Genomic DNA, 62243 nt, shown 5'->3' with positions numbered 1-62243 from the left:
TAGTGATTTGGCTGTCATTCCACTAAGTTTATTCACTAATTGTTGAAAATAAGACAAAATAAGGACTCAAATCAAAAAGAAGGACATTTCCTAGCAATAAGGACACTAATATTTTCTAAGATAGAGTTCTTCAAAATAAGGAAAAATCTTAGAAATAAGGACGGTATGGCAACCTTGGCAACATCCCTGGAATGGGGGGATTTACCGATTAGGTCCGTGTTGTGCACCGTCTTCCTGGCGTTCAATTAAAAAATGGTTTTCGATTTCGCCATTTACTTGACAAACCTCCTAAGAAACTCGAGTCGCTAAGCGATCTGTTTCTGACGACCCTCCCTAATGCATATTGGCTTCATTGCCTTTCACTTAATCACAATCTTCAACTACCTGGCATTGAGCGGGGAAACGATTTTTTTTTATTCATGCAAAGTATCGTCGTTCTTGCAAGATTCGTCATCACATTCATTACCTAACCGTGTGAAATGCGTACCAGAGCGATTCACAATTACATTATGAACCAAATGATTGTAGCAAACGACAAAGTTAACTACAGTAAAAAAGGAGCTCAATACATACTGAATAAAACGGTTAACCGGGCATATAGATAGCCTATATCAAACAACGAGTCTAAAAAATTGGCATTGGCCGTCATTTCTTTTGTGTAAGTAATTGGGACTGAGAATATATCCTTTGGCCGCTCCATATTGGTGACGCTTTCCAGACTACATCTATAAACCAACAGAGGGCAGCCAATCTTTAATTTCACCATTCAACACACGCAAACCTTCTGGTCCATTTGGCAAAAGCAAATTTTAGGAGAGACCGGGTATGAAAGTTACACTAGAATGGTTGTACCACCAAATTTTTCTTCTTCCATTTTCATCATGCGAATCATGTGGTTGTAGTATTACTGTACGTTTGCCTTGTTTCTGTACACGTCTGTGCTGTTCCTTAACCCTATCTTAATACGAGCTGTTTTCGTACGCGGAAAGCACGTCACGGGCTATCTTAGCGCCATGCAAATTAATTGCTAATAACCGGAGCTATACAAATCACAGAGCCAAAATATTTTACAAGATAATAGCCATGTGTATTGTGCGTATAGAAATTAAATTTTTACCCAACAAATATTTTGAAATAAAGTGTTTGAGATTGAAAAACGTCAAAAAGTCGGATTTTATTTTAATTTCCCAAAAACAGTTTCAAATTGAAACTTTTGAATTACAATATAGCTAAACTAAACAAAAAATTACTTTTGCTCATAAATATAAGGCATTTTGGACATTTGACATTTCAAAGTAATTGCACTAGCATTTATATTGCAATAACATTACATTATATATATCTAGCATTGCACGAAAATGTCTAGCCACCTGAGATGAAATGCTTATTGTGAAGGGCAGGAAGGTAGAAAAATGACCAGTGTAGGTTTAGAAAATTTGCAAAGAATAAAAACTAAAAGTCAAGAAATTTCTCATTTCTAGCATATTTCCTTCTGGGAAATATTTCACTACTAGAGTGGGGCGTCCTCATAAAACCCCTTGTCGCAACAGATAGGGTTAAGTTATTGGGTCATGATCAAAATTTTGTTGAAGAAAATCGATTTTCAGGTACTAAAGTTAGAAGTACACATTTGGGAATTTTAAAAAATTTTCAACATAGTCAAACCAAGATTTTGTAAACTTAATAAGAACAATGAACGACCGATTGTTGTGGAAACTCAAGATAGCCGACGCCTTGTTCAGGCAGGGCGTGCTGATGATGATGATGAGGCTATGTATACGTAAAACAAGAAAATTTCTGTCTCAAACCTTCTGATGAATGATTAGATATCCACTCAGTGAAAGCGGTGACTTTGGTATAATAACCAGAATAATAGGCCTACTTTTTTGTCCATTTTTTGTATGATAGGGGGCACTCAAGCCCACAGCTGACTATTCCGATTTGAACCCAACAATCATTTCCTGTCTGGTCGTCTACTATTCAAACATATGATAACACTGGTTACCAAGAAATACTGTATTGCCAACTCTTGTCAAACTTCGAGCAAAATAGGGCCCGAACCGCGGCAATCCGTTCATATGTACAACCGGACAATGTAGCAATAATTCCGGAAGTACATATTGCCGATCTCGGGGACGGAACATCTGGCACCCGTTATACCACCAAAGTTGTGGATAGAAAGATTTAAATTTGGTTAAATGCGAGTCTTATGTCAGTACAAGCAACGTAATAATATTTTAACACAAAGACAAAGTTTGCGCTTAGAGATTTTATTGAGACAACAAACACTATTTGGTTGGATGACACTTGACATCATATTGATTGATTGAATCTTGATCCTCGGACTGGGAAAGTTTCTTGCAGAGCTTAATCCTAGTAGTTCAACGGCATATTCACCACGATTATAAAATTCACATCTAAGTCGACTTTTTATTGACTTATTACGCAATTTGAAGATAGTGAAAATGGGGCACAAAACTCTTGTGAGTCTGTTGTGAAATAAGATTATAAGATAATATAGAGTTGCCTAGTAGATCTCTGTCTGTCTGACTGAATATATCAAGTTGTCAACCTCCTAGTGGTGAGTCCTGGTAATTGATTCTTGTAATCAAACGAATGACAACAAATCGAGACGGCAATCTCATCAGCAAGAGAACAAGAAGGTTGGTTTACGTGATCATATCTGAATCCTTATAATGGCCTACTTGTACTAATTATATAAACAAGTTTGCATTACGAATTAAATCAGAAGATGTTCATATATTTAGCAAGACCTACTCAATACCAATAAAATTAGTTTGATCGACAAGTGTCGATTTACCACAATTTACAGCTTGGTTGAATCTCAATGCAGTCAAGATGCTTAGCCTACTCTGTAGAACTTAGTATGTACTCTCCAGGTGGTAAAAACGCCATATTTATACAAGAGCAGTTTTATGGATGAAATGCACGAAATATCCACGTCAGCTAGGTCTTCCTTTACTGTAAACCAGTACAAAGTTCAATTGCTTCATGCAGGATCGACGAGGGATAGCCATCATAGCGTGGAGGATCGCTAGGGTGTGGACTTATTCGATCCTCACTTTTATTTTCTAATAACGTTTGATACAAACAACGGAAGAGGTTCTTTTGTAAAGTTACAGAAAAATTATTCACAAATCGATTAAACTTTTGATTGCACAAATATAGCCTAAAGGTGCGTCTACACGACGACTGTTTTCTTGCTTAAGCTAGCCAAACTTCTTGTTTCTTTAAGTTAATCGCAGTTTGTGCCGCTTACTTTTAAGAAAATGGGCGAGTAAGCGAGCCGTCGAGAAAAAATACGCTCCAGAGCGAAAAACTGGGCGCTTAAGTGAGTTCTCTTGCTTAGAAATGTTTTTCCCGCCAAAATCTCAGGTCTCCTCTCAGCTCAGTATCCAGACAGGGCAGGGCGGTATCGTTAAAGGATTTCGTTAAGTTTTGATCCCAACCCGTTCTTATTAATGTTGCGGGATGAACTGGCGGTGACCGTAGGCCTACTCGAAATAGCCCATAGAAAGCACAATATTTTCCAATTTCAAATCCAAAACAGGATCTCAGCAGAAAACTATTGCCATTGTACACTGGGTAATAAAAATAGCGGAGGAATGATCTTGCTGGTTGTTACCAGTCACCCACGCTGACACGAAATTCTGTTTCCAACATTTCAACCTCACTGAGGTGTCTGAATGCTTCAATAAGCAGTAAATTGCGGGTTTGCATCCTTCGCTTTTTGCAGCATTTTTTACACAACTTCTGGGAAGCCATGACTGAAAGACTGCAACAACTTCAAATGGTTAAAGAACAGTCAGTTGCTTGGTCTACTCTGCTGTACTTTAGCGCAAACTGCTATGCTTTGGCGCGAAATTTTTAAAACGTGACGTCATTGGGGATTAGATACTCACGTGACCGCGATTCAAGCGAGCAAAATCTTCGTCGAGGTTGCCAGTGTAGACGAAACGAGCTTAATCACTAGCTTAAGCAAGAATTTCTAAGCAAGAACACTTTCTCGTGTAGACGCACCTTAATACGCTGGTTTGTGATCATTGTATTTTTAATAAAAGAAGTCGCGCAGATTCCTAAAAAACATGACCTGATGTCTTTGGAATAATCTAAGTAAAATCGCTTGTTTTTTTTCTCCGGTGGAAAGCGCACATAGTTGGAAAACGTAGCCTATTTGATAATACGCAGCACCAAATTATCATTGGTCAAATCGGTCACGCATTAAACTATAAAAAACACAAATTAATGGGTATGGAAAAGTAAACTGATCTTAATTTTATAATCGCGTTGATTATCATGTCATGATCTATATCAGCAATCCAAGTGATGCTTGTTGTCTTTAGAAAGCTATTAAAATGCAAACAGTGTCTTTGTAGTAATATTATTTTTCTTTTACTTACATGAAGCTTGCGTTTGCCTAAATTTAAACTTCTTTTTCCACAAAGTTGGTAGTCCATCGGGTCGTACAAAGTCAATTGCATTTTTAGAAGTCTTACATTCTTTCCATAACAACAACTTTAATGAACGATGTCTATCAGTAACAGACTCGAAATTGGGCCTACAAAGAATTGACTCATGAAAGAGGGTCACAATTTTGTTTTCCTTGTTTCAGAAATGCTTAACTTATTTAACATCCAGCTCCTTCAAAAACTAACTTGCTTATCATGCAGGCTGAGAATTAATTGTTTTCTGGCATTCTCTATTAAGGTTACTTTAAAGTGGCCTTTGCAATACTAATAGGATTTATCTTTCAAAGAAGCTTTCTCAGTCCGAGGAAACGATTTCCACAAACAATCAACATTCTTTGTAGAGATGCAGGAATAGCATTCCTAGCAATGTCCTTCTAATTTTAGTAATCAGTGGCCACACTATTACAATTTTCAACTGGTAGTTATTTTTATTATTTTCTGTTTGTGTGAAGCATTTCTGAACTTGCGCCTCCACATTTCTCTACAGATCTAAGTGTCGTAAATTCTTCTCCAAATATAAAGTATTGAATGCTTCAATTGGGAAAAAATATCATATTCATGCAGTATTTTAACAAGGAATAACCAAAGCTTAACATAATTGATGAGTGATTTAACTTGTAAGCTGCGGTTACTTTTATTGTTTAATTAACATAACAAGCCTGTATCATTCCAAATCGTTTACAAATACTCAAGGTAAAGTATAAACCTTTTTGAAACAAATATTAAAATATCTTTGTCACAGAGCCATGATTTTGAAATTGCGTCCTTTTTGTTATTTGCGACGATGTAGGCCTATTTAAAACTTTGGACCTTATTCAAACTAAAGTTTGTGTAATTTTAATGACTATCATTGCGTTTTGCTTTTAGGAACGCAAAAGAAAGTACAAATATGTTCATCCAGAATGGAAAATGCAGTAGACGTACAAGATATTATATTTGTGATATTTCTAGAACGAACAATCGAAGATAGCAACGACGGCAATAGCACAGAGATGTGATAGAACAAGTTCTGGAAAAGTTTTTTCCACTTTGTATGCCACCACATAAAACTACCAGGATTAAGCTTAAAAAAGTTAGAGCAAATAAATTAGAGCTTAATGATTTTTGATCTCAACCTTCCCAAGTTTTGAAGTGCAGAGAACATTATCTGAAAGTTGGATATATTGATTACAAATTTTTTTGTCCGTAGGCTATATTTTTGTATTCAGGTCTTTTCTCAATCAACTTCTATATTTTCTTTTATCCACGAGGAAACTTTCATGACGTTGGTGTAGAAGCCAGGGACTTGTCTATCAATTCCTTGATACCTAACAGATTGTCCGCAGCCCCAACCCCAACTAACAATTCCTATCTGGATCCAGCATGTCTTCAGCTCTTCCTCCGTGGGATAGCTGAGCTGAAAATCAAACAATATAGAATGAGTGTGCTTATTACAAAATAATGTAAAAAGCCACTCATGAATGAAGCGTTTGTGCAGTGTGGTTCTGTTTATTGATGAGTCTATTAGATGTTTTTCATTAACATTTAGTTGTTTATGGAGATCTGAGTCACTAATTCAGGGGTTCGTAAACTGGGATCCGTGGACCCCTAAGTGGTGCTCGTGTGAAAATAAATTTCTTTGCATAAATAGCATTAGATATTCCGATTCCTCTCATTATCAGTTTCTTTACTCCCAGTTACAATTATTACTTTGTTCTCCAAAAGGACCTCGTTTTCATAGAAATTCGTATCTTTTTTGCCGCAAAACCTCATAATATATCACCTACTGCATAATGCATATTATAGAAAGCTGCGGAATTCTGGCTCAGTTGTTTTGCCCAGGGTATAACTGATTAAAAAACTACTCTCTGATAGTCTTCAAGATGAAAATTTGAAGCAGCTTTTTAAACAACTTTGACCACAACAGCGTCTTATCAACGTTCTATTGCATTAGATGAAGAGAAACTTACAGAAACACTTTGATACTCAGGTGGCGCGTAGTTAGTTTGCTCGAAACGTGTCTGATGAAGACGTTCTTCCTACTCATACACTGGTAATTGAAGTTATATGCCATTTCGGAGGCTGTAATATAAACTGCATATTGATCCTGTCGCAAAACTGAATTCCGATAAACTTCAAGAAATGATCCTGGAAGCTTTGGTGGCAGTTGGTAACGCTGGAGGTTCTACGATTACCTGTGTATGTGACAATTGTAAAACAAATGTTTCTGTTTATGGAAAATTAGGTGGCAAACGCTTTAATAAAGCAACTAAGTCTTCTGTTGTTCTTGTTTTTGACTAAGTCCATTTACTGTATTTAAAAACATTAGAAATAACTGCAAAGCTGAGTACAATAAAGAACTCTCATGAAAGAGGAGCAAATGCATGTTGCACGCTGGCGTGATGTTGAAACATTCTACAATGAAGATCCTGGAAACAGCATCCTTTTAACAAAGGTCACATACACCGCTGTGTACCCAAAGCCTTTGCAGAGACAAAATGTTTCTTTTGTTTGCAACATTTTCCAAGAAATATGTGTGGCTGCTCGTGCCACTTTGAAGAAGCTACTCAATCTTAGTGATGGCACCATCATTTCCGTGAAGCTCATCACTAGGCCTAACTGGTTTCAAATGACGAATGTTGTCAGCCGTGAAGACAGGACTGCACTAGTTTCAAGCTTTGTAAAATTTGTGACGTGGTGTCCTTTTGCGACTAGATAAGTAAGTGGTCATGGTCGAATGAGAAAACTCACAAAAACCACTGCAGATGCGTTTGTTGCGTCAACAAACACCAACATTCAGGCTGCACAGCTATTTCTGACGGAGTGTAATTTCAGTTGTTTTCTACCAAGTATGTTTGCTGATGAAGGGCTCGAAAAGTTCTTTGGCCAAGCCAGACAACGAATTGGTGGTAATTTCTATAGGAATGACTACTGTAGACATCAAGGCAGCTGCTGAAACCAAGAACCTTCATGTATGGAAGGGGTGAATGACGTGTTATTGCTTTAAGTTGCATTGTAATTTACGTTGTTGCTGATTGCTTTGTTACGTTGCCTTAAGTTCCTTTGTCGTTTTTACTGGTGTTTATTTTCAGTCTCAATTCAGTTTGCAGTTTATGTCGTCAGAACAACCTAGTTGCATTTTAGCGTAATAAACTTCTTAATAGAGGAATTGTAGATGGTTTCACTACATTTTATTACGCTAATAAAGTATGGATCTAAAAGACTTGCGCCCTAGACTCTTAGCTGCGGACCCGCAAAGTAAAGACGCTAAACGACAATGGGTGCATTGGTACAAGTCTTTTACAATTTATCTAGAAAAGCTCGGAGAAGTTTCAGCGCAAAGTAAAGACGCTAAACGACAATGGGTGCATTGGTACAAGTCTTTTACAATTTATCTAGAAAAGCTCGGAGAAGTTTCAGCTGAAGACAAGTTGAATTTGCTTATAAATCATATAGACGCTTCAATATATGAACTGGTGTGTGAGACAACAAATTATGATGAAGCTATCGAACAACTGAAGCGCCTTTTTGAAAAGGTTTCTAACCCCATGTTTTCTCGATTTGTTTTAAAAACTAGGAAGCAGAAGCCAGATGAATCACTAGACGAGTACATGCAGACCTTAAAGCGATTGAGCCTCTCCTGTGACTTTCGGGCCGTATCGGCAGTTGCGCATAAAGAGGAAGCTATACGTGACTCGTTTATCGCTGGGATTTCGTCAAATCACATTAAACAACGCTTGCTAGAGGACAAAAATGCTTCGTTACAACAAACTTTTGATAAAGCTCGATCCTTAGATGATGCCCAAACGTTTTGCAATCGTGTCGAAATGACTGCGAGCCAGACTCCGTCTTCACTTGATTGTGGCGCAACAGCTTTTGAAACACGTCCTACCTTTAAAGTTGAAGATTCTTCAGATAAGGAAGAAAGCTCAGATGTTAGCGCCGCGTTGGTTGAAAAGTGTAACTATTGCGGAAATAGGCGACATAGTAGAAGATATTGCTCTGCTCGTGAAGTTATTTGTTTCAAATATTCTAAAAAAGGTCATTTCTCAAAAGTTTGTCGTCTTTCCAGGGTAAATCGAAAACCTATTTATTCATCTGCTTCTACTCCACGAGATGGCATTATGAATATGACAACCGAATCTGTCGACACCCACGCAAAGGTCAACGTCCCTGTTACAGTTAACGGAGTTCAGGCCAATGCTCTCATCGACACTGGCTCTACCCTTTGTCACATGAGCGACCGTTTAAGAAAGCGTCTAAAACTAAATCTTGAAGAAAGTTAATGCCGCATTGGTTTAGCCGTGAAAGGATGTTCATCGCAAAGTTTAGGAATCTGTAACGTAAAAGTCGCGCTTTTTGGACAAGAGTATGATAATGTAGGAGTCACTGTTTTGAAAAATTTGCTCACCGACCTAATTATCGGACAAACTTTTATGAAACAGCACAAAAGCGTGAACATTCAATTTGGAGGGCCTATGCCAACGTTACAGATCGGAGCATTAGAAGCTATTAAAACGTCTACTTCAATACAGCTTTTCAAACACTTAAGGAAGGAGTGCCATCCGATTGCTACAAAGCCTAGAAAGTATTCTCAAGCCGATAGAAGTTTTATCTCTTCAGAGGTGCAGCGACTTTATAAGGAAGGTTTAATTGAGCCGAGTCGTTCGCCATGGCGAGCACAACCTCTTGTGGTCACTCAAGAAAATCACAAAAAGCGTATGGTCATCGATTTTAGCCAAACCATAAACAAATTCACTTGTTTGGACGCGTATCCTTTACCTCTTATGTCAGACGTAGTGAACAATGTTGCTAGGAACAGCATCTATACAACGCTAGATTTAAAAAGTGCGTACCACCAGGTAGAAGTTCCTCTGCAAGATCGAAATTACACTGCTTTCGAAGCCGATGGAAGCTTGTGGCAATGGAAGAGAACGCCGTTTGGTCTAACGAATGCAGTACCTGGTTTTCAACGGATAATGGACAACATTATCAAAGACTACGAGTGCAAAGGTACGTACGCTTATCTTGACAATATTACTATTTGCGGGAAAACCCAAGAAGAGCACGATCAAAATTTATCAAAATTTCTTGCAGTAGCTCGAGAATGCAATCTAACTTTCAATGAAGCAAAAAGTACTTATTCGGCAGATACAATCGACTTGCTTGGATATTGAATCTCTAAAGGTACTTTAAGTCCTAACCCCGAAAGAGTGGAATCTTTACTAAAAATCCCGCCTCCAAAAAGTAGTAAACAACAGCAGAGGATTGTCGGTTTATTTGCGTATTATGCGCAATGGATTTCGCGTTATTCTGACAAGATTCAGCCTCTAATTCGAAACACTACCTTTCCTCTGAATGATGCAGCCCTAAACTCTTTCGCGACGTTGAAAGCTGAATTGGCTCAAGTTACGCTTGGGGTGATAGATGAAGAAATTTCATTTACAGTAGAAACTGACGCATCTGACATTGCCATTTCAGCCACTTTAAATCAGAACGGGCGACCCGTTGCTTTTTTTTCCAGGACACTCAACAAAAGTGAAAAAGTTCACTCAAGCATAGAGAAAGAAGCGACGGCTATTATCGAAGCCATTCGAAAATGGAGTCATTTTCTAGCGGGACGCCGATTCAAACTTGTCACAGATCAAAAATCGGTGGCATTCATGTACAACAGCAACAACCATGGCAAGGTAAAAAACGCAAAAATTTTGAGATGGCGACTGGAACTATCACAGTACGATTATGAAATTGTTTATCGAGCAGGGAAGTATAATACTGCTCCCGACACTTTATCTAGAGTGTATTGTGCAACTATGATGGACAATTCGTTGTATGAAATTCATGCGGCCTTATGCCACCCTGGAGTAACTCGCATGCATCATTATGTTAAAACAAAGAATATGTCTTATTCTATTGATGACATCCGTAAAATGACATCCGCTTGTGAAATTTGTGCTGAGTTGAAACCTAAGTTCTACAAGCCAATTGAAATTCCATTGATAAAAGCTACGCAACCTATGGAGCGCTTAAGCATCGATTTCAAAGGACCTTTACCTTCTGCTACGAATAACAAATACATTCTGACTGTAGTAGATGAGTACTCTCGATTTCCTTTCGCCTTTCCTTGTAGTAAAGTAGACACTGAAACTGTAATCTCGTGCATGTCTAGTCTTTTTGCAATGTTTGGTAAATGTGGTTATGTGCATTCGGATAGAGGTGCATCGTTTATGTCTAAGGATTTTGTGTCTTACATGTACAGTTTGCGTATTCCTACCAGCAGAACCTCTATATACAATCCACGGGCTAATGGCCAATGCGAAAGATACAACGACGTAATTTGGACTTCTGTAAAACTTGCTTTGAAAACTCGAGATCTTCCTATTTCTAAATGGGAGTGTGTTCTACCTGATGTTTTACATTCTATGCGCTCTTTATTATGTACTGCAACAAACGTGACGCCACACGAGCGATTTTTTAATTTTCAGCGTCGTTCAAGTCTAGGTCTTTCCATACCTACTTGGGTTAAATGTCCTCAAAAGATTTTATTGAGACGACACGTTCGTGCTAGCAAGTATGAACCGCTTGTCGAAGAAGTGGAAATGACTCATGCAACTCCGAACTACGCGCACGTTCGTTTCGCGAACGGACGCGAAACCACGGTGTCAATTCGTGACATCGCTCCAACTGCTCGTGGTGGCCTTGACGAGTCGACTCTTAGTTTGCCGGATCCCGGGAGTCCAAACGAAGGGATAAACAATCCATCTGTGGAATTTCCCGAACAAATAACAACTAATAATGAGTCTGTCAATGAAGATGCACCTGCCCCGTCATCGGAAACTCATATACCGACTGATTCCAGCGAGCGCCCCATGCCCCGGCGCTCATCTCGTTCAAGGCGACCGCCAAACAGATTTGTAAATTAATTAAATGTATTTAATGTATTAGCGCCTTTAATTTTTGTTGATCCCTATTGATAATCTATGGAAGGGGTGAATGACGTGTTATTGCTTTAAGTTGCATTGTAATTTACGTTGTTGCTGATTGCTTTGTTACGTTGCCTTAAGTTCCTTTGTCGTTTTTACTGGTGTTTATTTTCAGTCTCAATTCAGTTTGCAGTTTATGTCGTCAGAACAACCTAGTTGCATTTTAGCGTAATAAACTTCTTAATGATGATGATGATGGCGTATGAGCGATATTTCCAGGCTAGATTGGAGGGCAGGAAATCTTCAGCCACTCAGCAGTCTCGTCGTCCAGGATTCTCAGACCATGCGCACCGTGTGGAGGCCGGTGGATTAGGCAGTGGTGGATGACATGGTCTGCGGTCTGTTCCGTGGCACCACACTCGCATTCTGATGAAGGAGCCAGGCCCCACTTGTGCATGTCCGAACGAAAGCGGCCGACGCCAGTTCGCAGGCGGTTAAGCCTGACCCACCCAAGCCTTGCGAGGGACATCCCTGGTGGACGGGGATCGGCGTCGGGTATGAAGTCACGGAGCGGTGAGGTGTGATTTTGCCACTCCGTGTTCCACATGTGGTTCGTCCAGTGTGCCGCACTTAAATCAAGTTCTTCTGCGTTCTTAAGTAGTTGTTGTGCGGCAGGCACAAAGGGGCGTCTTGATTTCAACCGCTGCTTTATAGGTGGTGGTCTCTTGAGTGTTGCATGGAGGAGATGGTCGGGGTCAAAAGCGCGGCGAGCGAGAGAAATCGTGGCTCCTTTACGGCGTAGCTCAGCGGGTTGGATGCCTGCTAGGATGGGTAGACAGTCCGTTGGAGTGGGACGCAGGCATCCAGTCACAGTACGCAGTGCGTCGTTGATGGCGGTATCAATCTGGTGGGTGTGAGAACTACGACACCAGACCGGCGCGCAGTACTCAGCGGTGGAATGAACAAGGGCTAGGGTAGCTGTAAGAAGAGTTTTAGCACCAGCTCCCCAGCCGGAACCCGCCAATCGCCTCAAAAGTGCGACGCGTGTAGATAGTTTTTTGCGCAGTGACTTCAAGTGCCGGCGGTACGTGAGTGACCTGTCCAGGGTTTTGCCGAGGTATGTAGGTTCGGCACAGTAGGGCAGGCGTTCCCCATCAATCTTGATGTTTATCTCACGCTGTGCCTCCCGGTTGTTAAGGTGGAAGGCCGCCGACACTGTCTTTGACTTGCTGAGCTGTAGCTTCCATTTCTGGAGGTACGCTGATAGTGTTTGCATGTCTTGGCTGAGGTTCCTCTCCACTGACTGCCAGTTTCCTGCTGAGTGCAGGAGTGCCAGGTCGTCTGCGTAAGCATATTTCCTGGAGATGGTGGGGGGCAAGTCGTAGGTGTATATGTTGAACAGGAGAGGAGCCAAGACTGAGCCCTGTGGGACGCCGTTTTTAAGTCGGCGTAGTCTGCTTCGACGACCGCTACCGGTTGTGAGGGTAAAACTGCGGTTTTGCACAAGTTCCATCATCATATGGACCATGTGTCTGTCAGGGAGCAGACGGAGTAACTTGCAGGTAAGGCTGCTATGCCATACGGTGTCATAGGCAGCCGTGAGATCAACAAACACGGCGCCAGCCTTCTTCTTAGCCGAGAAGCTGTCCTCAATGTCTTGGGTCATAAGTGTGACCTGATCTACGGTTGATCGTCCGTGTCGGAAACCAGCTTGTTCACGGGGGAGCTGCGGATCTATTATTGGTTCGACACGGGCGTAGATGAGTCTCTCGAGGATCTTGAAGGGGATGCAGAGCAGTGAGATTGGACGGTAACTCTTCGGGTCCCCTGGGGGCTTCTTCGGCTTAGGGACTGCAACCACAAGGGCTCTTCTCCAGATTCTGGGAATTCTTAGGTGGCGCAAACAGCAGGAAAGGTCTAACTTCTTAATAGAGGAATTGTAGATGGTTTCACTACACTCTTTTGAAATATGATTCCACCCCGCAACAGTCTGGTAATGTTGCATGCGATTCTAACATTCATAATGAAAATGATTTTCTGTATATTGAGGACACAAGCTCATTACTTTCCATGGCTCTATCAAACACATGATTTTTTTCTAGCTGGATATTTAGAACACAAATTTTGATCTTGTTTGTCGGGAGTAAAAAATAAAAACTTCTACAATGATGCACTTGATTCAGCATTCCTCCAGTATCTGAATCGGGGTGGCGTGACGATACTCAAACGTTCAACCGATGATCATTTTGTTTATTCAGCACATCACATGTTTGAGAAGTGGAACTTTCACTGCTGTCGAACACACGGAAGCCAAATATTTGGCATTATCAATAACCCAATGGCTGGAATTAAAGCAGCTTGCATGACGATGTCCAATAATCTTTTGAAAGCCTTTGTTCTGGACAAAAGCGACAAAGAAAAGCGACTTGGTTGTGTGAGAAAAAAAGAAAAACTTTCCACTTAAGTAGGCCAAATAGGCTACGCTGTTAAACTCTTTTTTTAAAGAAAATATGGCATTAAATTTTCCCACAGCTGACGAATAACTTTATTGACTATAGGCTACTCATCTGTTCTGATATAGTCTAGGCTGTCATTGATATCATCATCATCATCATTGTATTGTTCAAACCAGTGGACTCTTGAACAGACAGCAATTAATTCTTGTGATAATTTTTGTGATATGAGACATTTTTGTGTGTTTGGCACTTTCAAATATTTTTTTATGATGAGAAAATTTCTGCAACTGTTTGCGTAACAAAGCTTGAAACTCGAACTCATGCAAATGATACATTGCTGCAGAACAACGCTATAACTCATGCAAATGATGCATTGCAGTAGAATAATTCTAACTTTATAATTTCCGAACCTTTGTGACAAGCGGTCCTCCACTGTCTCCTTTGCATGTATCAACATGTTCTGTTGTGGTTCGGCTGGTAGCACATAACATGTTGTCGGTGTAAGGGATTGGACGGGTACGACCCCATCTGTTTTCAAGCCACTTGCTTGTAACTTCCGTGCAGCTAAAGTAAACGAAGATAATTGTTGAACTAAACAAGTTATTAAATATTAGTGCAGTAGAATTAGCATATTACAGTATATCGGCACCTCAATGAAGATAAAAAAAATTGTCGATATAGATTTATCAATATAGTTTGTCCCTATATTCCGGTTTTAGTTTGATGTAAGGGCCTGATACGTGTTATATGTGCATTCTAACCTATAGGTATGGCCACTAAATTTTACGCATTTGCGTACATTTTGGAAAAGCACAATGTAAGAAACATGCTGAAAATAAATGCTAGTTGCATCAATATGGCCTTTCTACACTGTAAGGTCAAAAGTTTAAACCAGTGTTTCTCAACCTTTTTTAGCCCAACGCCCCCTTTATAAACTGGTGAAATATTACCGCCCCCAACAAAAACGATTAATTACGAAAAGCAAATATATATTTGCGAGCATGAAAACAGTGTAGCCTACTGGTAGTAGTGGTTACGTCATAATGGAACTAGCCAGATTTTGTGATATACTGAAAAATCACTAAATTTAAATAGATGGCGTTTGCAAACAAAACGGTTGGTCAATCATATATGACGATGGTGTAAGAGACATTGTTTGGCTATCGTGCGGGCATGTAGAGCAGGGGTGCACGATTTTTTTGCTATTGCCGGCCGCATTCAGAATAGTTCTACAAAGCACGGCCGCTAGTGAGTTTTAAATGATTTTTTTAAATTTGCGATATTTAAGAGAAAAATTTATTCGTTATATCTACTAAACTTATCATACTTATACCTAATAGTGCCATGAAATATCAAACACTTTTTGAAATGAATTTATTCCGTCGGCGACATTGCAACTAGTCACTCCCTTGATTTTGCATATGAGCAGATAAAATTGCTAAGTTGAGAACCTCGCGAGATACAGTCGCACACGCAGCCTAAGTGCTTCCGAAAAGAACAAGAGTTTCTCTTGCCAATTCTTGCAACATTGGATAATCAAGTGCACTTTTTCACATTTTCGACACAGATTTTCGTCCACTTGCCTAATTGTGTGACATATGACGACGAAAATGCTGCTTTGCATTATCTCCTTTAACGGTTTTAACTACTTGACTGCATATTAGACACATCATAGTATGCGCTGTCGTCTCGATCATTAAATAATCCAACTCCCATTTGGAATTGAATACCCTTTTCTCCTCTGCTAGTGTTCTTTTTCTTAAGGACATAATGCAATGTAGCCTAATGTTACAATGAAATTGAGTTGAGGAAGAATTTTTATCTCAAAACGATTTTAACAATATAGCCAAGCCTACAAAAACTTATGATGAGAATGTTTTTCCAGCTCTTAAATTTGAAATGTTCTATAGCCTAGGCCTATAATTAAAAGGGTATTCAGTGGTTCTAGATATCCCTGTAGCCTATATTATTTAAAATACATTTCATTTTTTTAATTAAATAACTTTTTTCGTTTCAACAACAGGGCAGGCACGGCCGCCAGGCGCCAACACACGTTTATGAAATTACGTGTTAACGGCCGCATAATTATTCATCGACGGCCGCAGGTTGAACACCGTTGATGTAGAGTAAATTATCCAGACAATGATGTGACAAAATCGTTACGCTGGTCGGTAGATGAGTTAAACCAGAATGCCCCTTAATAATTAAAACGCCCCCCCTTATGCCGAGGTAATCATACCACCCCCCTGAAAAATTAAAACGCCCTCCGGGGGGCGGTACCGCCCCCGTTGAGCACCACTGGTTTAAACCTTGACAAATCACTAGCTGCTTCAAAGTTTCCAAAACGTAGCGTAGATCTACCACTGACTACAGTCGCAACAACGTCCAGGATTAAAGCGTAAATTATTGTTGAGGTAGTTTTGACTTTTTATAGGGACAGTTTTATTCTTTCCGGCGCTGACGCATTTTAATAAGCACCCGATGATCCCGACAAGGGTGAAACAGCTTGTTAAAGGTGCACGGCAATGAAAATACATGGCTTTTGTATTTGTAGATCTTTCTGAAATAAAACGTTTTTCAACAATTTTTATATTTTTTGTATTGCCATTAATTAAAAAACCTAAAAAAACTTTTTTGAACTGAATGATTCTGATTGGTCAAAATTTTTGATGACGTCATTGACTGGCAAAGCGAAATCCAAGGTCTACTATTTTGCGTGCAAACACAAGGAACAAATCGCGTAGGCTACCGAAACAGCAAACAACTTTGTGCTAAGGGAGTTTTTACGCCCTTAAAATGGTGGCTTCTTGTATGGCTCCCGGTTGTACTAACCGGGGATTCGTCAAAGGAGTATCCTTTCATCGTTTACCTCTGAATAATGACGACAAGCTGAAGAAATGGATCTCAGCTATGAAACTCAAAAACCCACCTGTAAATAAGCACTGCCGTGTGTGCAGCAATCATTTTCTGGCCAGCGATTACCAACGTGATCTACAGGCAGAGCTACGATGCACTAAGTCTAGACACCTGCTAATCCCTGAAGCTGTTTCTTCTGTCTTTGATTTTTCAAGATATGTGAAAGCCACTGTCAATACAGTACCCACAAAACCCGATCGACCTAGATACAAGTCTGTGAGTACGATCGGGCGTTTGGATCGAATAGCAAAGCGAGAAAACAACAAGACTTTGAAACAGGTCAGTAGGACAGTAAAACATTGGCAGTGTAGGCATATTAGACAACTCTGAATACATAGGCTACTTTTAGTTGATATAAACCACTTGGTTCAAGCAAATTATTTTCCTGCATTTTTTTCAATGCAAATTTTCCATCCGACTGCTGTCCGAACTGGTGTTGTCAGAAAACGAATCAGAATGATGTTATTCGCTGTCAAGTCGCCGTCTTTTTGGTTCAAAGAGAAATCCTTGTCTTGTTTCAGACATCTTGTTTATGCTCAATATACAATGACCTATGCGACGTTTCTAAGGCAAATGCATGAAGTTGTTTACTTGGTTGCCCGCCGATGACGTCACAAGACACATAGCGCCATCAGATGGCCGATTTTCATTTGGTTATATCTCCCAAACAAAAAAAATATCAAAAAATTTTTTCGAAAAATATAATACTTAACCCTTTCTGGTATTCGTGTCAAAGACACGCGAAAAGCACGAGACGGGACCATTTGGCCACGCCCTGATTAATGGGTTATAACTCAGCCGCTAAATATCGCACATTTGAGAAAATTGGCATGCACATAGTCAAATGCTTTTATTTTATATTGTAATTATTTGTTTTCGAAATAAATGCTTAGTTTGTGTATTCTGAAGACATATGTTGCAAAAAAGCTCTAAAACGCGAATTTTGCTGGCATTTAGTCATTTTATGTCCGATTTTCTTCGTTCGAATTTTAATTTTGATGATTTTGTGACCATTCAAAAAAATACTTTGAAACAAATTATTTTTTCCTACAATAAATACAGTATTTTTCATATTCATACTACATCAAGCGATTTTGAGTTTATTGTGATGAATTGCACTGATAGGTTCTCCACATGTGGTTATGGCTGCTTAGCATCGCAGTATCTCTCATGACAAATCAAGATGAATGAAAGCATAAAATAGTTGTCGCGTATCAGCCAGCAAATCATTTTTTTACATTGATTGAACCTTCGCAGATTGATTTTCTGGTTGAAAGAACTCTAGGTTATCACATTCTTTCCCAGCCAGCAAAATTGGTCCTTTTTACATTTATTTAACGTCTGCAGACGTCGAATCATTGTTGAAAGTGGTTGATTTACAGGCTGGGTTAGAAGTATAGTTAACACGATTTCCAGTCAGCTGTTTTTTCAGGCGTTTCATTTCATAACATAGAGTGTAGCTTTCATTTCAACCTGCCAAAATGTTTTAGAATCAGAAAAAAAGCTTCTTTTTGATACTTTTCAATGTAGCTAAACGTTGAAACGATATAAAAGCCAACTTTTCTGCCTGGGCTGCTGCTTTTAGCTAAATTTCCCAGACAGCAAAACCCGTCATTTTTCAGACGTTGAATCAATGTAAAAATGACTGGTTTTTCTGTCTGGGTTGTTTAACTTGAGTCTGGCAATGTCGAGACAATGTAAGAATAGTTAATTTTACTTTTACATAATTAAAAATGAAATGTACCACAATTCTGGTTCAACACACAAATAATCGTGGAGTTATGAAAAATTCAGTTTACAACCATTTAGAGAAACACAATGCTCGCTGTTCTGTTGTGAGTAGTCAGGTAGTGCTTACGCCGGGAAGATCGCTCCTTCTCAACTGTAGCCTACATGTCATGAATGGCATGACATACATAGTTTCAATATGTGCTTTGTGCAAAAAGGCATATTGCATTTGGAGCGACGATCAGAAACTTTGCCGAGATTATTTCTTTTTTTGGAATAACCCATTCCTCTGATGTCGTCTACACATAATGGTACAACGCTTTGTGGATAACTGTGGTTGATGATTCGGTTGTGATTAGCCCTGTTTTTCTTTTCAGAAGTAGCAAAGTGTAAATACTATACTAAAGTAACGGATTATTCCTAGTAGCCAAAGTTTGCCTTTCATGTTTTGAACACGTCGAATCTTTGTAAAAACTGGTCAACTTCACTTGCCGAGATTGTGCAATGACGCAACAAAAACTGCCTGGGATTTAGATAAAACGATAAATTACACTATGAGTTCCATTGCGTTTAGTTCTAAGTTTAAATGTGTGATTGATGACTTGACTCGCGGTTGACTGCGGCCACTGTGTACACAATAGCAGAAGCGATGAGTCATTTCGAGGCCGATTGCCAAAATATAGGAATTTAGACAAAATTTCTGAACAACCTGTGACAAAATGCTTATTGTGAACCACATAATGTTCCAAAAATAACTAAATTAGGTTCAAACGATGCTCAAATGATAAAAAGTAAAAGTCAAGAAATATCAGCGCTTTAGGAGAATTCCTTCTATACAAAATTTCAAAACTAGTGAAGGGCGGGACCATCAGGTCCCGGCTGATAACAGGTCGAGTTAAACACTAAAGAATCACCAAAAAAATTTTAAATTTTCATTTTAGGTCCCCTTTAAGGTTTTTAGGTGAGTACTGTAATAATTGTATATTATACAGATGGTTATTTTATTTACCTATTTTATATTTAGATTTAATACGTAGTCATTACGTTGGGTACCTGCTTGAAAAACGTTTGTCGAGTTTGATTGACGAAACGTGATAGTAAATGCACATTTTCTCTTGCGATATTTCACTTCTTGTATTGGCTTAACTTATTCATGCTTTTACTTCACAAGCCATTTTTGAAAATACAGGCTATATATACGTATAGCCTAATTTCTTGTCTTCTTGCGTTTGGGCGGTGTCCACTGTCCAGTAGCTCGTTTTTGAACTTTTTTTTTGAATTCTCTCGGGGTAGTGGGGAAATGGTGCCAATGAGTGAGAAAACAATCATGACAAAATTTGAGATTCGTAAAAAATTGTCTTCAGCTTCCTCATGGGGCTCAAAAATCGAAAAATGGGGTCAAAAACGCAATTTTTTTTTAAAATATTTTTAGTTTGGGTAGATACAATATTGTTTAGATATATCTAAATAACATAAAAAAAAATTTGAAGTCATTTGAACTATTCCTTCAGCTTCCTCACAGTTTCTGAAAATTTTCATTTTGCTGAAAATTTCACATTTTTGTTTGTGGTTACATAACTACAAACTTCGTCAGTGACGTAAATTCAAATAAAAGACGTCACTTTTTCCTACCAAATTAACCCAATTTCATTAAAAAATGACGTAACAGCTCAGGGCAGGTCTATAAAGAGAAAGACAATGACGTTTTATAGCTGGCAAAATGTCTAACGCAATTATGTATCATGTAGCCAATCACAAAAATGCGAGATTTTCAACAAAATGGAAATTTTCAGAAGCTGTGAGGAAGCTAAAGGAATAGTTCAAATGACTCCAATTTTTTTTCTTAGGCTAATTAGATATATCTAAACAATATTGTATCTACCCAAACTAAAAATATTTTTGAAAAAAATTGCGTTTTTGACCCCATTTTTCGATTGTTAGGCCCCATGAGGAAGCTGAAGACAATTTTTTACGAATCTCAAATTTTGTCATGACTGTTTTCTCACTCATTGGCACCATTTCCCCACTACCCCGAGAGAATTTAAAAAAAAAGTTCAAAAACGAGCCACCCTACTGTCCAGGCAATACTTCCAATTGTTGCAGTAAGTTAACAGTTGGTTAGAATCAGTGTTGTAAGTTGACGGCGTCAATTTGACGGCGTCAATTTGACGGCGTCAACTTTTTGTTGACGCTGAGGCTAGCGCCGTCAGTTTATTTTTAGTTGACAATAAGTCGAAGAAACGGAAGTCTCCATCTTCCTGCAATCTAAGTAGTCAGACTTGGAATTTCTAAATGTAGAGAGAAAAAAGTTTTCTCTGCCTATAAACCGTTGAATGGTAGTTTTATTAAATATAGAAGTGATAGCTCCTCCAACTATTTTGCCGATTTTGAGCGTCACGCGCCATGCGTCATTTTTCATTTCGAGTAAACGTTTTCTTTCAAGACTTGTTTTTGAAATACAACACACCAATACCACCCAGCGCTGCTGTGGAACGCATGTTTTCACTTGGAAAGGACATTATACGTCCCAAATGCAGCAGTTTGTCAGACAAACATTTTGAAATGCTTGTATTTCTACAGCAAAACACTTCCGTTTTGTAAGACCCTGGCTAAAATAGCGCTAGAAATTAGCGCTGACGCTGACTCCATCAAATTCTTTAAAAGGTGACGCAGTACTTTATGCCGTGAAGTTTTTAGGTACCGGTAATTTGCGCTCACGCTGACGCCGTCAATTTATTTCATTGACGCGTACAATACTGGTTAGAAACCAATGGATCGTCTCAAAATATGTTATAACAAGTGCACAGTTTCATTTAATGATATTAGCTTACATTACCGTAATATTACGTTATTTTACTGAATAGTATTTGTTCTTACTGTTGATCGCTTTTGATTTTGAGTTCGGCTTGATTCAAGTATACACTTGGCTTGGGACTGTTTTCATCTCCTTGTGTTAGGTTTCCCGTATGGCCAAAACCTGTAGCAACTGCCAGCACGTTCTCTACGTTTGGTTTTTTCAGTATAACGTCAGCTGCAAAGTAATATCAACAACAACAATCTGAAAAGTTTTAATTGCTGTGTATTTTTCTCTTATTTTCAGCAACACAAACTAAATTGAATTTAAGGTCTTAAAAATGTTAATTGTCGATTCTCAACAAAATCTCAGTTTGAAAACACGACTTTGGTTCAATGTCAGTCTGTCACACTGATAGATTATAGGCCTATCTAATTGTTTGAAAAATTGAGGTATCAGTGAAAGTAGATTTACCAGCTTCTCTGCAGTCGCTAGATTTGATATGACCTTGATTATTCAAATATAATTACTGAGAAGCCTTTTATATAAGATTCACCATGTTGTCAATATAGTACCTTCTTTTTCACATTTTTGTTCTTCTGTTTCATTTCCAGTTATTAACTTTTCTCTCAAGAGATATTCACGCACACAATTATCCTTCATACAAGGCAGGCAAACCGGTCTGATGTACTCTGTGTAATTCACCCAACCATACACTCCAGTTGGTTCAAACTTAAATATATCTTGTTTGTATTCCTTCCCAAGTTTTATCTTAAAAAAAACGGTTTATCCTTTGTAGCGTGCTTTGGCACTTCCACCAATTCATCTTGTAAAAGGTAATTTGCAAGTTAAGGGATTCGTCGTTGTATGCATCATAGTCGATGTGGCGTTTGATGCTCAAGCAACTATTTTATCTGGTCCATATCTGTACCATATTTGTACCAGATCTGGTCAGATCCGTACCCGATTGGATGATGTTGTATACCAAGTATAGTGGTTGTCTGGGTAGGCAAGTGCTGAGCTTTTGAATGTTACCAGCAGAGGTGGCCAATAGCGCGCTACTTTTGTAGCGCCGCTACTTTTTTGGTGAAAGTAGCGGTAGCGGCGCTACTTTTTATTTGGAGTAACGTCTGCAGTAGCGGCGCTATTTTTTTTTTTCAAAGTAGCGGGAGAGGCGCTAATAATTGCCCACCTCTGGTTACCAGCATTCCGCCACGATAACTCAGTTGGTTAATGGTTAAACGTCCGACTTTACTAACAAAGAAACTTTAAAACCAAGCGGCACTGGTTCGACTATCGGGGTGTGCGCTTGTGTAACGTATTTCAAGGGGTAAATTTCAGAACACGACCATAGAATTAACAAGAAACAAAAATTAATTTCCTGTTTTCAAAATCCATACTTTTTTTCCTTACACCTTTTCTTTCTCCGTTATCAATTCAATGTTCTAGAGTTTAATATTTTATATCAAATTCTTCATACAGCGCCACTTAGCGGATGGAATAATTCACGGACAACAAAATTTCCTCGAACAAAAACTTCACTCCGTCAATCTCGTTGACCGGACCTGCGTCAGTAGTTCAAAACCCCTACAAGTGTGCAAAACTGTCAGGATTAAGCTATCAAAGAAACTTTCTAGGTCAGAGGATAAAGATCAAGTCAATCAATATCTAATCATATCATCATATCAGTCTAGTTTTTTAAGATACTTACATAATAAACATATTCAATGAGTATTTTACCAAAAACAACAAATTACGAATTTTCTACCTCATTGAACATTTCTACAGGTTTTAAAAGATTCATTGTAAAGCATACTCATTACTCATGCAAACTGATGCCAATCCAAATCAGTTCCACCTTTTACGACACAATTTTCACTTACTCAAATGTTGCTTGTTGAATTTTCATCTTTTTATCTTGACTTTACTAAGATATACTAATAAGCGTATCCATAACAGACAACATACAAACAAAAAATTGTATCGTTTTTTAACAATACATTTAACCGATTAGCAAACCAAGAACACTTTGGCACAATGAATCACACTGGGAAAGCTGACGGAAGTTAATCGTTCAGGATCTAGTTTTTCAAAAGCTACTTCAACAATGGTACATACAACGACGAAACAGCCTCTACAAATGAAAATAAATATCAAATAAACATTTGGAAGCGTAAAGTAAATGCAAACATACCAAGGCTACGTCATAATCAAAAAGGCTTTCGTCACCATACTCTGGATGTTCAAGTACGTCTGCAGAAACAAATACTTTCACTTTCGCTTCCAGTATAACATCACGGGTTAAAGGACGTTGATGCATACCTAAAGAAAAATATGTATCATGTTACACTTTTTTTATCCATCTCTTATCACAAAATTCTAAAAATAGAAACATGTCTGTATTAACAGTGTTAAGCATGGTGATTAGGGTGGAGTAAATTTCACTTAATTAATTTTCTCTCTCAATAATTTCCATGCCTTTCAACCATTGAAATGTCATCTTAAATGCATCAAAACATTAATTTTATACTTAGTTCAAACTTCAGTTCCTCATCAATGCTTCAGATAAGAATATTTCGATGTTCAATCCACTTATTCTCAAACAACAATCCAACCAATTGCTGAAATTTACTATTTTGGATGTTGAAGTTTGTTAACTATAATGCTGTGCACAAATACCACAAAAACTATTTTTTTGCTGTTTAGTCAAATTCTACTATCAATAGAAGAAAAAGTTCTTATGGAACAGATGGAAATATGGGTCTTCTGAATCTTTCAAGCCATTAAACAGATTTCCAGCACCAGTTGAAGTGGAGATAGAGCAAATTTGAAAAGAAATGACCTTGCATGATCTTTGACCTCAGGTAGGAGCAGTGGCTCCGAGAGGGGGGGGGGAAGTCGGGCCAGTTTCCCCCCTAGCAAAACATTGTAAAGGAAAAACGAGTAGTTTTTTTGTTTTTGCACTTTTGAGGGGGCCCATTTTTAGTACGGTACTAAAGTAAAAATGTACCAACTAAATAATCAACAAATTCTTAAATGAAGTGCGTAGTTCCAAGTATTTCTCAATCATTGTAAATGTCACTCTCGATGCTTCTCATCAAGAACAAATTATTTTCGTGTTAAGGTAGGCGATGTTAACAGCTTCAAGACGTAAAATCTGAAGCTGAAATGATTTCTGTATCACTGAACGGTTTCTATTGTATTGATAGTTTCAACTTGAAAACTAGTGCTGTCTTAGCTAAGCGGGAACTATTTTTGCTTGACAACTGAACCTTAACCCTTTGTCCTGTGGGGGGGGGGGGGTCGGGTGGGACTTGGCGCTTTTCAAAGCAATATCACTAAAGAACTACGCAATCCACACCTTTGAAATTTATTGACTTTTCCTAAAAATTATTCAAGTATTTATTCCGCTTTAAATGGCATTGCTATTGTCTATAGTTTTAGAGATATGACATGATTTTCATAACATACTCGGAAAGTTTAGCCTGCTACTAGCTAGTCCTTTTGTTTTCTAATTATACGGATTAATAGGATAACTGAGCGCCGTCGTGCGTGGAACTGCGACGCAGATATCTCATGAGTTGACTTTGTTGTAAAGCATTCGACCGTAATGATTCCGCCTTTTGTTTGCAAACTCGAGTTTTGAGTTGCTTTGATTAATCTTTTAATTACATCTGGGTTTCTTTGAAATTATATCAGAGAGTAAGTATACGATATGCCATGCTGAAAAAGATGTAATTTTACATAGTTTTCTATGGCCAATACATTTTTTTTCTAACTTATAACAAGAAGCCGTACGAAAATTTCTTGACAAAACTCAGTCTATCTCACAAAACAAACAAACTGATGTGGGAAGTTTTTTGTTGATTTCTTGTCGGAAAGCAACAAGGAGTGAGTTTTTGACCCGCCAATAAACTTCTGCATGTACCGGTACACTTATATTCACATAAATATTTATGGATGTTGTTAAAACGTTTTTATAAAAACGAGAGATTGAAGGATACTGAAAAGAACTTGACATCGTCTATCTAAACTGCTCTGCTTTTGTGGAAAAACACGCGCAGCGAAATTGTTGTGCTTTGACAAACATATTGCACATACTGTATTGTCAGCAATGAATCTTTACCTAAATGGTAATTTTGCAGTTGCTTGAGAGATTACAAAATTATTTTTTCTCTACGAGCATTGAAAAGTTTTGATATATCTCAGCAGAAACACTATTAGGACCAACTCAATAATTTCAAACTTTGTTTTCAAATGTTGATCTTCAAAAGCTTATTTTCACAAAAGCTTACCTCAAAAAGGAGTAGGCATATATCATTTTCTCAATAAATTTGGATGTTTATGTCATTTGGCGCAAAGTTATTTGCTTGGTTGAAAGAATCTGAAATCAATGCCTTGTTTTTGTAACGTATCGCAACGTAACCTATCAGTCAGCCGCTTTTGAGCCTTTTTGTTATCGAATACATTTCCGTGACAAAAGATTGGCTTTTGTAATAACGCCATCAACCGCGAAGTTGCATTCTCTGACTGCATCTAAAACGCGATACCACACTCAGCAATTTTTCTAAAAAATTGTTGTACGAAATACATATCTGACAAAATAAGGGAAATATGTTGAATTGAATTATTTTTTATACGGATTGTTTTCCTTGTCTCCTAAAAGTAACTAAAAAAAAATAAAAACGATTTTTATCGTTTGGCATAAAAATATGATATTGAGGTTCACCTTGGTTTGCATGATGAAAAATGAAAATCATAACAAACAATTGCTCGAAGTGATTTTCACAGCTATTTGATCCTTCGCGATGATATCAATTGTAGTTTCTATTACATGAAAAATGTTCAAACTATTTTTTTTTAAAACTGTGGTTGATTCAAAAATATAATTCTTTGTAAATATAACTTACTTTGTTTTTGTGTTTTTACTTCGACTTTTTCACAAGCAATACTTTACACAAAACAACTTCAGTGTGAGCCTACCCAATAATGTCGATAAGTTATTTGCAACGTGAGTCGATTGACCAGAGTAGCCTCAGTGGACCAGAAAGCTGTGGCCAAAACTTGATTACTTTTATCACAAGGTTTGCACATAGGGAACAGCAATCACTTTGTTTCAAATCAGCAAATCACTGTTTGTCATTGGTTCAACGTCTGAACTAATATACAACAAAATTGGTTTTCTGGGTCTTTGGTTCGGAAAAACATCATTATGATGTATTGTTACGTGGTCTATCAGCCAGCAGTAGTTTATGCGCCTTTTGTTTTTGGTTATGTATAACAAAAGATGGCTTTTGCAGTAATGCCGTCAACCGCAAACTGCATCTAAAATGTTATTTCAAAATTTGAAGAGAAAGAAATCTTCTAATGCGTAAGAAATAGCTTGACACAAAATGCATGTCCAACAAATTAGAAAAACATGTAGAAAACCTTATCTTGCAAATCTAGTTGACAACATAAAAAAGCCGTTTCAATCGCTTAGATACAAACGTGCATTTTCAAAATATCAAAAACCTTCAATTTTGCCAAAGAAAAAAGTCAAAATTTTAGTGATTTTTTTGTATGATAATAACAATCAGCCTAAAAAAGATTTTTTTTGCAAGATTTGATATCTTGCTAAATGTATTTATTTTTCCTATCGTTATGCCACGACTTTGAGTTTGTCACGCAGAACGGGAGTTCCCTTTGGCAATGTACAAACGACCTTTTCTATAGCCTACCAATACGATTTGACTAAACGATTATTGTCACTACACTTTATCAAAATTGTTGCAAAATTATTTCATTAAAAGTGATCATTGTTGGTAGGTATGGAAACAAATCAGTTTTGTAATGCATCGTGACATAGTTTATTAGTCAGGAGTTTTAGACACTTTTTGTTTTTGAAGTGCATGAAGGTCCAAGTTGGAACGAACTCCTATCGAAGCAAGTAACTACCTTTGGATAGGTTGTGGTTCAAACACCATGTGACACCAATAGGCTACCTTACTTTTCTGTATCAACCGCTAGCTAGAAAGCAAATCAGATACTTTTTACATCGATTCAACGTCTCTAGACATTGAAACAATGTTAAAAACAAATAAATAGCTCCCTGGGATGTGCTGTAAACTGCAAAGTGTTTCTTGATCATGTATAACCAAATTGGACAGTATGAGTGTGAAAAGAAAACTGAACTGAACACAATTGTTACAAATAAAATGTTTACTAAAGCTCATTGCTTGATTTAGTTTTAATATCAAGCGATGACAGTACATTTGAAAATGTGTAGACTATAACATATGGCTCAAAAATGACTTGAAGCAGTTTATTTTGCCGTGATTTTGTCTCATTCTCTGCAAATGTTGAGACAAAGCGAAAGATTTTTGCAATGCCTCGGGCAAAACAACAAGCAAACGCAAGTCAGACGCCAATTACGATTTCATTGAAGCGTGGACGACGTCCACGCGTAAGAGATTAAAATCCAACACAATAGAATTATCCCGTCACACTCAATTATAAAGTAATTAAGAAACGATTTCTCAAGTCAAATAAAAAAATATGACCAACCATCAAATTATTTGATTTTTCAAGTTACGCTGTTGAACAAATTGCAAAAGAGTTTCGGTGCTATGTTGTCAGATAAATTATCTGCATCATGTGAAAATTTGATTGATCTATTTTGCGTAGTTTTTGAGTTACACGAGCTGAAAGTGATAGTGTCGAACCGACCCCCCTCCGCAAGTCAACTGGCCAAAATACGTCACAGGAAATAGGGTTAACTTCAAAATCTGCGTTGGCCAGGCATAGGATGTTGTATCCAACATACGTTATCTGGGAAAGTTAAAGGTATCAGTCCAAGCACGATTAAAGAAAGTAAATCCTGTATAGTTTTTGTTTATGAATCATCACCATCATATGTCATCATCTCCGTCTGCAGCAAATTGCGCATCAACATGAGTTGTTTGCTTCCAAGAGTGGCGATTTTGAGCCAGCTCGCCCAGTGTCGCCAAGTTGAGTCCGGTCCATGATTGGATGTTGTCTTGCCATCGTTTTGGTTGTCTGCCAGGTTTTCTTTTTTCTTCTACTTTTCCTTCTGTGCAAACTTTGCTGATTCCGAATTGTGATCTTTGAGTGTGGCCGAACAGTTTTAAAACTTTTGATTTTATTATTGCTGCAATTGAATGTAATTTTGTCATAGTTAAAAGATCTTCTGTTTTCTTGTGGTCAAGTAGCCTTTTGGTGGTCATGCTTTTCATGATGTGATTTTGGAAGGTAGTAATGTATCAAATGTATCAACAAACTCAAACATATCGTCGATGAGTTTGAAGTTCCATGAAAATTTCATCGTATATCTGTTGTGCAGTTGCGGGCATGTGGGACAAATTTAAACCATTTGTAGGCTACAACAATGACATTTTGGATGAGTTGGTACTTTTGACAGAAAGCCACACAGCAACTTTCAGCTGCAAACCAGAACGAACCACCCCATAACCTCTACACAAGGAATCATTGATTGCAACTTTCGAAAGGTTTTTTCAAATAGTTTTGTTATCATTTTTTTGTGTTCCGGTAGCTACCTCCAACGGTTGCGCTTTGAGAACGTGGTTTTAGCAACTACTGAAATTTGTAAAGAATTGTTTGCGCTCCAGTAGGCCTAGGCCTAGGATTGAAAAGCCTAACTATACTATACATGTTGTGCATCAATTCAGATGTCGCAAAAGTTTATCATTTGATGCTGTGATTTGTAACTTTGAATTGCAAAAAGTCCAGAAAGGGTTGAATTAAATCAGGGATGTCCAAAGTCCAGCCCGCGGGCCAACTCCGACCCACGAGACGTTTTTGTATGGCCCGCGCCTGTTGTTATACAATGTGTTATTTTTGGCCTGCAGAGTGCATACACACAAAAATCATATAAATTCAACTTGCAGTTTTCAGAAAAATTATTGTGGCTGTTGGCCCGCGAACACTTATTATCAAATCTGGCTCGCGTGGGAAAAAGTTTGGACACTCCTGAATTAAATGTTTGGTTGAACTATTTTCGTTGCCTGTATGGTGTGTTTACGAAGCTTTCTAGACAAAATAGTTTGCCTCAATGGCATTTTTGCTGCAAGTGTAATCCAGTGATTATTGATAATTTTTACATTGAACGAAGTTTTTTTCATGCTGAAGAAAGTAGGCTAATTTCAGCTTAACACGAACATGCAACGCAAGATACAAATTACAGTAGATGTATATTTGCTAAAAAATAATTATGGGGCCCAATTTTCGTATTGTTTCCCGACCAGTGCTGACTTCCCTCGGAGGCCCTGGGTAGGAGGGTCAATTTAGGGGTATAGGATAAACAAAATTATGTTCGGAGTTATTTTTTAGGCCCAAAGACAACATTACAACACCTTAAATCAAATCCAAAACATTAATTGAAATTCACTCCTCCCTAATGGTGATAGGTTATACGACCCGAATCATATATATATTTATTATCATGACGCCAGTATCCGTGCACGGACATTTTGCCGAATGAACAAATTGCCGAGAGGACTAAGTAGTGAAATCCGTTTGTGAATGAAATTTATGTGATTAGGTTATAGTAATACATAAAATACATTTGTATAATTTTGACAATTGGTCCAATTGGCAATTTGTCCAATCGGTATTCAGTCCAATCGGTATTTAGTCCTTTCGGCAATTAGTCCTTTCGGCAATTTGTCCTTTCGGCAAAATGTCCATTCGGCAAAATGTCCGGGTACCCCAGTATCCACTCTATTTTGACACTGGTAGAAATATCATGATATCATTTTGTCTTAAATGATTTGTCTGTTTCAATTGCTTCTGCATCCAGAAAATTATTCAAAAGCTTTTTGTTCTCCGACTTAACACTAGAAGCCCTGAAATATTTCCCTACCTATGAGGACGATTGCGGTCATTTTTGACCTGTTTGTATGAAACGCGTTTTTTACCGTTTTTTCTTTATTTTAGTTCAAACAGTGATATTCGTATAAAGATATGCAAAGATATACAAGGTACATTTGTTATGTTTCTTTGTTTTAATTGTGTTCGTTAAGCGTGCTGCATCATTTAATGATTTTGCTGTTATGATATTGCACAATAGGGTGGAGTGAAAATAACTTTTTCGCAAAATTCAAAAACATAGCCCCCTAAAAAGTTGCTTTTGTTCATGAAAAACACATTTGTGAAAAAAAAAAAATAATGTCTTGTTGAAGCTCAATCCACAAATCAAAGATGGCCGCCAACTTTGCTTGAAAATACAGTAAATTCATCATAACTTTGCCAATACTTGCTCAATTTTCATAATATTTCAGCAAGTTTTCTTTGTTCATGTCATAAAACACTAGAAATATATATGATGACAGCGTGAACAAATTATAACGTCACCAAATCCAATTTGGTCGCCAAATTCAGTTTTTCACATTTCCTGTCCATGTTACACACTTCTTTTTCGATTTGCTCCAACGTTTGACAGTTATATGGTTATGCTATCTTCCGTCGTGGATACGATTGTTCCTCTTAATAATAGTAAATACAGATGGAAGCTTTATTTAGTATAGTACTCATCTAGAAATTAAAAATACCTTCAATAATTCCAACAGAGTAGGATAGGACGTTTAGCCATTAAGCCCGTAGAATTAACGTTTCCAGTTCACGCCACGTGGAGGCATTCTTACATGTGAACCTTTTAGGGGACAAACCGGGGATGGAATACGTTTGTCCTACAAGGGCATTCTGGGAAGTCCAAGGGATATGAATTTCACCCCAGAATGACCTGTTCAATGCAACCTTCACTGAAATTCTAAACTTTGAAATCATCCTTGCTGTCAAACTTTGGCATTTTTCGCCTGCTTTCTAATCGAGCCCTGATGAAACCATCTCTCTTATTTTCTCCACAAACGGAGCCTGAAGCCTCTGTCACAAGCTTAACATGGCGTTCCACAGCCTGGTTATGACAGGGGAACTTTCAAATGTGAGAGGACTCATCGTGAATGGATTTGTTTTGATCATATTAATCAAATCTTCATTGCTAAGGTTCTTGGTGTGGGGAGGTTCAGTGATATCTTTAGTCTGCCGTTCAATTATTTCTATACAATTCCTAGCGTGAAGGTTCAAGGTTGGCATTCTAAAAACTCGAACTGTACTGCTGCTCTTGCGTTCTCTGGACTTCAGTATTCGCCTGAGAGCCAGTTCTCTGATACTGATGTTGTCGTCTGCCAACATTGCCAGCAGAACGTATTCAGGGTGCGCAAAAAAGGCATTTCTCTGGATAGCATTCAAAACAACTTTTTTAAGCTCATCCTCAAGATATCTGGCCTTGTCTACCATGTTGTAGACATGTTTTTCTTCATCTGTACACAAAGATGCCTTTTTAATAGAGAACCACATCGGTGCATACACTTTCAAAATAAAGGTGACAACAGTCTTCAATTCTATGGACGGTGCTTCTGTTGAAATATACAACCGCAATATCAAATGCCCTGGTACAACTAATCAGGCAAGATGGCTGACTTTAGCAAATCGCATCGCAATGCCTTTTTTGCGCAACCCTGAAAACGTTCTGCTGGCAATGTTGGCAGACGACAACATCAGTATCAGAGAACTAGTTCTTAGGCGAATACTGAAGTCCAGAGAACGCAAGAGCAGCAGTACAGTGCGAGTTTTTAGAATTCTAACCTTGAACCTACACGCTAGGCATTATACAGAAATTATTGACTGGCACTGCAATAATACGACATTTAACATTGTAAAACAAAAATAATACATTGCATAAGAAAATGCAAGAGAAAAACAGTACAACATCAAAAATATTGTGTAATCTAAGTATTGAAAGACTGCTTATCCTGCTCACATACAAAATAAGGTAGCCACTTTAACACGGAAAAACTCTGCCACTGAAATTGACTAGAATGCACCGCCAACCAATCATAAGCTACGTTTTCTATGACGTGAAAAAGAGCGAAAAGAAGATGATACAAAGCAAATCAAGTGATGGATTTTCTGTCAGCTGGTTGGCATAGGGTTATGGCTAGAAAGTCGTTATTTCATTGACGCGGGTTCGATTCCCACCACTGCTATAGCTCTTTTTTCTTCTGTAATTACCAAATAAAGTTCAAAACAAGCATGAACTCTCTGGCTGAGTGCTAGAAAGGTCACAATTGGATGGTAGCCTCTTATAACATGTTGTGATTGGTTGGCGGTTTCATTCTAATCAATTTCAGTGGCAGAATTTCTACTTGTTAAAGTGGCTACCACAAAACAACTCCACAACACAACGGATTAAGAAGAGAAATAAGTTTAGAGAACTCAGAACCAGCACTCGTGGCTCAGTGGTTATCGCCTCGGCTCTGGTGCTGGTAGCCCTGGGTTCGATTCTAGGTCAGGTCATACCAATGACTTTAAAAAGGGTACCGATTGTGTTCTTTCTACGGATAAAACGGGTAATAATCTGGTGACATATCACCCTCTTCCAATCTGCCTTTAGCCAGCATGGAAGCAGTACGGCTCATAAAATCACATGGAACCCTGTCAAGTAACCCATGTTGATGCGCAATCTGCTGCAAGCGGAGATAGCGAATGATTATTATTATTAAGTTTAGAGAAAAAGTATCCAGGCAGATTATGCAAGATGGACTAAAGCACAAAACGAGGTTATTGCACAAACCAAAACAACAATGAGTAAAACACACACATGGCAATTTAATCAAAGATGTAGACAGAGACGTAATTACGACATTTCCTAAAAATGAGTTTAACACTTAAGTTTTAATTCAGTTGAAATAAATATTTTATAAAAATAACCTAAAAAAAGAAAATGTTAGAGTTGGTCTATAACTGTTTGTATATTGTATCCTCAAACTTAAATCTATATATTTATTTAAGTTGGTTCCGTTAATATGCAAACTTCTGCATATCTGCATATTTTATTTCATGTCACATTGCATGGAAATTTTATTGATTTCTAAACCATCATGAATCTGATGAGTCAAACTGATAATGATGATGATCTGATGAGTCAAAAATAATGATGATGATGATCTGATGAGTCAAACATAATGATGATGATGATCTGATGAGTCAAACTAATAATGATGATGATTTAATGAGTCAAACTATAAAGAGATTGCGGAAAGTCAATGTATTTCAATGTATTCCACTTTTTCACGAATTATGTTCCATATTTTAAACTGATTCTCCTGACTTAAACGTTTGTATCATGCACGTTATAACCTTCGCGTTTTGTCGCTTCTACCCTTTTTTATACTTTTGTTATGTTTGGCATATATTGTTATTTCGTTGTGATGGTCAGAAATAAAAACAAACTGAACGGAATTGCATTAACGAGAAAGATGAAGCTGCTTATTCGACGCCAGCAGTTTAATTCGTGGAATAATTGAAGACAATGTACTGTACATCACATGTAAGGTTTAGAGCAGTTTTTTTCCGAACCTTTTTCTGTTCGCAACCCACTTTTGATGCAAGTTTTAATGCGCGACCCACTTTTAATACAAGTTTTATTGTGCGACCCACAATGAGATATGACATCTTTATTATGGCATATTTTCTACTGGCGTACGTACTGAATGGGACACAACACATCTAATTGTTACGTATTGTTTACATTGTTGCATAATTGTTACGTAATGATAATGCGATAATTTCCCGATCTAATAGAAAACAGGGTGCACACTGTACAATTCATGAAAAGTCAACAAATGAAGTGAAGATTAGTGATAGAGCTTACTGTTCAAGACCAAACTGTGGCTTGTGAGATCCATAGTAACGTTGGTATTTTTTAGAAAATTTTAGCATTCAGTAACATTTAGAAATGCGTTGCGACCCACCAATGGGTCGCGACCAACCATTTGGGAAGCACTGGTTTAAAGCATAGCGATCTATATACACATGCCTTGACAACGTGAAAACTGAAGGCCAATGTAATTTTGATTTTAAACTCTAAGTTAAATTGACTTTATATATATTTGAAATAATAGTTTTGAGAAACAAAATTGCCAAAGTGTGATCAGTGATCACTGAATCTCAAATCACTACAAAACTGCTAATTTTACGCTAAAACATGTTAAATTTTTCCTTATTACTAGTGTTGCCAGACGCACAAGTGAAAAAATCTTATTCGTTCCCTTATGGATCTTCTTTTGAATTGTTGGTAAATATTTTAAATTATTTAGTGATTTATCTACACTACAATGTATGCAATCTAAGCTAATAATAATGCCATAAAAACCCCGATCGAACAAACATGAAAGACCCCATACTCGAGTACTTTGATTTAAAAAAATGTAACAAACAACCATTGTTACCGAACAATGGACTAAACAACAACCACAAGAGTAAGCGCTAGAAAATAAAGTCAAAACTATTAAATTTCCAATCAGTGGTTGGTTGGTTTTAAATCTTTATCCTCGGACTGACAAAGCATGGATAGGTTATTCCAGGGTGTTTCGCATACTTGTAGAGACTTTTGACGCGGGGCCGGTTACAGAGATTGACAAAGTGAAGTTTCCGATTGTTGATGTATTGTTGCCTGGGAATTAACCCATCCATTAGGTGACGCTGAAAGGAGAGCAGTCCAAAAAACATTTGCTCAAGCGCACACCTCGAACATCGAACCAGCATCGCTTGATCTTGAAGCTTCTTAGTTCACGAAGTCATGCTCCAACTGAGCTATCGTGGCGGACAGTAATCGTAACACAAGGTAATGGGTGTTACCAACATTTCTGTTCACAACTTGTACATTGTACAATACGATACCATACCAGTGCAACGGCCTACCACTTTCGCCCCCCAGTGTGAAAACCCACCGCTTTAATGTGATTAATCCGCTTAATAATGGTGCTTACTGTATATCTTGATTTTTTAAAAATTATCCTTAGATTTGTGACAACACACTCACCAAGTGTTAGCAAGAAAAGTCCCTTCCAATAATCGTTTGTTCGATCTTGCTTGTCAAATAAATGAGCAGCAGTGAGGACCCATCTGTTGTTTATTAAGCTTCCTCCTCCAACGATGTTAGAATAAGACTGCATAACAAAATATATTTGAACCTATTATTAGCAATCACTCAATTTCAGTTTAGTTGTATGTTACCTGAAAATAAAACAAAATTAATCAACTTATCCCAGGAGTGTTCAAATTTTTTTCCAGGCACGTCAGATTTGATAATGCAAAAGTGCCCGTTGGCCAGCTTCTGATAATTTTGTTAGGTTGTAGCCTAAGCTGCATAATATTAGGTTAGATATGAGATTGATAAGATAGGTTGTATGCTACCCTACAAGTTCTACTTTTCTATCAGATATTAACACACCCAGAAACTTTGTAAAACACAGCTATGTGAATGTGAAGGATGAAATTGACGTCTTCATTTCTGTACCCATGTGAAGTCTGGTACGAGGTTAGCGAAAGACAAGCGTAAAATATTACGTAAGTGGAAGTCGCTCAGCTTTGATCTCAAGCGATTCTCTCTCGAGTTCATAATCAAGAACGCCTGCTCAGACTAAAAATTGTGAACCGCAGAAGCTCAACATTTTCTTTGCAAACTTTCGCATTTCTGAAAATTTATTTTATCCAGCGGCTGGTAAAAAGGCACGAAAGAAAAATGTTACTGTCTACTTCGGCGTAGCGGTGAAGCTCAATTAGTTGCAGGTGAGCTAGAGCCTCATCTGGGTTTAAGCAGATAGAAGTGAATAGGAATATGTCCTTTACATTTGCATTTATTTCGCAATTATGACGCAACAATGATACTAAATTTTCCGCCTTTGTTTTTGCCTGTGAGAAAATACGGTCTTTGTTAATGTATGTTATATAAAATGCAAGTTGAATTTGTATGATTTCTGTGTATCTGCGGGCCAAAAAATATATTGTGCAATGGCTTGCGCCATGCAAAAACGTTCTGCGGGCCGGATTTGGCCCGTGAGCCGGAGGTTGGACACCTCTGACTTAGCCTCTCAGTGAACTGATTAGGATACTATCTGGTTTGCTAAATCATTAAGAGTTTAACAGAATATTCTTAAATGTAAGAGATAACATGTCAGGTACCGAGGAGTCTACCTACTCACTTCTATAACCTTCTCATTGAAGAACGAAATAAGGACTTGCCACGGCCACGACCGAGCAGATGCTTTTTTTCCACCGATCACTCTGCCGGGATTCACTTTCCTTTTGACGCTTCCTACATCTCCAGCTTGACCACATTTGCTGAAGTCTTAAGAAATATAATGAGGAGTATGTTGTCTTGTAGCAATAAAATACAAAAATGAATAACCTAGGTACTTTTATCACACAATGGCAGTAAAGTAATTTATCACTCTGCAAATCACGTTTGTATCTTCTGGAATTTTGATTTAACGCCTAGTAGAGTGAACCATATACTGTATGTATATTGTATGCCCTGTTTTATGCATGCATAGCAATATCATTGCTCTGCATCGAGCTTTGTTTGTTGTACAACCATTTCAATTATTTTACTGAGCACTAAATGTGTGAGTTACAGAGGGAAGCGAGCTGCAAAATTAAACTAGTTTTTCGGTAAATGTAAAATTAAGCTACTGCAGGTAACTAGTCACACAAACAAACCTATTCTGGCGTCAGTAACTCTGTCCAGTAGTTCAGAAATTAGATAAAAGTTTTCTATGACGATATAATTCTCCAGCTTTCCATCAGCTAATCCAAGTAACTCTTCGTAAGCTTCTTTTCCTTTAGTTGTGCCGGTACTAGCGCAATCTTTACAAGAGGTGATACTGTAAAACTGTCAAGATGGCCAAGTTGTTGCTTTTCTTATGCTAGGTCAATTGTTTGGTGCAGTGAGTTTAGTTTGATAAACATATAACTTGTTGAACTTATTTTGTAAACCATTTCTCCCTAATTTACTATTCTTCTAGTCTATTGCAATCATAAACAGATTTGAAGACGAGAGAATTGCCTTATAGCACCAGGTATAGTTCTTACTGTCGGTGGATTGTCCTCACGTCCGGCTCTCATTCTTTCCACTTGCCTCTGAGGATCTCCTCCTTCATTATGTTGACCTGAAATAATAATAAAGTTGTTAATTTTAATATTTAATAATTTATAAACAATGTAAAATAATATTTTACAACAATGATATCGATTTATTTAATGATTATTGTATAATTATAAAAATAAGATAAATATAGTTGCTACTTTCTAAAACCTCTACAGCTTGTTTTAACCTAAAAGGAATAAAAATAAATATTATAGATTACACATGTACCTAATTTATTGTAATCGATGAAAGCTTGCTGGTTAGATAAAATGCTGTATGTCAAAACATCAAGAAGTAACAAAGTCGTAACAAAGAGTGAATCGTTTATTGATTGAAGTAAACATTCGCTTACCATCTGTTAAAATGAAAATGTGTCTTTCCTTCAAGGCACCACTCTTATTATCTTGTTGGTACGAAAACTCGATTTCACCTGCCAGTTCCAGGAGTGCCCGATCAGTATTAGTTCCCTTATGGATCTTCTTTTGAATTGTTGCTAAATATTTTAAACTATTTAGTGATTTATCTACACTACAATGTATGCAATCTAAGCTAATAATAATGCCATAAAAACCCCGATCGAACAAACATGGAAGACCCCATTACCGAGTTTCACCATTTTTTGGGATTATCTGTGGTGCATATCCAAATGTCTTGAGTAGGAATCGAACTTCCAACTTGATGGAAGTTTTGGACGTCCTTAACTTGAGTAAAGGTCCCCACATTCACTTAATTTTAATAAAACTACCTCCAAACTACATCATGTACAATCTAGAATATACTGCAAGTGTACAATCTAATTCAGTAGAATCAACATCATTCCGCTCCTTCTGAATATGGTTAATTTTTTATGCAAACAAAAATTAAAAACTTACATTGTTGTTTATTTATATTGTTCAATGCGGTGGTTCATGTTATGGGTGTAATGGTAATCTTGAGCCACAGTAAGGTTAACATTTTGATAAATTTAACATTTAGGTTCAATGCAAAAAAGGATGTTTTCTTAGCTTCTCTTCTTTTTCTAAGTTTGCTGATGATGTGCAAAGAAATTAGCCCCATCAATCCAGTCACTTTGAATTGTTGCTTAAAGACGTTTTATTGCTTCATGTTTAAAAATGAAAGTTACTTTTTGATATTCCACTACATTCTGTAGCGTAATTACCTCTATCTTGGCCAATTTTGACGATCCTAGCAATAACTTGTTTAGCTGAGAGTCTTGGATGCTCCATAGTGCTGGCAATGGTCTCGGTTTGCGATGCGAATGCAATGACTCCATACGTGATCACACCAGCACTATCTGCCGACAACTGGAAGAATGAAACATCAAGTTATTTCTTGTGAACGGATTGTAAACATTTTATTCAAAACACAAATAATTTTTATGATTTTACGAATTTTTTAAAGTAAAAATTAATCTTGAAAAAAATTGAAGTTCAATCTTAAAAGAAATCTCGGAAATGAAATCTCGGAAAAGAAAAAGAAATCTCGGAAATATCTCTAGTGAAATGAAAAATAATTGAAAAAAAACACAAATAAAATGAACCATGAATATTTTATCAGATTTCAATTAATATATATTTTTTCATTTCTAATGCTGCAAATATAAAATTCGTAGCCGCTACTTTCGCCACAATATAGTTCATTGTGAATAGCCTTAGAAATAATTTCACCATAAACAAGTAAAACCTAAATGAGGCTGTTCATTAGACATTTAGTTAAATAACACAATACGTTGTACTGGTGCAAATTAAGCTAAACTATCATACGATGTATCAAGTGACAATCTGCTTTTATTCCGACGTTTCGTCAATCAGACACGACTGACTTCTTCAGGGGGCTAGACCAGGTAGTGACTACCTGTCTAGCATGAAAAAACGCAGGACCATGTTGCTGTAAACCAGGGGTTCCCAACCTGGGTCCATGGCCCCCTAGTGGGCCATGAGCCCTTTTCAAGGAGGCCATGGAAAACTTTGAAAAAAAATAATTTTTTTGATTTATCATCTTTCAGTCCACTCCAACACTATATAACAAAAGAAATAAATTAAAATTTAATAAAAACACTAGTACATTTGCTTCTTCATGAAATTGTCTTTACCGGTTACTGTATAAACAAGTTTTTTTAATTAACATGACGTTTCTTAATTTTTTCAAAAGGTTAAAAAATAGGGGGGGGCATTGATTTTTCAAAATTTTCAAAGGGGGCCACGGTCTAAAAAAAAGGTTGGGAACCCTTGCTGCAAACCAATTAAGTAATCATAATTTCTTGGTCTATCATTTAGTTGTTTTTTGTTGGTCTCTTTTACACTTCACAGGATTTATTTTCAAGCCATAGGTTATCCAAAACTTTGTTTGGATTTCATGTTTCCGGATGCATCGGTGCATTGAGTGCATTTATGTTGTATATGCAATTATGCATGAAACCAAAAACTTCAGATTCGTTCGATTCCTTGCACTCTGGGAAACTAAATTTAAACTAAACCTTCCGGTGTTTGTTATTTTATACTTTTTAGGCTATTCATGAAAACAATTAAACCATAATGTAACAAAGTAAAATGCTAAGTGCATTATTTGAAAGCTGCAATTATTTGAACTGTTTAGTGTTTTCGCTTTTATTTGTTGGTCAATCGGACCATTTAAATTAATTAAATCGCAATACATGTCAGAATATTAGTTTTGCTGTAAGATCTGCTAGGTGATGAAGATTCTTCCTATAAATTTAAATATCAATGTAGCACAAAAGTTCTATAACTTGTCTCACCCGCTCAATGAGTTTCACAGCAAAAGTAAGTGAGTAATTTAAAGCATCTCTGTTCACACTTTCTGAAAGATCAATCAGAAAATATATTTCATGGCTGGCCACTGTTTTTGAAATGAACCTGCCTACGCTTTGGGTAGAAGATTGAATGTTTCGGGCACTTTCCGAAAGTTTTCGAAAAGCAGATGCAGAACTGTCCCTGTAACGTGGATCTGAAAAAAAAACAATGTCAGACTTTATTGATATCACATTGAAAATGAATACTTTACCGCTATAAATATCATAATCAATAAAAAATCAACCAGGTTTGGTAACTACAAAAATTTATTGGTAGAGCTTTCGCCGCCGTAAAGGCGGTTTCATCAGTACTTTTATTCAAATAGAATCAAAATTATTCTATTTGAATAAGAGTACTGATGAAGCCGCCTTTACGGCGGCGAAAGCTCTACCAATAAATTTTTGTAGTTACCAAACCTGGTTGATTTTTTATTGATTATTATACGTTTGGTTGAATCCTTGCACATGGATCCTACAATTATTGATGATTAGCAATTCCCATAACACCGAGAAGCCAGAACTGAGGTTAAGAGTCTGCAGAAACCTTTTATTACTATAAATATCATAGCTTTGAAATCAACACGAGCTAAATAACATAGAGAATGGCAAGAAGTTGTACTGCCTACGTCATTTACTTTTAAAACATATCATTGTTGGTATTTTGGGAGCTACATTACAAAAAGCCATTCAAGGACGATTTTTGTTGACATTTAACATTTTATCACCGATATTGTTCGTTGAAATAGCGTTATTGCTAGTTAGCAATAAGCATTTAAACTTTTTTTTCAAACAATGCAATAAGCGAAACTGTAACATAACATATTTAGAAGTGATACAAAAAATTTCGCAATTCCAGCTATTTTTATGAAATTTCTCTATCATTTGTGAAAAGATTGTATTTATACTCGTATATTGACATATCGTTTCAAAAATATTTATACCTTTTTAGACGTTGTATTGTGCACAAAGAATGGATAACAAAAGTCAAGAACTCAATTTCGCTTTTACCAGCACAATCGTTCTTTTTTTTACAAGTGTAAATATAAACTACCTGTTTTAGTCTGATGCTGCGGGTTCGCCGTGGTAGTAGCAGTTTGCCATCTTGTGTTCTGACAAACCGCTACTACCACAGCGAACCTGCAACACCTGGGTAAAACAGGTCGGTTATATCGGTACTTGTAAAATATTTGTTTCAGCTAAGCACATATGTTTGAATTTTGTAAATTGTTGTTTCGATTCAGTTGTGATGACGAGTTCTAATGAACGAAAACCGGTTCCACAAAATAAATTAAATTTTATTGAAATACTATTGTTAGTGTTAGCCTGGTCAATGTTTTAAGGTTCAGACTTGAGAAAAAAGCTATTGATTAGTTTTCTGCACTTATCTACGTTTATCAGAAGTTTTTAATTTTGTGAACTTTCATTCTGTTAACAAAAGACGATAAATTGTGGGCCCATTTCTATTTAGAGCTTTACTTTTAAAGTTTATGCATTCGTGTTTGTGGACAATCCTGTAACCCACTATCCGATTAGAGAACACGCTGCATTATTTTTCCGGAAGCCTATTGCTTTCATGAGCTCAGCTTCACAAAGAAAATAAGTCTCGTTGCTATTGAGAGAATGCTACAGTATTATGCACATTAATGAACACTGATGATAAGCTTTTACAGGCGAATTCAACATTATCCGAATGTCTGTTGCGCTTAGCCGGTGGCTGAAGCGTTGTGGTTTGGTAAATATCAATGGTGCAAGTGGGAACCGACATAACGGTTAACTTGTCCGCCACGGTATCGGTACACTTGGCTTCGATGCCCTGTTTGAACATACCTTCGAGTTTTTAAATGTGGCATTGAATCTTATTCCTGCTTGGTAATCGGAAAAAAATGGGTTTAGAATAATGATGTGCTCAATTGAGTTGACACTGTCTGCTGTAAGTTATAATTCGCGGAGAGCAAGGTACAGTTGCGATGACACAGATGAAAATCAAAACAACAAAATGATTTGTTATTAATGGAACACTTTTAAAAGTTTATTTGCTAAAGTTATGGAGTGGAAATGTTACGCATAGGAATAAGAGCCGGACTCAAGATTAAGCTGGTTTGGTTCTCCGGGTGTGCGCTTGAGCAACGCCTTCCAGGACTACTGTCCAGTCAGCGGCTTCAAGTGGAATGGAATAATTCCCTGGCAACAACGCTCCAACAACTATCGAAACTTCATTTTTTCAATTTCGGTAACCGGCCCTGCATCAGTGGTTCAAAGTCTCTACATGTTGTGAAACTGTCAAAAATATCAGAGGGTTTGTCAGTCTCTGCTTAATCAATCCGGCGATAAGAAAAACTGATGGAAATTTAACTATTGACGTGATTGTGTATAGTGTCTTGTATGCCACGTAGTAAACTATAACGTAACAACTTTGGTGCATTGTTCACGCTATCGGTTTTATACAAAACAATGTGGTGCTGGTGCTGAAACAATAATGGGAACGATGCTAATCAGTTTGAATTTTTTTTCTCACAATCTTACCCACACATTGCGGTGCACCTCCGTCGCTCCATTCGTAGTTGTATTGACAAACTTGCTTCTGTTCTCCAACCATGACCAGAAGTTTATCACATCGGAATTCAACAATACTTCCCACCTTTAAATTGTCAGAGCTCAGTTTCTTAGGAAGTGTTCTCCCACCGATAGGGGTTCCAGGATGTGGGCAGCGTGGCTCAGAGTTAAGCTCACCTGCGATTTTAAATATGTGTGAATTTAAAATTTCAACTCTGTCCTTTGCAGGCTTTTAGATCAAGATATATCAATTTAGGATAGAATTTTATTTTAACAATCAAAGTCTGACGTTGTTATCATAAATGACGCTACTTTTGACTGTTTTTCATAACCTAACAAATTTTTTCAATGTTTCGTAAATATGCTAAATATCATAATACTCTTAAATGAAACATGTTTTAATTGTTTACAACAAAACCATGCAATGTTGGCAACACTAATTAGCCTGCCATGCTAAGTTAAATAAAACTGAAGCTGAACAACTTAGAGTTGAATAAATGAATAACTTAGAGTTGAACAGCTTAGAGTTCGAACAACTTGGAGTTGAATAACTTGAAGCTGAACAACCTCATGTTGTTTTTTCAGGTCGTTGTCAGCATCAAATCAAGAAAATATTGTAAATTGTCACGATAATTGTATGGTAGGCTACAAACTTACGCTTTTGATCACAAACTGTATCCAATCCACTCCACCGTCCATTGCTCATACAAGTTCTTGTTCTGGCCCCTCTGTGGTCGTGATATCCTCGGCATTTGAGGGTAAATGTAGTATTTACGAAATACGGGCCTTTGTGGTAGTTCCCTATCTCTCCATTCATCGATTCAATAGAGGATTCAAGATCCAGACATACCACAGCTAGAAAAAAGAGCTTTGATGTTATTTATTGATAACAATTTATCATAATATAAAATATTCAATACAATCACATAATTCGATTACTACCTTTTCATTCTTTGTAACCGATTATTCTTACGTTGACAAGAGATAAGTTGTCCATCCCATGTTCCTCTTCCAGTGCACTTCCTTGATGGAGTTCCTGAGCTGAAATAAAATCCATTATTGCAGCTGTAGTACGCCACTCGATAGAATCCCTTCCCGTGGTAATTTATCGTTGCGTGATCGGAAGGAGGTGCGTCACCACAGCTAACATCTGGAAACATAGATCTTCAAAATATTTTACACTGTAATTGTTTTTTATCAACCGTTCAATTTTGCGTTTTTAAATAATACTCTTGTTTACTCATTGTTGAAGATTTAAAGATGAATTTACTTTCTACTCTGCAGTTTTCGGATGAGCAGTTTTTTGGTTTTCATGCAGTCTAATTTTCCTACATCAATAAATTTACTCTTTGCATAAATGAAACTTAGTAACGAAGTAACAACTCACCACTGTCTGAGATTCTTAAATTTAATGTGTGATATGGATAACACTATGCGTTGTAACAACTTCCTAAATAAGTGTTTGATATTGGAAAATTTTAAAAGTTGGTTTTTAATTTTGAGAGATTAATTAATTAAGAACTCTTTCATACGAAGATTAACACACGATCTCCCACAAATCCCATCACAGCGACATTTAGTTCCTGCTGGGCAATCTTTGTTGTAGAAGCAAGTCATTCCACAAGTTGTTCCAGTTACTGGCATCTTGGAATCGTCGCGTTCAGAGCATGGAACTAGAAGAACAAATTATTTTGCTGCAAATTCAATATCATTGTTTTATCAGCTATTTATTCATAATATATTTCACATTATCAATTTCAAGAAATTTATAAAAGACCAACAATCCATTTTGTTTTAACAAGATTTATTTGAAAATACACCTATGCACCTATTTGTGTAATAAAAAATATGAAAATAAAAAGGTTGATTCTCTTTTAGACCTTTTATCTTTTTATTGAATAGTATATCAGAATATCCATATACGTAAACTATTCAGTTTCATAATCTTTTTTATTTTTTTGACTTACATGTACAAATGCTTTTATCATTGTTACTCCAATCGCCTCTTTCCGTGCATAAATGGGTTACCTCCTTGTAAAGAACGGAACCAGGTTTGCAGATATATGTTGCCATGTCATTAAACTTGTAAGGCTTTTTTGCAAGGTTGTAATGCCCTGTTGAGTTTTTTCTAACAACTTCTACTTTTTCCATTTTCCTTATTTTCTTTGGTGTTTTGCACTTTATTTCTATGTATAACACAATTGATGGATTGCTAATGTGGTATTAACGACAGCAATAAACTACAAAATATTTCTAATGGAGTAACTTGTGTAAATAGATATGCTTTGTGTATGGACAAAGAAATTGTATACGCTGGTTAAATACCTTGTGTAGGGTTAGCGTAAAGCGTGAAAAGTGAAACGTAAAGCGTGAAACGTAATTGTGTTTTGTAGATTTAAGTGATCTTTGTTGTGACCATTCAGAGGGGATATAAAAGCATAGTTGGTACATACAAAAACTGCACTTTTATTTCCAATACTGAGGTCTTTGATGTAGAAGACATAATATATATGACATAGTAGCGAACAAATCTGATGTGTAGGCTACGTTGATAAAATTTCCATGAAAGAATAAAAAAAATAAACGCTTCTAAACAACGCACATCTTAGCAACAGACCACAGTTAATTCAGTATATTGATATCTGATCATGATGATGAAGACAATGACGACGACAATAATTTAACATCAGCATCATCATCATCAGATGACTTCTAATGATAAAAAATGCCCACCCTGATATCTGACATGGTTAAGCTTTTGGCGTTGTGAACGATGAAACGACAAAATCAAAATGCGATGATTTGACTCTTGAGTTTGTGCGCTTTAGCAACAAATCTTAAACACAACTTTTCATATCGTCAGACTAATAAACTAATGGCGTAACTCATTTTTTCTTGTTTTGAGATAATCGAAAAAAAATGTCTACACGGTTGTTTTTATCATATTTATTGTACAGTTAAACGAAAATAGCATGTCGACACAAGTACAATGAGCATGTATACTTTGATTTGCTTCATTTTGCATCCCATAATGTGCTGGGATGACTTAGGCCATTTTCCGAATGCACAGTCATGACTTGGGCCATTTGATATTTTGAGTTTATCAATATAAGTTTTCTAACGGTGACGTAATAACAGTAATAATATGACTAGAATTAAGAGGAAAATCCCTAGTAGCAACTCCAATCTAACGATAGGAGTTATACTTTATGCTAGACTGCATATTTCGCCCAAAAACAGTTCAGAGTTGGCAAGACAAGCTGAATAGGCTACATTATTATCAGTGATGAGGCAAATTATCAAAAAAGGAGTGGCACCCTGTTGGATAACATGTTTCATAGATTAGAGATCATTATATTTCCTCAATTTGATTGGAAGATGGCTTGAAAAAATAGAAATCGATGTAGTGTCACCTAAGTGTGGTTGTGACCGCTGTGGCAGATCCTCCCACTATGCAGCCTCACATAATGGGACCTTGTACAATACCTTTCCACTGTTTTCATGATTCAGGCTTCTAAGATCATGAACCGTGGGAGCTCCAGCTTTCTTTTCAGGCCTGATACTCAACAAGCATTATCCATCGATTTTCATAAAATCGCTGTGTTGCATCCTCTGTACATTGTTGGGATGCGGTCTGATCCTGGCATTCTGGATAATCTCTCGTCGTAGAAATGTCGTTTACCAATTTTCGCTCGATAGTACTGTGCATGCTATCGCACTCCATTTGAGTGTGACCAGCCACGAGGTACTTCTGAGTAATAGCGATGCCATGCTTCCATTCAAGGGCACAGTAGGCACTAGAGACATTAAAGTTTCTATTTTAATATCCACATCCATCACTCCAAATAACTATTCTGAGAATTAATTAAGTATCCAACAATGGCTTTCTTCAAAAACCTGCCTTGGGTGCAAGAAGACTCTGAGAAACGGTGCATTGAGAAGATCTGACCTGTATCACAGTGTGAGGTAATAAGTCGCACAACCAGAGTGCTAGAAAAATGAAGCTTTTCAAAGGAACAGAAAGAAAACAGATTGATTTAAGTAGGGTAGTTACTTGAAAATGGCCAAGATTACGATACATGGAATAGAAAAAAACATAATTATTTTGTGCTAAATTAATCGTCTAGACTTGTGATGAAGTGGAAGCTCAATTTCTGTACAATTTATATCGTCGTCTGCTGAATATCTGCTCTGTTGGTGGAAAGCTTTACTTTCAGCCAACGATTAAAGAGATTTGTAAAATGGCCTAAGTCATGCGTTTGAGTTAGGCCATTTGACATTTTTACAAAAATACCACTTTCTCGTTAACGTAGGCCTTAGAAAATTATGTGATAGATGCGCTATATTTTAGGGACCTAAAAAACACTAATATCTCAATTTCGTCAAAAAGTGAGTTACGCCATTATTTTATTAGTCTGACGATATAGTTTGCATCAAGTGGATAAATTATTTAGACTAGAAAATTTCAAAACATTCTCATAATCAATCGATAATAATGTGATTTATAATCTATGTCATTAACCAAACCTGGTGAAATACATGATAATCCGCATTCATGACTGCAAACGCATTTAAGCCCATTTCTGCACTCCATGTTGCTAAGGCAGGATTTGAAACACCTTCTGTTTACTGCCTTGGCTGCATCAAGATCCCGTTCAGGGCATTCTATAACAATCATTGTGGGTTAGACTCTTGCACTAATTAGTGTCTAGTTTATTGCAAACGTCCAATAAATTTTGTAAGAGACAAAAATACGGGTAAAACGGTTTTCAATCTCTTTACAATAGCTGTCATTATCTGTTTTTAAAGTGTATAGTAAAATTTAAACCAGAAGTTCTGGAACTGTGCATCACGACGCTCTGGTACGTTATTTAAATTCCAAAGGCCAATTCAATATTATCATTACTATAATTTAAATACAACTATCATTATCATTATCAACTATCATTTTACTAAAAAATATTTATAAATTACTATTATACATTTCATGCGATAAATGACGAAAAATCTGATCAAACATTTTTCAACTTAGCCTTTACCTAGTTTCGTGGAAGCTATCGAATTTACGAATGTCAGGACATGCAATGCTGATGCACCAGTACAGTTTGTTAATGATCATATACTCAAGGTGTTCCTTACCTGAAAAACTGTCACCTTGAACAGCATTCCACACACAGAGAATTATAAACGCAAAAATGGAAATAAACTTTAACTTTAACATCATGAGACTAAAACGCTAACAAAAAGCAGAATTGGTTTAAAAATGCCTCCTTGACTCACTCATGTATTTATAAGAAACTTTTTTATTTGGGCTTCAGCCAATCTATTAAAAGTCCCCCAAATTCTCATAATAGTTCAATAACTGCCTTTGAAATAAATGTTTTACTAAACGCTAAACCTTTTCCAGAACATTTTATGTTTCTGCAAATATACCGTATCGAGATAGACATCTGCAAATGTTTAATCAATATGGAAAGGTTATATTTACAGTTTCGGCAGTTACAATTGTCACAAATACTTTTATATTTGCATGTTTTATAAAAACACAAACAAAGTATAAGAAATTCGTTTCCTGTCAAGTCTAAACTGGGTTTGTTGTAGAGTCACAGCTATGAACGTTTTGAAATTTACGTTGAATCAACATATGAAAGTCTTGGGTAAATCACTCGCCTGTCTAGCTGCACAGCTTGAAATCATCTGCAGGTCGCGTTATGTGAGACTTCTTGCGTGTTGAAGGTGCTTGTGACGTCATTGTATAAAGGAAGCGAGCAAGCTTTCAACGCGAAAACACTTTTTGTCAAATTGGAATCTCTATGCACTGGTTGCTTTTATTTGCAAGCTTCATAGACAATCATTGAATATTTTTGAATGATATGGCTAGTTATTTGCACAGAAACGTTGATAGGGTATTGTTCCAGATCACTCGGGTAGCTGCATATCAATCGATATTAATAAATAGTAAAATCAGGCGAAACAGGCAGAAGCAATGAACGAGCTCATGGATATGATGCTGAAAGAAACAGAAGCTGTATCTATTACAATTTCGCCATTGCACACAATTTAGCTAAGAGTTAGTGAACACCTTTGCTTTATAACATTTTGATAATTACAGTAAAAAACTGCTACAGAAAAAACCCGATTTCGCTTCAGCTACTTTGGTTCGTTTACCGCCAAAGCTATGTTTGTTTTTTATTGTAAATTACAATATTTCTTTCAGATTATTAGCATTTATTGAAATGAAAAGGGTTTATTTTAATTGTTTACTTGCGTTTCTCATAACGTTGACTTACGGTAAGTAGTTTTCTATGATCGATTGAGGGCATTTATATTTTTAGACTATCGAAAAACTTTTGAGGCTTTAAATGTGGTGGCTGTTCGTGTCATTGAGCCATTGATTGAAGCCAACCCTACCACTCAGATTTATGGCTTCATTTTTTACCTTGTATTTGAAATTTGGTTGCTTGTAACTAACTTCATTCACTGGGTGCAGTTGGATAAATAGTCAGTTGTGTTGTATAAAAAGAAGAGGATTAAACCATCATCGACAGATCTTGCTTCGTATTGGTTACATTGATCAACACACAATTTGGGACCTGAAATGTTAAGCCTACTGTTAGGAGTATTTTGTGGAGCTGAATGTCCTGTTACCAATAGAATTTTTTTAAATAGAAAGTGTAAAAATCAAGACTTGTAATGTAAATATCAATTTAAAGACTCCTATCTTTGATTGTCATATCATGTATAATTGATTATCGCATAAACAAGATAATAAATTATGGTTGCGTTTAAGAAATGAAAGCTTTCAATATTACTGCAATTAGTGTTTATTTTTGTAAGGTTGTTGTTGTCATCAGTTACGTCACATGGGCTGGGGACCCACTGCTTTGCATTTGCGATTGTTTAATAAAAGTTTTTCAATAACTCCGTTTTGCTGATATCAATGAAAAATTTTTCTTTTGCTGTGATTACTTATAGCCGTTTGTTAGGAGCAAAATGTCATCTGGATAAAATTAAGGCAACTTTGATATTTTCTTCTAATTTATAATGCATCTTAGATTCTTGTGGCATTGCCGCTTCTAGCACCGTGGCTTGTGTGATTCTTTGTTAACGATTTCGCTTGAAAGAATTTTCTATGTTTTGTTACGTCACAGTCAAGGCGAAGCGATGACTTCCTGTTGATATTAAAAACAAGCTCTTGATAAATTTGAATCCTGACTAACTTTCAAAAGTAATTCTGACATATATGCGTGAATAACTTGACATACTATTAGTGAATAAAATAATGTATACCTGCTTTCGCAGTTAGATTGGCAGAGTGTAAACGATGTTCCCAACGTGATTTATCGCGGGTAGAAGAAGGGAGGAGATGTACAAAATCGTGCGCGACCACAGAAGATTGCACGGGTCCGAGGAAGAGATGCATTTGTGACGATGTCTGCGGCATGTCGTGTTTAAATCCAAGTTAGTGCTGTCTTTGTTGTTTCACGACTTTGTTGGAATGTGAATTTGTTTCAAACTTTCTCTCATGATACTAACTTACAATTTAACTTTTGGTCTTCTTTGCGACTACACTGACACTATCTGCTTTGTAAAGCGCTGGAAAGAAAACCGTAGGGTAAACCTATATGCGATGATTAGAGCGCTATATATAGACACACGTTATTGTGATTATTTTTGTAGCAATTACTTGTCTTAAAATAAATAGTTTCGTGCAAAATGAAACAGTACAAATCAGGAGGTTAATTTTTGATGAGGATTTTATGGCAAATGCGCTTTACTCTAGGGACATTTACGGATTGAAATTATTCATATAACATAATTTTTGTAAACCATCAAACAAGTCCGTAAACACTTATTTATTTTTATTTGCATCAAACCAATCGATAGGTTCATATTTGCAACACAACACGCACAACAAAATATTAAACTCGAAGTTAATTTCAATAACGAAATCAAAATACAATGCTCTTGTGAAAAAATCAGAAAAGCTATCAACTGCGAAAAGCTTCATCAAGATACTACAATTTATGAAAAGCATCAAAATGGCAGAGAACATTGATGAATAAGAATTTTGCGTAGTAGATTACTGTACTGCATCAAGGGTGAAAATATTTTGTTATTTGAGTATAGCCATGTCTCCTAACATTCGCAAAGCATCGTGGCATGCAACGAGAGTAATGAATTGCATTAAAGTTGACATGTAAAACAGAAAGACAATGCGCCTTAATAATTAGTTGTAATATTGGTATCATTGATATTATTACTTATGTTGACAGATCTAACTTGTCGTGCTGTTACCGGTTTTGAAAATGGAGCTGTGAGTGGCGAACGAAGATACAAAGATAAAATAACCTACACTTGTAACCGAGGTTACGTTTTGAAGGGAAACTCCAAACGAACCTGCAGAGCAGACAAGAAATGGACCGGGTCCGATCCACTTTGCGTAGGTTAGTTATGAAGATCCATTGTGAGTCACGAGTTAACTCGTTTCCCAACAAACACTACGTGTCGATATAGTTGTGGCAACGTTGAGTTGATAACGTAGATAATACGTTACGTTAACGTTAGTTTCTAATAGCATTTATGCAGCAAAATTATGTCGCTACAACGTTGGGTAGGACGTTAATTTGATGTTGAAAACCCATATATGGAGCAACATCACTGTTACTGGGTTGTTACACGTCTACAACTATTTTGTGCGGTAGAAATGTGACCATAGACGAAATCCACTGCTATTAAGGGTGAGTAATTACGTGAAATGCATTTTTTACAAAAGTAAACTCTTTATCATACGATTTATAAACATACTTTGCACAGATACAAATTGTTTAAGATTTTGCAGCAGTTCGATGATTAACGAAAGGCATGTTTCAAAAGTTATGATTATCGTATGCGATGACGTTGAGACCACGTAGATGAAAATTAATGGCCAATAATTTTCAAACTGAACAAGATGAAAATCATTTATGTTGGAACTAAAAACATACAGACTTTTCTCACGTAACAATACACGCATGAAACGACATCCCACTATTAAGGTTGCTATTACCCGCAATCTAACCTCACACAAAGATATACTGTCCTATATCACGAGGCTCGATAGCAAGCAATCTGACTGTAAGTTATCAAGTATAGATGTAAATGGTTTATTAAAGTGAAATGAAATCACCATGTCACTTGACTTTTTTTGTCAACAATCTCTGCAATTCCATGTAATCAAAATGGAAGAGAAGAGGAGGTTTTCTGAAATAACATAAAAAGCACAAATCCCGCAGTTCCCTTACCACAAACTACAAGGAAATAATGAGTAATATGTGTTTTTATATTGCCACATACATCGTAGATAAGCGTTGAGCTTAAAGGGGCAGACAAGTCCATTTTCAAATACAAACTGAGAGTTGAAATGTATGAAATGGATATTCAAAAACACGTTTTACTTGTTTTTGTGAACAAAAAACTCATTTGTTCTCACGCAATCTTGAAACAAAGGTTTGGTTTTGCAATTCGAACACACACCGCATCAAGTGTTATCGAAATATTTTTTTCCTTGCGTGACGTCATAACCAGACTCTGCAAAAATATTTTGCGGGTTTGAGGTGTGCTATGCCTTTGCAGCAGTAGATAAAATTATCCCAAGTAACAATTTTAGCTCAGATACAGTTTATTGTAGCCTTGATACTAGCTTACATCATTTTAGAGACCACAGTCACATGTTATTGCACGTTTAATTTAAGCAGTTACACTAAACCTTGCACTGTTTGCAGGAAACAAGCAAATGCCATTATTTTCTTGCAGTGCTACAGTATGGTTTTGATGGGATTTAATAAGAAGAGGTTTAGACAGTCAAGGGTTGTAGAGGCTTAAATTTATTATTTTTCATGTTTAGTCATGTTTGTGTGAACAACAGGCCTATCAGACAGGCTAAACTTGTATGCCTACTTTAATATGCATGCTTTCCTAGTGTTATACCTAGGGCAACCAAAAGTCAATAAAGTCAAAATTTTTCTGCCTTGTTCAAAGTTTATAAAACGTCCATAAACTAAATTTCAGGCTGACACGAAGAGTCGTTTCAAAGTTATTAAGTAAAAAAAAAGTCAAAATTCATGGTTAGGTCAAAATTTTCTTTAATGTAGTTTTTCTTCTCTCTATTGATATTTTATTAAAGCTACACAGATACTGATTTTTTGTTGCAGTTTCTGTTGCTTTTCTGACGTAATAATCTATTTGTTGCAATTTCTGAGGTAATAATCTTGTTTCGCCTACTACTGACGATTGACTAATTGACTATTAGCCAACTACCCTACTATTGATGAGTTGGTTGCCAGGGTTAAAGCAATGACCATTAAAAACAGGTCAAAAAGAGATAGTCTTACTTCCATTGGCCAACCTCCACAACCAAATGTAACTAGATTGGGCACTTGGTTGAAAGCTACTTTCTATTCTTCAAGAAGTCTACCAGAAGTAAGAAGTATTGTGGAAGGCTTCCATGATAGTGGTGTATTGCTACGGCGTGCTCAAGATGCTGTAAAAGCTCCCTATTTAGCTACTCACCTTGTATAAATAGAGGAGCCGTACAGTGCACTGTTTAAAATAATTCGGAAGATTGAAGACAGCCGTTACACCATTTAAGAAGCTTACCAGAAAATGACGTCTCTTAACTTTCGTGTTGATGGCTGCCAAATTGGAAAATATATTCACGCAAGAATCTCAAGGAATGACATCAAGTGCATTGTGAAAATGGGGCGAGATGATATTTCACCACATTTATGTATAGCCTGCTGAGGAACTCCCAAGCAACTTCTGTATCAGCAGAGAGAATTAAGCTTCTCTATTTTAGGAAAATGTTTTGCGAGAGACAGGAACTTGAAAGACGATATAATGTGAAACATTACTTGTTGAAGTATAATACTGCAGAACCCTCTCAATAATTTCGAGATATTTAAAGACACTCCATGTTTATCTTTTGCAGTTTTTCGAGTGACTTTCATTACCTGTTCGTAAGCTGTGGTGTCGTTGAGTCTTCCACATTTTTCTTATATTTCATTAGAAAAAGAAGATATCCTTACCTAACGGTTTGATTTCTTATACGTGCTTTGTATTTCGCACTTGGGTTGCAAAAGCAGAAAGTTATTGGTCAAAATTAGGTCAAAATTTGTAAATTATAAAGTCAAAATTTCAAATTTTTAGGTCATAAAATCGGTTGCCCTAGACCGTATATGAACAGATTAAGCTAAACCTGTTACAGTTTTGTACTTATCATGCCAAGTCGATGTGTGGTATATGACTGTTTATCTGGCGGTTCTTATATCGATAAATTTTCTTCTTTAAAATTTCCAAAAAATCGTACAAGAAAATTGAAATAGGACAAGTTTGTAAACACCACAAGAGTATGGCCAGGGCCAACAGAGACCAGCACAATATGACGACTTCATTTCAAGGAAACAGATTTTTAAAATCTTCTTCAATCATGGCACTTGCCACACACCTTAACACTTTGCTGCTCAAAGGGAGGCCAGATTTGGCCCCCCCCCTCATATTTCCTTTGATTACTTGAAGCACAGTAACGTCATGCACTTGGTTTTTCTTGACTTTTCCTAAAATTGCCAGGCGGATCTGATGATATTAAATTTGATGCTAAAAGTTGTGTAGTTTTCTTGTAAATTCAAGATTTTGGTGAATTTTTGCTATTTCTAGCTAACTTCCAGCAAAGCGTGAAATGGATTACATTGCGATAACAAGCCATAAGCTCATAATTGCTTCGTGCATCGACATGCGCGAGCAGAGAGAAACATCCTCTTGTTATCCTTTGTTTGGTTTGACCTCAATAATACAAAGCGCGTTATTTCTTGTGCTACAAAAGAAACGCCAGTGATCACAAAGTTGTTAATTAGAAACAATAATAGCAAACGTTTTTTTGCGTTATCAGCTCTACAAAGAAGAATAGCAATCCACGATCAAAATAGTAAGCTATGTAGGCCACAAACTATTGAAAACAGTTGTTTCAAGCAGATAATATTCATTGACGAATAAAAAACGTTACAATAAGAAATCTTCCCTTGGGTAAAGACACGAAAAACCTGGTTTCGAAATAAACGTTCAATGGAAATGCTCTCATTGGCAAAACTTGCAATTGAGGAAATGTATCACTGCAAATGCTTTTGGGAGAAGCTGAAGAAATAGCGTTTTTGCAAAAACGTGAGATACACTCAAAATTATGAGATAGGCTCCATTTACACGTATAGCAGCTACTGTAACTCGATGGCTACATGTCCCTTCTCTGTTTTATGTCGCCTACTTGTTGTTATGTCCTGCATTTTGTTTCACAGTGCACTGTGTGTTGTTCCAAAGAGCGCAAAATAAAGATGATAAGGCCTCGTCTATACTACAAAATATTTTGTAATGCAGAAGAGGCATAAAGCTAGGCGTCACATAAGACAAACAACAAATCAGTTTTCTTGATCATTGATTCAACATCTGAATACATTGCGGCAATGTATAAGAGGCTGGCTATTGTGAAGACCGGCCATTTATAAACGATCCGATTATACCAAAAATGGGACAAACTAGTGGATCAAAGAATGAATAAACAATGCTGAGAAAACTAAATCTAAATGACGAACATTACCGATGTTTCCATTTGTCTTGGAAAAATGCTGTCTAAACTTATCAACAAAAAATACAGTAAATAAGGATTCCGAAAGCAGAATTTGCTCGACTTTGGCATGAATTTAGTGAGACATCTAATAATTCCACACATACAATAACGCCTCTCAACGGCTGTAAGATACATAATCAACCTGGTTCTGGACGGTTTGTGTAACAGTTTAGGGGAAGACACTACTTGAAATAATGCACCACACAAAAGTTTTCAATGAAGACTGATTCTAAAAACCAATGTGGATTGTGCAGCACAGTGACCTCAAGTTTAGGACAGAAAAGGCACAAAAATATCACGATAAAAACAAAGACCTTGTGGGAAATTGTCGAGAATCATAACACGATGCAAATAACATAAACGCGTAGTTTGCATGCTGCTCTAAGCTGGCTGGCAACCACAAAGGTAGATAATAAAGGCAGTTTATACAGTAATTCGATAACAGCGCAATAAACTTTATAAATACGTAAACCGACAATTTTCTTTTACAAACGTTTTACGTCTAATAGCAAATTTTCCCCAACAAATTTTGTGAAGCGCTTGCAAACCACGGTTTTGTGAAATAATTCATCATAATTATTATTTTTTTACTTTTCGGATGTTGCAAAACGTCATCAGCAAAATCACAAAAAAACTTTTCATTACTTCAATGTAGTAGGCCTAAGAATTTTTTATAGAATTGTAGCAACGTTGTTTCAACAAAGAAGCCATTTTTCAGCATTATAAAGTAATGGAAAGTAACTTGCAATCCTGCAAATGTTTGGAAAGAATCTAAGAAGTCTTCTCACAATCTGGCACAAAATGATTATGTTTATTGTATCTATGCAATATTTTTTACGACAAACTTTGAAGCTTCGTTATATCATTTTTACTTTTGAAGTCAAAAGTTAATTTTTTTTTGGCCAGAAACATAATCGCTGCCTTGCTGAATGTCGCCTTTACGCGTACGGTATCTATTGTGTTTCAAACAATAAGGACCCAGTCAGCAATTCAGTCCTTTTACATTGATTCAACATTTGTAAACGTTAAATTCATGTACATTTGCTAACTGTGGATTTATTTCACATTTCCTTTGTTTACGCACGTTCCTCACTTCTTTGTTGCATTATTTCGACGTTGGCGGACTAAAAATGTATTTTCAAATTGATTGACACAATCTTCAATAAAAAGTGAGCTTCGAACTTAGCTTTGTTGATGTAAATGCTGTATTTTTAGTGGATGTAATTCATGAGTCATGTTTATAAACACCCGTAAGCGAAATGACTTATAATGTGGCCTGCATGATATTTGTGATGCGACTTGACACAAATCCACAATTTCAAAAGCACCTAATTTGAACTTAGAAATTTCAGATAATTTCAACAGCTTGTTCAATTGTCTTCTCTCTACTAAAAATATTCATACCACAAACTCAATTGTAGACCTAAAATACACAAACGAAGATGTAAACAGCTATTCAAGTAGGCTAAGGTGTTACTTATGAAAAGTTTGGTTCCATAAAACAAGAAGCTATCCATAAGTTTCGGAAAGCATTAGTTTAGGACAAAAATAGAAAACAACAAACGCAGTTTTGTTTGTTTTCAAATTCGTGTAACAATATTACTCTGATTGCATATAACTGTTTTAGAATTAATGAGTAGCCTACAATAAGATTTGCTCGCATGTCGTAAATCTTTATCCATACAATGAGTCGGCACACCGCACACACACTTCGTGCGGTTGATCGATTTCTTTGTTCCTTCAGAACTTTGCATGAAATCAGATTAGCACGGTAATTAAATTGCGGCAAGATAAATCAAGATTGTCGTTTTTGGGTACCTTTGCAAAAGTTGAAATATCAAGTTTAACATATAAAATTTTAGAATAATGACTTTTCAAACTTATAGACAAATGATTTTTTTTCTCGCCAGAGCAACTTCTGTTGAAATAGCACCAGCGGATCACACGTAACAGCTGATTGAATTTGATCCAAAAACGGCCCCCCCTTGAGCAGTTAACTTCCAAAAAAAGGTTGAAAAACAAAGGGTTAAATTAAACCCTAATGCATGCCCTTCAAATTTTCTAAAAAAAAATCCATTTCAACAACTGTGCAAGCAAATCCATTTCAACAACTGTGGAGTCAAGGTCCAGTGAGGGACAACTCCACGTTACTTGTAATGCCGTAACACAATACGACGTATCAGATTTTCGTGTTTGTTTGTCAAAAGGATACCAAACTACCATGAAGCCAAGGAGTGCGGCGAAAGGTAAGACACTTTAACTCTATAAACTAGCATGTGAAACAACACCGGTGTGTATTGTAATAGCTAAGGAAAGAGAAGTGAGGCCAAAAAATTACAACACTGTACTTGCTTTGCATGACTTTGAATATGTTTATTTCAGCAACTCAGACAAATCCACCAGTATCAACACAATCTGTAGATGTGACATGCAACTTGCAAAGAAAGAAAACGAAGTGCACTAGATTTCCTTGCTTCCACTTCCAAAAAGCAAGAATGGCTTTGCAAGACATATCTTTTGATACGACGTATCAGATATAGTTGTGAAAACCTGGGGTAAGTTGATGAACAAGTATACTGTTTTCTGTTGGGACATATTTTATTGGGTTTTCTGATGTATGGAAGCGATAAAATACACATAGGCCTATTGTATGCGGAAGGGCTCAATCTTTTCCGGAAAATAATATCATTGAGAATGAAGTTATTCTGCACTTTGAGTTGTATTGCAGGAAAATGAAATGAATGAAACAAGGTACGCTCCAACTACCAACGGTTGGATTCTTTTGGTATGTTTCATTGCAGACCATTGTACTTTGCAACAGGTACGGAGGCTCATGATACATTTTTTGAGCTTGTCAACAAACGGCAACATTTGGCAAACTAGACATGGAGAAGCTAAGCGCGTTTTCACCAAACCTGAGGCTTGAAGCATTTCACAGTCTTCTTATCTGATTTCACTCAAAAAATGCAATTTGTTTCATTCCTTGAGATGCATGCCAGGTACCTTTTTTAAAGGTCATGTCAAGAGCCTCTTGAAGAATGTATCGGGGCGAAAGGGAAACATTGGCGGAATACCGAGAAGAATGGGAGAGCATATTTCCATGCATGTATTCCATGTTTCCATACATGTATGCATAGGCGTAGCCAAGGGAGGGCGAAAGGGGCCATGCCCCCCCAAATTTTCCAAGTTTGGATTCCGAAGTTGAGCCCTTTGTTGAAAATGTAATAAAATTTGTAGAAATTTATAACGTTTTCCAAGACATCTGGCTATTAACACCCACAAGGACTTGTTTTAGACACACAGAAATACACCAACAAATTTTGCAAATCGTAAATCGCGCAAAATTTACGCGATTTACTGGAAGCAATTTCAGAATGGCTCAGAAGTAGCTTTTTATCTGCTAATAAATTTCATACAAATATTACCCTAAAATTGTTTCCAGAAAGCGCTATAATCCATTATTTGAGTGTAATTTTTCAAAAATTTTCCGCGGGAGCATGCCCCCGGATCCCCCTACAATACGCGTGCCTTCGGCACGCTTTAAACCTCTACCAGTTTTATTGCTTCCCTTGCTCAACCCACCAGGATACGCCACTGCATATCAAGTGGCGATGGCTTAAATTAAACACTTTGTTGTTTTCTTCAATTCATCAAATATTTGGTCCCCCCAAAAATTTTTTCTGGCTACTCCACTGCATGTATGCTCAGACTTTTGCATCCAGATGTCTCTGGTGCAATTGCATCTTATTTTTCACGGTTTTCTAACGACAACCCGACTTAAACGATGTAGCAATACTTAAAAATGGGCAATCATGTTGTATTATATTAATGTAACCAACAGTTGTTTTTACAGACGTTATAGGCACATTGCCTATAGACAGTTTGTTCGCTGGATCTGGGGTTACCTTGGTCGTTCAATCCGTGTGCCTCTGCCGTCATGCGTCGTTTCGGCCATTCGGTCGAAATTTTCAAGTGAAGATAGCAAATATGTTGGTTTTATATATCCTGATTTGAAATAAAAAAGAAGTCACAATTCGAAGTCTGCTTCAAAAAAAGCTTTGTCGTGTGCATAAAGAGAGTGATTTTTGTACATGTACAGTAAGGTATACATCAGAGGTCTTCAGCAAATGTTTCTAGTTCTTTTTAGACTAATATGGTGCTCACCTAAGCTAGTTGCCTTCAAAGTTCATTTTATCAACTAGGCTACTAAGCTGCTTAAAATCGATATAAATAGCTCATTGTATAGCGTCTTTCGCGCCCAGCGATTTTGCACGATTTGACCACAAAACCCAGGTATGTTTGCTATTTTTTCTCTAACTTTAACGAGTTGACACGCGTAACACCGATTGTGTATTTTGACATGGAATATCTCATTGGAAAGACAATTTCATGTTCTGACTATAGATGTTAGAACCTACTTTCCTAATACAACATATTTGAAGATACAGTGTTTTCAAAATGTGTACTTTTTTAACTTTTTTGTTTGTTGAAAATTTTGTGAAAATGAAGTATCTTACAAAAAAAATACTCCCACCTTTTCTGTAGAAGCTAAAAAGATTTTTTTTTCAGTGGACTTCCTAATGATATGAAATGTCAAGGAAAAATCAAACATGCCTTGTTCCTTTATATACATACTTTTCTTTTAACTGTTGGCTAAAGTAACCACACTTTGTCCAATTTGAGCCCCTTTTTTTTTTGAAAAACATGAGAATATCAATAAAATAAGCATTTTACAAGGGACCAGTAAATTTATAGCTATTCTGCTACAAAGACAAAGTCTTATATCACATATTAAACAGCATCATTTAAAATGATGCTGGGCGCGAAAGAGGTGCGTAACTGGTTCACGAAAACTTTGTAACAAACCAAATTTACGACTTGAACAGAACTCTTGCCTATATTGGCTACAACTTTTTGATGCAATTTCAGGCAATAGATGCGCTTAGTTAAAATGAATTTTTACGTGTTTTGAAATTCCCAAGTTACACTAAAAATGCAGCAATTTTAACAACGTTTTCCTTGAATTATAAAATGTTTTTACGTGTACGCAATAAACTAAACCCTAAAAGGCTCCATGACATCAGCAGATTGTTACGTCACATCAGCTTGAAACCGCCGAGTTTTGCTAAAGCTTTTGAAATCATCAAGAAATACTTTCCAAAACAAAGTGTTTTCCTAAAATTGTTTCAAACTAAGAAAAGTTTCAATTAATTAATTTGCAGTTCATAATTTTTCAAGCGAAACTGGCATCCAGCCGAAACAGCCAATCAATTATCAACATTGCTATTCACAAAGCATTAACTTCATAGGGCTAAGGCAGTGTAGAGAAAGTATCTTACATATAACATGTGCAGAGCTCATAAAAATTAAGCGTTTTCAAGGTGCAGCCCTGCCAATGTGGTTCCAAAGTGTCGTTTTGTTAGTAGCTTATAATGACTCAACTTTGCTGAGAATTCAGTCCTAAAATTCCATGGAGTTTAATCAGAGAGTCTTAGGAAGCGTGGGCAACTTGGAAAATCCGTTCTATTAACCCTTTAATGCCCGGACTACTTTCTACAAACGAAAAAAAATTTTTGTTTGTTTTTTAGTGACATTTGTGACCCAATAAATCCATTTTTATCAAAAATTTTATTTTTTGTGTTTTAAATAAAAAATTAAAAAATGTTGCCAAATGGCTACATTGGGCATACAGAGTGCGCAAATATGAAAATTCTTAGATACAAATTATCCTGTAAATTCGATCGCTGAAGGTCAAAAACCGAAGAAGAAATGTTATATGCATTTTACAAAGAGTAACCAGAAAACTAAAATGGCTTTAAGATTCTTTGGCCGGCTATTTGCAATTTATATTATATTCCTCCGGAGGAATTTGCTGACATTTCGATTACAGATGCTCTATCAAGGGATTCACTTCGATTGTCATAGCCTTCCACGTCTCTTTTCTTCATCTGTGTTATCATTGAAGTGCATGCAACAGCGTTTCAAATCTGTTGTGTGGCATTCAGTCAGCTATTAGAGAGTATCTCGTTCGTCTTTCCCATTACATCCTTCTCGAAGGCAGGAGGAGCACTCCTATATGTGTAGGAGGAGCACTCCTATAAGCTTTTTCATTTCAGCAATAGATGTAATCAAGACATGTCCGTCTTTTTGATGAGCGTAGAGTTTTGATTCACGGACAATATTTCCAAACAGCTCGTCATCAAAACTTTAAAAAATACTCCAAAGGGGTTTCATATTCAGATAGAGTATACCCTTGATCCTCCCACTGATAAACTGGGTTTAAATACCTCCTTCTTCCACGTATACTGGCGTTTTGTGGTTTTACTGGTTGAGCGTTTTGTCGGCTGAACCTCTTTCACACTTTCCTCAACCACTTCAACTTGTGGCTGTTTTGTAGTAGAAGGCGCCGAAGATAACCTTGATGAAGAAGTAGGCATTTCGCATCTTCATCGGACTTATCCTCTTACTCTGAAATGTCACCAGCGGGCACAACTATCGCAATATCCCATTCAACACCAAATCTACATTATTTTCATCAATTGTAGATAATTCAGGCAGCGTTACAGTAAAGAACGTATCTGCATAAAAAGTAAAAAAAAAAATCAGAAATTTGTTCTATTCCATGGAATTTGGACTCTTTCTACGCCCAATGTAGCCATTTGGCTACATCAAAATTTCGGGTAACATAACTAAGATTAAAAACATTAACTTCAAAATTAAAGTATTTAGGCTAGTTATTTGTTGATATGACTTTGTGAAAACACACAAAAGTGCAATCATTTCTTCAAATAAACAAATCTGCAGTGCTCTGAAGCTGCCTCATTTTCTGACTATTTCAACTTTTCAATGGTCACCTCATCACCATGCTTTCTTCGGAAGGGAGTTGTGGGTAATTAGTGTTTCCAATAAATTTCTTTGCTATTATTGTCTTCAC

General features: G+C 36.8%; 1 protein-coding gene across 1 annotated transcript; it reads right to left on the bottom strand.

The window, feature by feature from the left end:
- Positions 1-4968: 4968 nt before the first annotated feature.
- On the bottom strand, positions 4969-47332 carry LOC145768356 (complement factor B-like). The gene is made up of 19 exons (XM_082579832.1): positions 47182-47332; positions 44622-44840; positions 44187-44327; positions 43628-43804; positions 43312-43509; positions 42625-42831; positions 40048-40256; positions 38452-38596; positions 37645-37785; positions 37238-37314; positions 36866-37037; positions 36349-36494; positions 35187-35313; positions 23450-23608; positions 22796-22851; positions 21862-22057; positions 21370-21523; positions 14259-14412; positions 4969-5886 (listed from the first exon to the last, which is right to left on the bottom strand). Exons 1-19 carry the CDS (start codon positions 47330-47332, stop codon positions 5707-5709), a joined length of 3009 nt encoding a protein of 1002 aa, XP_082435958.1. The 3' UTR covers positions 4969-5706.
- Positions 47333-62243: the final 14911 nt, after the last annotated feature.

The sequence above is a fragment of the Aplidium turbinatum genome, chromosome 4 (genome assembly GCF_918807975.1).
Source record: "Aplidium turbinatum chromosome 4, kaAplTurb1.1, whole genome shotgun sequence".
NCBI classification, from domain to species: Eukaryota; Metazoa; Chordata; class Ascidiacea; order Aplousobranchia; family Polyclinidae; genus Aplidium; species Aplidium turbinatum.
Note: the sequence above shows the minus strand (reverse complement) of the source record. Positions and strands in the feature narration are given on the sequence as shown.

Excerpts from the sequence above, each read along its gene's own strand:
- LOC145768356 (XM_082579832.1), bottom strand. The coding sequence starts at position 47,332 with ATGATTGTTATAGAATGCCCTGAACGGGATCTTGATGCAGCCAAGGCA. Across the intron at positions 22,852-23,449 it reads TTTACTTTACGCTTCCAAAT|GTCCGGTCAACGAGATTGAC; the intron begins GTTTATTTGATA and ends CTACTGACGCAG. Across the intron at positions 22,058-22,795 it reads TCGAGGAAATTTTGTTGTCC|ATAAAACTTGGGAAGGAATA; the intron begins GTGAATTATTCC and ends GTTTTTTTTAAG.